Source organism: Triticum urartu, chromosome 6A (genome assembly GCF_056163025.1).
Source record: "Triticum urartu cultivar PI428250 chromosome 6A, HENAU_Tu73, whole genome shotgun sequence".
NCBI lineage: Eukaryota > Viridiplantae > Streptophyta > Magnoliopsida > Poales > Poaceae > Triticum > Triticum urartu.
The window spans coordinates 88,284,317-88,352,679 of record NC_141878.1 but is presented as its reverse complement, the minus strand read 5'-3'; the positions used below and the strand labels follow the sequence as shown (position 1 = coordinate 88,352,679).

Sequence of the window (68,363 nt, the reverse complement as noted above, 5' to 3'; positions counted from 1 at the left end):
CTTGCTGTGGCCGTGGACCCAGCTGTCAGCCTCTCCACATACAGTCCACGTCCGATGGAAGTCGTTCCTTGACCACGTTGACCATGCCGCGCCGAGAGCACCACGGTGATGGACAACGACGAGGACTAGGAAGGGGATGACTCGGAGCCTGGGAAGACGCAGAAGTGGTGCCCATGCGAAGAGGAGTACGAGGGTTCACTGGTTCGGCTGCGGTGTGAGGCTGCTGTCGCCGCAAAATAATAGGGGGTGTGAGTGAGTAGAGGGATCTCCTGGCCAGCGGTGGGAGTAGTAGGGGGCGGTGAGGCCTCCGCGGCATCACAGCCGGCCACGGGAGGCAGGAGCACGCGGCACGACCGGCGCTGGTTTGGGCGGCTGGAGCAAGAAGACCAGAGGTTGAAGAAGCACTACAACCATTGGATGAACATTGTACGGTAACAGGATCTAGAATCATTCATATTGACTAAGTGGACAAAGCCCTCCGTCCCCGTCAACTTGGTAGGCCCACAAGTCAGCCTCCCACTATGCTGGGTTCCATCTGGCAGGGGGAATATTCATTTTTTTGTGCGTAATAAGGAGGCATTTCCTTGCGTGCGAAGATAGCGGGTGGGTCCGACATGTCAGCGGGGGGCACGTTATTTTCGCAAAATACAGAGGCCCTTCCGGTGGGTCCCAGATGTCAGGTGGAGGAATCATTATTTTACGCGTAATAAGGAGGCATTTCCTTGTGTGCGGCTGTGGACCCAGCTGTCAGCCTCTCCACGCACAGTCTACTTCCGATGGTGTCGTTCGTTGACCACATTGACCACGCCGCACCGAGCGCATCCAAGGTGGTGGACGACGGCGAGGCCCCGGACAGCAACGAGCCGGAGATGGGAAGACACAGGAGTAGAGTCGCAGACGGAGAGGTGTACGAGGGTTAACTGGTTCTAGTGCGGTGTGGATCGACAGTCGGTGAAAAAGAACAGGAGGTGTGGAGGGGTGGAGGGATGGCCTGGCCAACGGTGGAGTAACGCTTCATAGCAAAGCGTGCTAAGCAGAGCTACTAGCAGCAGGAGGCGGGAGGTGGTCCCGGCGGCGCTGGCGGAAGAGGACGAGAGATTGAAGATGGATGCCGGTCGTTGGATGTAAATCCAACAACTAACATGTCAGAATTATTTGTTGACTAAATTGACAACGACTTGCGTTGGCTTTGACCTATTGGCCCACATTTCAACCTCCAAAAATGTGGCATGTATTCAACCAATTTTTTCAGAATTTACAGTTTTTGCGCGGTAGAATTTACAGTCAATTTGACCTTTTTTTGAATTACAGCCATTAGCTGGGCTGGGTGAACAAATAATGTAGCGTCCATGCGACCCATTTATTTTATTTCCTAAAAAATTACAGGCCATTTGCACTTTCTCGAAATACACGATTTTGCTGGGCTGATTCTAATTATAATGTTGGGTTGGGCCAGCAATGTTATCAAAAAATAAAAAGGGTTGAGCATTTTGTTATAAATATATTTAAATAATAAGTGATATTATTACATTCGTCATTAAATCTTACCAAGATTTTGTACACAATCACTAGAATTTTCGTGCCAAAACAATCCAGGATTTTATTTGTTAAGAAATTATTTTTATAAGTTAATAAGATGTGGGATATTGTTTTCTTACATATGTAAGTATCTGTTAAATATATGATGACAATAAAAATAATATATAATAACATATAAAATAATTTAAATATATATAATATAGTTAGAAGGGAAACATAAGTTGGACCTGGCGTTCCTATTCTTATATAGAAAAATAAAACAGACCTGTGCGTTTTCTTCAAAAAATACATAAATCGGGCTGCCAAAAATAAAACCTCGGATGGGAGGTCCATAGGCCGGTCGATACATGACGGCCCTAAGGCCTATGGACCTCCCATCCGAGGTTGTGGGCTGCGCATGTTAAAAATGAAAGCCTAGACGGGGCAGCCCAAAATCACGTCCAACACTTGCCAAAACTTCGTCCCTCGTTTTCTGTGTGTTTCGCACACTCGACATTGTGTGAGCATTTTGACTGTGCATCATATGAAGATGTGCTATGCATGAATGTTGATCAGCATGATGTTAACTGGCTGGTAGTTTCATTTTCGACCATGATGTTATGGGTACCTGGGATATTGTTTCTTGAGCTCTTCTGAAGTGGTTTCAGTTCCGGACTTGTTTTGCTGCGGCGTTTATATGCTGTTGTGTTCCCTATATTTGCACTGGTGGCGAACTTTGATGCCCAGTCGATGTAATATGTGTAATAGCCGTGATAGCCTAGTGTAAGTTGCTTGCTTATTTATTTCCTTGTTGTCTTGTTTATTTGTTTGCTTGTAGTCAGTGTAGTTCTTTTTCTGCGGTTTGCTAGTGGCTGCAATAACCTATTTTTTAAAACTAGGCCACAATAACCATGGGCTAATATTTACTGTAGTGACACCGGGCCTCCTACGGGCCGTAGAAACAGTGGGCCTTCTACGGGTCATATAAACAGTGGGCCTTCTATGGGCCGTAGAAACACTGGGCCTTCTACGGGCCGTAGAAACAATGGGCCTTCTACGGGCCGTAGAAACAATGGGCCTTCTACGGGCCATATCATCAATGGGCCTTATACGGGCCGTATGATCGATTGGCCAAACATGGGCCAAACAGACCGCATTCTGGCCGTAAATGGGCTAGAGTTGGAATCGTCCGTTCATGGGCCGACTATAACGGGCCATCGTTAATAGGCCGTATTTGATGACGCTATGAAAACGGCCCAACATATTAACGGACCACAAAATAGGCCGACTGTAACCACGGGCTGAATTTGGCCCACAAGCAGAAAATGACAGTAATGGGCCGTAAGTAAATGAATGCTGGAAAATAGCCCAAGAATAAATGGGCTCTGAGAAGGCCGAAAGATAACATGGGCAGGAAACGGCCCAACGGAATAACGGGCCGTTAATGGGTATAAAGTGATACACTGTTCTTTACGGGCCAGTTTCACCACGGGCCGTTAATGGGTGTAAAGTGATACACTGTTCATTACGGCCAGTTTCACCACGGGCCGTTAATAGGCCAAGAGTTACATAGGGCCTCATATGGGCCGAAAGACGTCATGGGTCATACATGGGTCAGAAGTGAAAACGGGCTGGAATCATATTGGATGGCCCAGATGACGCTACTGGGCCTAATTCGAATAGGGCGTAACGGGCCTTGGGTTAGCGGGCTGTAAATGGGCTATATAAGAACATGCCGTTAACAGGCTTTCCATGGGCCGGGCCGCCACCTTTTGACCAAGTCAAACGGGCCGGCCTTCTCACAGTAATGGGCCTCTGTTGGGCCGTGCCACGTGTCGACGTATCATAGGCGCCTTCTGTCCAATGAGTGGATGACATCTGTCCCAGCGATGAGCCGACACGTGTTTCCTCCAGCCAATGATGATTTTACACGTGGAAAATCCCCATTGGTCGGGGCTGTTAACGGGTTATCGGATCCAAAACCCGACCCGATAGCTTAACGGCGTTCCGTTACGGTGGATGCCACGTGTTGGTCACCCTTGACGAAAGCACTTCTGTGATGCGCGATTTATCGTCATGGAAGTGGACACTTCCGTGATGATAATTTTGGTAATGTCATGGAACACTTCTACGACAGCACAGGTATGACTATCTTGATTCTGTCATAAAATCGTCATGGATGTACATGCATGACAGAAAACGCGACCTACTGTGACAAACACGTATCATCACGGAAGTGTATTTTTTTGTAGTGTTTGCGTGTGATAAGTTCAGACCTTATATTGTTGATTCTAAAGTAACTATTCACACTGATCATGTTGCTATTAAATATCTTATGGAAAAGAAAGATACTAAACCTAGACTTATTAGATGGTTTCTCTTGCTACAAGAATTTGATTTGCATATTATTGATAGAAAGGGAGCTGAGAACCCCGTTGCAGATAACTTGTCTAGGTTAGAAAATGTTCTTGATGACCCACTACCTATTGATGATAGCTTTCCTGATGAACAATCAAATGTCATAAATGCTTCTCATATTGCTCAATGGTATGCTGATTATGCTAATTACATTTTTGCTAAATTTATGCCACCTAGTTTCACATACCAGCAAAAGAAAAAGTTTTTCTATGATTTAAGACATTACTTTTGGGATGACCCACATCTTTATAAAGGAGTAGATGGTGTTATTAGGCGTTGTGTACCTGAGCATGAACAGGAACAGATCCTACGCAAGTGTCATTCCGAAGCTTATGGAGGACACCACGCTGGAGATAGAACTGCGCATAAGGTATTGCAATCCGGTTTTTATTGGCCTACTCTCTTCAAGGATGCCCGTAAGTTTGTCTTATCTTGTGATGAATGTCAAAGAATTGGTAATATTAGTAGACGTCAAGAAATGCCTATGGATTATTCACTTGTTATTGAACCATTTGATGTTTGGGGCTTTGATTATATGGGACCGTTTCCTGCCTCTAATGGATATACACATATTTTAGTTGCTGTTGATTACGTTACTAAGTGGGTAGAAGCTATTCCAACTAGTAGTGCTGATCATAACACCTCTATTAAGATGCTTAAAGAAGTTAATTTTTCCGAGGTTTGGAGTCCCTAGATATTTAATGACTGATGGTGGTTCACATTTTATTCATGGTGCTTTCCGTAAAATGCTTGCTAAGTATGATGTTAATCATAGAATTGCATCTCCTTATCACCCATAGTCTAGTGGTCAAGTAGAATTGAGTAATAGAGAACTCAAATTAATTTTGCAAAAGACTGTTAATAGATCTAGAAAGAATTGGTCCAAGAAACTTGATGATGCATTATGGGCCTATAGAACTGCATATAAAAATCCTATGGGTATGTCTCCGTATAAAATGGTTTATGGAAAAGCATGTCACTTACCTCTCGAACTAGAACATAATGCATATTGGGCTATTAAAGAGCTCAACTATGATTTCAAACTTGCCGGTGAGAAGAGGTTATTTGACATTAGCTCACTTGATGAATGGAGAACCCAAGCCTATGAGAATGCCAAGTTGTTTAAAGAAAAATTTAAAAGATGGCACGACAAAAGGATACAAAAGCATGAGTTTAATGTAGGTGATTATGTATTGTTATACAACTCTCGCTTAAGATTTTTTGCAGGAAAACTTCTCTCTAAATGGGAAGGTCCTTACGTTATCGAGGAGGTCTATCGTTCCGGCGCCATAAAAACCAACAACTTCAAAGGCACAAATCCGAAGGTGGTGAACGGTCAAAGAATCAAACATTATATCTCAGGTAACCCTATAAATGTTGAAACCAATGTTATTGAAACTGTAACCCCGGAGGAATACATAAGGGACACTTTCCAGAATGTTTCAGACTCCAAAAAGGAAGAGGTATGTGGTACGGTAAGTAAAACGACTCCAAAACAGTTCTAATGGTAATTTTTCTTCGTTTTGGAATATTTAGAAAAATAGAAAAATAAGAAGCAGTCCGGGAAGGACACGAGGGCTTCACGAGGATGGAGGGCGCGCCCTACCCCCTAGGCGCGTCCCCCTACCTCGTGGGCACCTCGTGTGCTCTCCGGACTCCGTTTTCTTGTACGATACGTATTTTGGTCGGTGAAAATTCATTATATAATCTCCCGAAGGTTTTGACTCCTGTGTCACGCAAATATCCTCTGTTTTCGTTTCGAGCTATTTTCCTGACAAATCTAGATCATCATGACGTCCCCAAGCGCCCCCAAGGACAAGTTCTTCGAGAAGGTCATCAACCCCTACCTCGCGGAGGTGCTGCAGCACCCTCAAACCATTGAGACGCGTGATGGGTTGCTGCACATCCGCTATGTTGAGGGACCAAGGAGGACTGGAAGCGTGGAGACGAGGCTTAACAAGTTTTCAAGTGCTAGGGGATGCTGGAACGCGGACTCAACGCCAACCATATGATGATCGCGGAGTTCACCAACAACCACAAGCTGGATGCCAAGAACATTGGGGAGACCATCTTCAAGATTCACGAGAAGATCGAGCACCTCCAAGCCCAAATCTATGACCTGCAAAACCAAAACTGTGAGTATGAATATAGATTCAAGAGGATGAGTTTAGCTGCAGATTTGAGGATCCAGGAGACTCGTTCATCCTTCTATGATGGTGATCCTATGGCTTGGAAGATGGACGACAAGCCTACTTCCTCATCACCACCATCTTCTTCACCAACAAAGGAGATATAATCATATGGGTATGGGCACTCCCCTTGGCAACTGCCAAGCTTGGGGGAGGTGCCCCGGTATCGTATCACCATCACATCTCTATCTTTATCATTTTTCTTAGTTCGATCCTTTTAGTAATATCTTGATCTAGTAGAATAAAGTTTTTGGTATGATCTAGTTTTGAGTTTTGCTTTATGATCCCTCTATGTAATCGAGTCCGTGAGCTATATGTTGGGGAACGTAGTAATTTCAAAAAAATTCCTACGCACATGCAAGATCATGGTGATGCACAACAACGAGAGGGGAGAGTGTTGTCTACGTACCCTCATAGACCGCAAGCGGAAGTGTTATAACAACGCGGTTGATGTAGTCGTACGTCTTCACGGCCCGACCGATCAAGCACCGAAACTACGGCACCTCCGAGTTTTTGCACACGTTCAGCTCGATGATGATCCCCGGAGTCCGATCCAGCAAAGTGTCGGGGATGAGTTCCGTCAGCACGACGGTGTGGTGACGATCTTGATGTTCTACCATCGCAGGGCTTCGCCTAAGCACCGCTACAATATTATCGAGGATTATGGTGGAGGGGGGCACCGCACACGGCTAAGAGATCAATGATCAATTGTTGTGTCTCTAGGGTGCCCCCCTGCCCCCGTATATAAAGGAGTGGAGGAGGGGGCCGACCAAGGAGGGTGGCGCGCCCAAGGGGGGGAGTCCAACTCCCAGCGGGAGTAGGACTCCCCTTTTTCCTATTAGGAGTAGGAGAGGGAAGGAAGAGGAAGGAGGAAGGAAGGAAAGGGGGGGCCGGCCCCCTCCCAATTCGGATTGGGCTTGGGGGGGCGCCCCCTCCCTTCCTCCTTTCCCCTCCTTTCCACTAAGGCCCAATAAGGCCCATATACCTCCCGGGGGGGTTCCGATAACCTCCCGGTGATCCAGTATTGTCCCAATCTTACCCGAAACCTTTCCGGTGTCCAAATATAGTCGTCCAATATATCAATCTTTATGTCTCGACCATTTCGAGACTCCTCGTCAAGTCCGTGATCACATCCGGGACTCCGAACAACCTTCGGTACATCAAAATATATAAATTCATAATGAAACTGTCATCGTAACGTTAAGCGTGCGGACCCTACGGGTTCGAGAACAATGTAGACATGACCGAGACACGTCTCCGGTCAATAACCAATAGCGAAACCTGGATGCTCATATTGGCTCCTACATATTCTAGAAAGATCTTTATCGGTCACACCGCATAACAACATACGTTGTTCCCTTTGTCATCGGTATGTTACTTGCCCGAGATTCGATCGTCGGTATCTCAATACCTAGTTCAATCTCGTTACCGGCAAGTCTCTTTACTCGTTCCGTAATACATCATCTTGCAACTAACTTATTAGTTGCATTGCTTGCAAGGCTTAAGTGATGTGTATTACCGAGAGGGCCCAGAGATACCTCTCCGACAATCGGAGCGACAAATCCTAATCTCGAAATACGCCAACCCAACATGTACCTTTGGAGACACCTGTAGAGCACCTTTATAATCACCCAGTTACGTTGTGACGTTTGGTAGCACACAAAGTGTTCCTTCGGTAAACGGGAGTTGCATAATCTCATAGTCATAGGAACATGTTTAAGTCATGAAGAAAGCAATAGCAACATACTAAATGATCGGGTGCTAAGCTAATGGAATGGGTCATGTCAATCACATCATTCTCCTAATGATGTGATCTCATTAATCAAATGACAACTCATGTCTATGGTTAGGAAACATAACCATCTTCGATTAACGAGCTAGTCAAGTAGAGGCATACTAGTGACAATTTGTTTGTCTATGTATTCACACAAGTATTACGTTTCCGGTTAATACAATTCTAGCATGAATAATAAACATTTATCATGATATGAGGAAATAAATAATAACTTTATTATTGCCTCTAGGGCATATTTCCTTCAGTCTCCCACTTGCACTAGAGTCAATGATCTAGATTACACAGTAATGATTCTAACACCCATGGAGCCTTGGTGCTGATCATGTTTTGCTCGTGGAAGAGGCTTAGTCAATGGGTCTGCTACATTCAGATCCGTATGTATCTTGCAAATCTCTATTTCTCCCACCTGGACTAGATCCCGGATGGAATTGAAGCGTCTCTTGATGTGCTTGGTTCTCTTGTGAAATCTGGATTCCTTTGCCAAGGCAATTGCACCAGTATTGTCACAAAAGATTTTGATTGGACCCGATGCACTAGGTATGACACCTAGATCGGATATGAACTCCTTCATCCAGACTCCTTCGTTTGCTGCTTCCGAAGCAGCTATGTACTCCGCTTCACATGTAGATCCCGCCACGATGCTTTGTTTAGAACTGCACCAACTGACAGCTCCACCGTTTAATGTAAATACGTATCCGGTTTGCGATTTAGAATCGTCCGGATCAGTGTCAAAGCTTGCATCAACGTAACCATTTACGATGAGCTCTTTGTCACCTCCATATACGAGAAACATATCCTTAGTCCTTTTCAGGTATTTCAGGATGTTCTTGACCGCTTTCTAGTGATCCACTCCTGGATTACTTTGGTACCTCCCTGCTAGACTTATAGCAAGGCACACATCAGGTCTGGTACACAGCATTGCATACATGATAGAGCCTATGGCTGAAGCATAGGGAACATCTTTCATTTTCTCTCTATCTTCTGCAGTGGTCGGGCATTGAGTCTTACTCAACTTCACACCTTGTAACACAGGCAAGAATCCTTTCTTTGCTTGATCGATTTTGAATTTCCTCAAAACTTTGTCAAGGTATGTGCTTTGTGAAAGTCCAATTAAGCGTCTTGATCTATCTCTATAGATCTTAATGCCCAATATGTAAGTAGCTTCATCGAGGTCTTTCATTGAAAAACTCTTATTCAAGTATCCCTTTATGCTATCCAGAAATTCTATATCATTTCCGATTAGCAATATGTCATCCACATATAATATCAGAAATGCTACAGAGCTCCCACTCACTTTCTTGTAAATACAGGCTTCTCCAAATGTCTGTACAAAACCAAATGCTTTGATCACACTATCAAAGTGTTTATTCCAACTCCGAGATGCTTGCACCAGTCCATAAATGGATCGCTGGAGCTTGCACACTTTGTTAGCTCCTTTTGGATCGACAAAACCTTCCGGCTGCATCATATACAACTCTTCTTCCAGAAATCCATTCAGGAATGCAGTTTTGACATCCATCTGCCAAATTTCATAATCATAAAATGCGGCAATTGCTAACATGATTCGGACAGACTTAAGCATCGCTATGGGTGAGAAGGTCTCATCGTATTCAATTCCTTGAACTTGTCGAAAACCTTTTGCGACAAGTCGAGCTTTGTAGACAGTAACATTACCGTCAGCGTCAGTCTTCTTCTTGAAGATCCATTTATTTTCAATTGCTTGCCGATCATTGGGCAATTCAACCAAAGTCCACACTTTGTTCTCATACATGGATCCATCTCAGATTTCATGGCTTCAAGCCATTTTGTGGAATCTGGGCTCACCATTGCTTCTTCATAGTTCGTAGGTTCATCATGATCTAGTAGCATGACTTCCAGAACAGGATTACCGTACCACTCTGGTGCCGATCTTACTCTGGTTGATCTACGAGGTTCAGTAGTAAGTTGTTCTGAAGTTTCATGATCATCATCATTAGCTTCCTCACTAATTGGTGTAGGTGTCACAGAAACCGGTTTCTGTGATGTACTACTTTCCAATAAGGGAGCAGGTACAGTTACCTCATCAAGTTCTACTTTCCTCCCACTCACTTCTTTCGAGAGAAACTCCTTCTCTAGAAAGGATCCATTCTTAGCAACAAATGTCTTGCCTTCGGATCTGTGATAGAAGGTGTACCCAACAGTATCCTTCGGGTATCCTATGAAGACACATTTCTCCGATTTGGGTTCGAGCTTATCAGGTTGAAGCTTTTTCACATAAGCATCGCAGCCCCAAACTTTCAGAAATGACAACTTTGGTTTCTTGCCAAACCATAGTTCATAAGGCGTCATCTCAACGGATTTTGATGGTGCCCTATTTAACGTGAATGCGGCCGTCTCTAAAGCATAACCCCAAAACGATAGCGGTAAATCTGTAAGAGACATCATAGATCGCACCATATCAAGTAAAGTACGATTATGACGTTCGGACACACCATTACGCTGTGGTGTTCCGGGTGGCGTGAGTTGCGAAACTATTTCGCATTGTTTCAAATGTAAACCAAACTCGTAACTCAAATATTCTCCTCCACGATCAGATCGTAGAAACTTTATTTTCTTGTTACGATGATTTTCAACTTCACTCTGAAATTCTTTGAACTTTTCAAATGTTTCAGACTTATGTTTCATTAAGTAGATATACCCATATCTGCTTAAATCATTTGTGAAGGTGAGAAAATAACGATATTCGCCACGAGCTTCAACATTCATTGGACCACATACATCTGTATGTATGATTTCCAACAAATCTGTTGCTCTCTCCATAGTACCGGAGAACGACGTTTTAGTCATCTTGCCCATGAGGCACGGTTCGCAAGTACCAAGTGATTCATCATCAAGTGGTTCCAAAAGTCCATCAATATGGAGTTTCTTCATGCGCTTTACACCGATATGACCTAAACGGCAGTGCCACAAATAAGTTGCACTATCATTATCAACTCTGCATCTTTTGGCTTCAACATTTGAATATGTGTATCACTAATATCGAGATTCATCAAAAATAGACCACTCTTCAAGAGTGCATGACCATAAAAGATATTACTCATATAAATAGAACAACCATTATTCTCTGACTTAAATGAATAACCGTCTCGCATCAAACAAGATCCAGATATAATGTTCATGCTCAACGCTGGCACCAAATAACAATTATTTAGGTCTAATATTAATCCCGAAGGTAGATGTAGAGGTAGCGTGCCGACCGCGATCACATCGACTTTGGAACCGTTTCCCACGCGCATCGTCACCTCGTCCTTTGCCAGTGCCCGTTTATTCCGTAGTCCCTGTTTCGAGTTGCAAATATTAGCAACAGAACCAGTATCAAATACCCAGGTGCTACTGCGAGCTCTAGTAAGGTACACATCAATAACATGTATATCACATATACCTTTGTTCACCTTGCCATCCTTCTTATCCGCCAAATACTTGGGGCAGTTCCGCTTCCAGTGACCAGTCTGCTTGCAGTAGAAGCACTCAGTTTCAGGCTTAGGTCCAGGTTTGGGTTTCTTCTCTTGAGTAGCAACTTGCTTGCCGTTCCTTTTGAAGTTCCCCTTCTTCTTCCCTTTGCCCTTTTTCTTGAAACTAGTGGTCTTGTTGACCATCAACACTTGATGCTCCTTCTTGATTTCTACCTCCGCAGCTTTCAGCATCGCGAAGAGCTCGGGAATTGTCTTATTCATCCCTTGCATATTATAGTTCATCACGAAGCTCTTGTAGCTTGGTGGCAGTGATTGGAGAATTCTGTCAATGACGCAATCATCTGGAAGATTAACTCCCAATTGAATCAAGTGATTATTATACCCAGACATTTTGAGTATATGCTCACTGACAGAACTGTTCTCTTCCATCTTGCAGCTATAGAACTTATTGGAGACTTCATATCTCTCAATCCGGGCATTTGCTTGAAATATTAACTTCAACTCCTGGAACATCTCATATGCTCCATGATGTTCAAAACGTCGTTGAAGTCCCGATTCTAAGCCGTAAAGCATGGCACACTGAACTATCGAGTAGTCATCAGCTTTGCTCTGCCAGACGTTCTTAACATCCGGCGTTGCTCGTGCAGCAGGCCTGGCACCCAGCGGTACTTCCAGGACGTAATTCTTCTGTGCAGCAATGAGGATAATCCTCAAGTTACGGACCCAGTCCATGTAATTGCTACCATCATCTTTCAACTTTGCTTTCTCAAGGAACGCATTAAAATTTAACGGAACAACAGCACGAGCCATCTATCTACAATCAAACATACATAAGCAAGATACTATCAGGTACTAAGTTCATGATAAATTTAAGTTCAATTAATCAAATTACTTAAAGAACTCCCACTTAGATAGACATCCCTCTAATCTTCTAAGTGATCACGTGATCCAAATCAACTAAACCGTAACCGATCATCATGTGAGATGGAGTAGTTTTCAATGGTGAACATCGTTATGTTGATCATATCTACTATATGATTCATGCTCGACCTTTCGGTCTCCGTGTTCCGAGGCCATATCTGTATATGCTTGGCTCGTCAAGTATAACCTGAGTATTCCGCGTGTGCAACTGTTTTGCACCCGTTGTATTTGAACGTAGAACCTATCACACCCGATCATCACGTGGTGTCTCAGCACGAAGAACTTTCGCAACGGTGCATACTCAGGGAGAACACTTCTTGATAATTTAGTGAGAGATCATCTTATAATGCTACCGTCAATCAAAGCAAGATAAGATGCATAAAAGATAAACATCACATGCAATCAATATAAGTGATATGATATGGCCATCATCAGCTTGTGCTTGTGATCTCCATCTCCGAAGCACCGTCGTGATCACCATCGTCACCGGCGTGACACCTTGATCTCCATCGTAGCATCGTTGTCGTCTCGCCAAGCTTGTGCTTCTACGACTATCGCTACCGTTTAGTGATAAAGTAAAGCATTACATCGCGATTGCATTGCATACAATAAAGCGACAACCATATGGATCCTGCCGGTTGCCGATAACTCGGTTACAAAACATGATCATCTCATACAATAAAATTCAGCATCACGTCTTGACCATATCACATCACAACATGCCCTGCAAAAACAAGTTAGACGTCCTCTACTTTGTTGTTGCAAGTTTTACATGGCTGCTACGGGCTTAAGTAAGAACCAATCTCACCTACGCATCAAAACCACAACGATAGTTTGTCAATTTGACTCCGTTTTAACCTTCGCAAGGACCGGGCGTAGCCACACTTGGTTCAACTAAAGTTGGAGAAACTGTCACCCACAAGCCACCTCTGTGCAAAGCACGTCGGGAGAACCGGTCTCGCGTAAGCGTACGCGTAATGTCGGTCTGGGCCGCTTCATCCAACAATACCGCGGAACCAAAGTATGACATGCTGGTAGGCAGTATGACTTATATCGCCCACAACTCACTTGTGTTCTACTCGTGCATATAACATCAACATATAAAACCTAGGCTCGGATGCCACTGTTGGGTTTCGTAGTAATTTCAAAAAAATTCCTACGCACACGCAAGATCATGTGATGCATAGCAACGAGAGGGGGAGAGTGTGATCTACATACCTAGTAGATCGACAACGGAAGCGTTTGGTTGATGTAGTCGTACGTCTTCACGATCCGACCGATCAAGCACCGAAACTACGGCACCTCCGAGTTCTAGCACACGTTCAGCTCGATGATGATCCCCGGACTCCGATCCAGCAAAGTGTCGGGGAAGAGTTCCGTCAGCACGACGGCGTGGTGACGATCTTGATGCACTACAGCAGCAGGGCTTCGCCTAAACTCTGCTACTATATTATCGAGGACTATGGTGGCTGGGGGCGCCGCACACGGCTAAGGAAAAGATCACGTGGATCAACTTGTGTGTCTCTAGGGTGCCTCTGCCTCAGTATATAAAGGACCAAAGGGGGAGAGGCTGGCCGGCCACATAGGGCGCGCCAGGAGAGTCCTACTCCCTCTGGGAGTAGGATTCCCCCCCCCCCAATCCTAGTTGGAATAGGACTTGTGGAGGGGGGAAAAGAGAGAGAGGGGCCCGCCCCCTCTCCTTGTCCAATTCGGACCAAGGGAGGGGAGGGGCACGCGGCCCATGTAGGGCTGCCTCTTCTCTTTTCCACCAAGGCCCATCATGGCCCATTTAGCTCCCGGGGGGTTCCGGTAACCTCCCGGTACTCCGGTAAAATCCCGATTTCACCCGGAACACTTCCGATATCCAAACATAGGCTTCCAATATGTCAATCTTTATGTCTCGACCATTTCGAGACTCCTCTTCATGTCCATGATCACATCCGGGACTCCGAACAACCTTCGGTACATCAAAATGCATAAACTCATAATATAACTGTCATCGTAACCTTAAGCGTGCGGACCCTACGGGTTCGAGAACAATGTAGACATGACCGAGACACGTCTCCGGTCAATAACCAATAGCGGGACCTGGATGCCCATATTGGCTCCTACATATTCTACGAAGATCTTTATCGGTCAGACCGCATAACAACATACGTTGTTCCCTTTGTCATCGGTATGTTACTTGCCCGAGATTTGATCGTCGGTATTCCGATACCTAGTTCAATCTTGTTACCGGCAAGTCTCTTTACTCGTTCTGTAATACATCATCCCGCAACTAACTCATTTAGTTGCAATGCTTGCAAGGCTTAAGTGATGTGCATTACCGAGAGGGCCCAGAGATACCTCTCCGACAATCGGAGTGACAAAACCTAATCTCGAAATACGCCAACCCAACATGTACCTTTGGAGACACCTGTAGTACTCCTTTATAATCACCCAGTTACGTTGTGACGTTTGGTAGTACCCAAAGTGTTCCTCCGGTAAACGGGAGTTGCATAATCTCATAGTTATAGGAACATGTATAAGTCATGAAGAAAGCAATAGCAACATACTAAACGGTCGGGTGCTAAGCTAATGGAATGGGTCATGTCAATCAGATCATTCTCTCAATGATGTGATCCCGTTAATCAAATAACAACTCATTGTTCATGGTTAGGAAACATAATCATCTTTGATTAACGAGCTAGTCTAGTAGAGGCATACTAGTGACACTTTGTTTGTCTATGTATTCACACATGTATTATGTTTCCGGTTAATACAATTCTAGCATGAATAATAAACATTTATCATGATTATAAGGAAATAAATAATAACTTTATTATTGCCTCTAGGGCATATTTCCTTCAGTCTCCCACTTGCACTAGAGTCAATAATCTAGATTACACAGTAATGATTCTAACACCCATGGAGCCTTGGTGCTAATCATGTTTTGCTCATGGAAGAGGATTAGTCAATGGGTCTGCAACATTCAGATCCGTATGTATCTTGCAAATCTCTATGTCTCCCACCTGGACTAGATCCCGGGTGGAATTAAAGCGTCTCCTGATGTGCTTGGTTCTCTTGTGAAATCTGGATTCCTTTGCCAAGGCAATTGCACCAGTATTGTCACAAAAGATTTTCATTGGACCCGATGCACTAGGTATGACACCTAGATCGGATATGAACTCCTTCATCCAGACTCCTTCATTTGCTGCTTCCGAAGCAGCTACGTACTCCGCTTCACATGTAGATCCCGCTACAACGCTTTGTTTAGAACTGCACCAACTGACAGCTCCACCGTTTAATGTAAACACGTATCCGGTTTGCGATTTAGAATCGTCCGGATCAGTGTCAAAGCTTGCATCAACGTAACCTTTTACGATGAGCTCTTTGTCACCTCCATATATGAGAAACATATCCTTAGTCCTTTTCAGGTATTTCAGGATGTTCTTGACCGCTGTCCAGTGATCCACTCCTGGATTACTTTGGTACCTCCCTGCTAGACTTATAGCAAGGCACACATCAGGTCTGGTACACAGCATTGCATACATGATAGATCCTATGGCTGATGCATAGGGAACATCTTTCATATTCTCTCTATCTTCTGCAGTGGTCGGGCATTGAGTCTTACTCAACTTCACACCTTGTAACACAGGCAAGAACCCTTTCTTTGCTTGATCCATTTTGAACTTCTTCAAAACTTTGTCAAGGTATGTGGTTTGTGAAAGTCCAATTAAGCGTCTTGATCTATCTCTATAGATCTTAATGCCTGATATGTAAGCAGCTTCACCGAGGTCTTTCATAGAAAAACTTTTATTCAAGTATCCCTTTATGCTATCCAGAAATTCTATATCATTTCCAATTAGTAATATGTCATCCACATATAATATCAGAAATGCTACAGATCTCCCACTCACTTTCTTGTAAATACATGCTTCTCCAAAAGTCTGTATGAAACCAAATGCTTTGATCACACTATCAAAACATTTATTCCAACTCCGAGAGGCTTGCACCAGTCCATAAATGGAACACTGGAGCTTGCACACTTTGTTAGCTCCCTTTGGATCGACAAAACCTTCTGGTTGCATCATATACAACTCTTCTTCCAGAAATCCATTCAGGAATGCAGTTTTGACATCCATCTGCCAAATTTCATAATCATAAAATGCGGCAATTGCTAACATGATTCGGACAGACTTAAGCATCGCTACGGGTGAGAAGGTCTCATCGTAGTCAATCCCTTGAACTTGCCGAAAACCTTTTGCGACAAGTCGAGCTTTGTAGACAGTAATATTACCGTCAGCGTCAGTCTTCTTCTTGAAGATCCATTTATTCTCAATTGCTTGCCGATCAACGGGCAAGTCAACCAAAGTCCATACTTTGTTCTCATACATGGATCCCATCTCAGATTTCATGGCTTCAAGCCACTTTGCGGAATCTGGGCTCACCATCGCTTCTTCATAGTTCGTAGGTTCATCATGATCTAGTAGCATGACTTCCAGAACGGGATTACCGTACCACTCTGGTGCGGATCTTACTCTGGTTGATCTACGAGGTTCAGTAGTATCTTGTTCTGAAGTTTCATGATCATCATCATTAGCTTCCTCACTAACTGGTGTAGGTGTCATAGAAACAGTTTTCTGTGATGTACTACTTTCCAATAAGGGAGCAGGTACAGTTACCTCGTCAAGTTCTACTTTGCTCCCACTCACTTCTTTCGAGAGAAACTCCTTCTCTAGAAAGTTTCCGAATTTAGCAACAAAAGTCTTGCCTTCGGATCTGTGATAGAAGGTGTATCCAATAGTTTCCTTTGGATATCCTATGAAGACACATTTCTCCGATTTGGGTTCGAGCTTATCAGGTTGAAGCTTTTTCACATAAGCATCGCAGCCTCAAACTTTCAGAAACGACAACTTTGGTTTCTTGCCAAACCACAGTTCATAAGGCGTCGTCTCAATGGATTTTGATGGTGCCCTATTTAACGTGAATGCGGCCGTCTCTAGAGCGTATCCCCAGAACGATAGCGGTAAATCAGTAAGAGACATCATAGATCGCACCATATCTAGTAAAGTACGATTACGACGTTCGGACACACCATTACGCTGAGGTGTTCCGGGTGGCGTGAGTTGCGAAACTATTCCACAATTTTTCAAATGTACACCAAACTAGTAACTCAAATATTCTCCTCCACGATCAGATCGTAGAAACTTTATTTTCTTGTTACAATGATTTTCAACTTCACTCTGAAATTCCTTGAACTTTTCAAATGTTTCAGACTTATGTTTCATTAAGTAGATATACCCATATCTGCTTAAATCATCTGTGAAGGTGAGAAAATAACGATATCCGCCACGAGCCTCAATATTCATCGGACCACATACATCTGTATGTATGATTTCCAACAAATCTGTTGCTCTCTCCATAGTACCGGAGAACGGCGTTTTAGTCATCTTGCCCATGAGGCACGGTTCGCAAGTACCAAGTGATTCATAATCAAGTGGTTCCAAAAGTCCATCAGTATGGAGTTCCTTCATGCGCTTTACACCGATATGACCTAAACGGCAGTGCCACAAATAAGTTGCACTCTCATTATCAACTCTGCATCTTTTGGCTTCAACATTATGAATATGTGTGTTACTACTATCGAGTTTCAACAAGAATATACCACTCTTCAAGGGTGCATGACCATAAAAGATATTACTCATATAAATAGAACAACCATTATTCTCTGATTTAAATGAATAACCGTCTCGCATTAAACAAGATCCAGATATAATGTTCATGCTCAACGCTGGCACCAAATAACAATTATTTAGGTCTAATATTAATCCCGAAGGTAGATGTAGAGGTAGCGTGCCGACCGCGATCACATCGACTTTGGAACCGTTTCCCACGCGCATCGTCACCTCGTCCTTTGCCAGTGCCCGTTTATTCCGTAGTCCCTGTTTCGAGTTGCAAATATTAGCAACAGAACTAGTATCAAATACCCAGGTGCTACTGCGAGCTCTAGTAAGGTACACATCAATAACATGTATATCACATATACCTTTGTTCACCTTGCCATCCTTCTTATCCGCCAAATACTTGGGGCAGTTCCGCTTCTAGTGACCAGTCTGCTTGCAATAGAAGCACTCAGTTTCAGGCTTAGGTCCAGGTTTGTGTTTCTTCTCTTGAGTAGCAACTTGCTTGCCGTTCCTTTTGAAGTTCCCCTTCTTCTTCCCTTTGCCCTTTTTCTTGAAACTAGTGGTCTTGTTGACCATCAACACTTGATGCTCCTTCTTGATTTCTACCTCCGCAGCTTTCAGCATCGCGAAGAGCTCGGGAATAGTCTTATTCATCCCTTGCATATTATAGTTCATCACGAAGCTCTTGTAGCTTGGTGGCAATGATTGGAGAATTCTGTCAATGACGCAATCATCTGGAAGATTAACTCCCAATTGAATCAAGTGATTATTATACCCAGACATTTTGAGTATATGCTCACTGACAGAACTGTTCTCTTCCATCTTGCAGCTATAGAACTTATTGGAGACTTCATATCTCTCAATCCGGGCATTTGCTTGAAATATTAACTTCAACTCCTGGAACATCTCATATGCTCCATGATGTTCAAAACGTCGTTGAAGTCCCGATTCTAAGCCGTAAAGCATGGCACACTGAACTATCGAGTAGTCATCAGCTTTGCTCTGCCAGACGTTCTTAACATCCGGCGTTGCTCGTGCAGCAGGCCTGGCACCCAGCGGTACTTCCAGGACGTAATTCTTCTGTGCAGCAATGAGGATAATCCTCAAGTTACGGACCCAGTCTGTGTAATTGCTACCATCATCTTTCAACTTTGCTTTCTCAAGGAACGCATTAAAATTTAACGGAACAACAGCACGAGCCATCTATCTACAATCAAACATACATAAGCAAGATACTATCAGGTACTAAGTTCATGATAAATTTAAGTTCAATTAATCAAATTACTTAAAGAACTCCCACTTAGATAGACATCCCTCTAATCTTCTAAGTGATCATGTGATCCAAATCAACTAAACCATAACCGATCATCACGTGAGATGGAGTAGTTTTCAATGGTGAACATCGTTATGTTGATCATATCTACTATATGATTCACGCTCGACCTTTCGGTCTCCGTGTTCCGAGGCCATATCTGTATATGCTTGGCTCGTCAAGTATAACCTGAGTATTCCGCGTGTGCAACTGTTTTGCACCTGTTGTATTTGAACGTAGAACCTATCACACCCGATCATCACGTGGTGTCTCAGCACGAAGAACTTTCGCAACGGTGCATACTCAGGGAGAACACTTCTTGATAATTTAGTGATAGATCATCTTATAATGCTACCGTCAATCAAAGCAAGATAAGATGCATAAAAGATAAACATCACATGCAATCAATATAAGTGATATGATATGGCCATCATCAGCTTGTGCTTGTGATCTCCATCTCCGAAGCACCGTCGTGATCACCATCGTCACCGGCGTGACACCTTGATCTCCATCGTAGCATCGTTGTCGTCTCGCCAAGCTTGTGCTTCTACGACTATCGCTACCGTTTAGTGATAAAGTAAAGCATTACATCGTGTTTGCATTGCATACAATAAAGCAACAACCATATGGCTCCTGCCGGTTGCCGATAACTCGGTTACAAAACATGATCATCTCATACAATAAAATTCAGCATCATGTCTTGACCATATCACATCACAACATGCCCTGCAAAAACAAGTTAGACGTCCTCTACTTTGTTGTTGCAAGTTTTACGTGGCTGCTACGGGCTTAAGTAAGAACCAATCTCACCTACGCATCAAAACCACAACGATAGTTTGTCAATTTGACTCCGTTTTAACCTTCGCAAGGACCGGGCGTAGCCACACTTGGTTCAACTAAAGTTGGAGAAACTGTCACCCACAAGCCACCACTGTGCAAAGCACGTCGGGAGAACCGGTCTCGCGTAAGCGTACGCGTAATGTCGGTCTGGGCCGCTTCATCCAACAATACCGCCGAACCAAAGTATGACATGCTGGTAGGCAGTATGACTTATATCGCCCACAACTCACTTGTGTTCTACTCGTGCATATAACATCAACATATAAAACCTAGGCTCGGATGCCACTGTTGGGTTTCGTAGTAATTTCAAAAAATTTCCTACGCACACGCAAGATCATGTGATGCATAGCAACGAGAGGGGGAGAGTGTGATCTACATACCTAGTAGATCGACAACAGAAGCGTTTGATTGATGTAGTCGTACGTCTTCACGATCCGACCGATCAAGCACCGAAACTACGGCACCTCCGAGTTCTAGCACACGTTCAGCTCGATGACGATCCCCGGACTCCGATCCAGCAAAGTGTCGGGGAAGAGTTCCGTCAGCACGACGGCGTGGTGACGATCTTGATGCACTACAGCAGCAGGGCTTCGCCTAAACTCCGCTACTATATTATTGAGGACTATGGTGGCTGGGGGCGCCGCACACGGCTAAGGAAAAGATCATGTGGATCAACTTGTGTGTCTCTAGGGTGCCTCTGCCTCAGTATATAAAGGACCAAAGGGGGAGAGGCTGGCCGGCCACATAGGGCGCGCCAGGAGAGTCCTACTCCCTCTGGGAGTAGGATTCCCCCCCAATCCTAGTTGGAATAGGACTTGTGGAGGGGGGAAAAGAGAGAGAGGGGCCCGCCCCCTCTCCTTGTCCAATTCGGACCAAGGGAGGGGAGGGGCACGCGGCCCATGTAGGGCTGCCTCTTCTCTTTTCCACCAAGGCCCATCATGGCCCATTTAGCTCCCGGGGGGTTCCGGTAACCTCCCGGTACTCCGGTAAAATCCCGATTTCACCCGGAACACTTTCGATATCCAAACATAGGCTTCCAATATATCAATCTTTATGTCTCAACCATTTCGAGACTCCTCGTCATGTCCATGATCACATCCGGGACTCCGAACAACCTTCGGTACATCAAAATGCATAAACTCATAATATAACTGTCATCGTAACCTTAAGCGTGCGGACCCTACGGGTTCGAGAACAATGTAGACATGACCGAGACACGTCTCCGGTCAATAACCAATAGCGGGACCTGGATGCCCATATTGGCTCCTACATATTCTACGAAGATCTTTATCGGTCAGACCGCATAACAACATACGTTGTTCCCTTTGTCATTGGTATGTTACTTGCCCGAGATTCGATCATCGGTATTCCAATACCTAGTTCAATCTCATTACCGGCAAGTCTCTTTACTCGTTCTGTAATACATCATCCCGCAACTAACTCATTTAGTTGCAATGCTTGCAAGGCTTAAGTGATGTGCATTACCGAGAGGGCCCAGAGATACCTCTCCGACAATCGGAGTGACAAAACCTAATCTCGAAATACGCCAACCCAACATGTACCTTTGGAGACACCTGTAGTACTCCTTTATAATCACCCAGTTACGTTGTGACGTTTGGTAGTACCTAAAGTGTTCCTCCGGTAAACGGGAGTTGCATAATCTCATAGTTATAGGAACATGTATAAGTCATGAAGAAAGCAATAGCAACATACTAAACGATCGGGTGCTAAGCTAATGGAATGGGTCATGTCAATCAGATCATTCTCTCAATGATGTGATCCCGTTAATCAAATAACAACTCATTGTTCATGGTTAGGAAACATAACCATCTTTGATTAACGAGCTAGTCTAGTAGAGGCATACTAGTGACACTTTGTTTGTCTATGTATTCACACATGTATTATGTTTCCGGTTAATACAATTCTAGCATGAATAATAAACATTTATCATGATTATAAGGAAATAAATAATAACTTTATTATTGCCTCTAGGGCATATTTCCTTCACAATCTCCATCACATCTTCACCAGCACCATCTCCTCTCAAACCCTAGTTCATCTCTTGTATCCAATTCTTGTCTCTAAGTCTGGGATTGGTACCTGTAGGTTGCTAGTAGTGTTGATTACTCCTTGTAGTTGATGCTAGTCAGTTTATTTGGTGGAAGATCATATGTTCAGATCCTATATGCACATTAATACTCCTCTAATTATGAACATGAATATGCTTTGTGAGTAGTTACGTTTGTTCCTGGGGACATGGGAGAAGTCTTGCTATTAGTAGTCATGTGAATTTGGTATTCGTTCGATGTTTTGATGAGATGTATGTTGTCTCTCCTCTAGTGGTGTTATGTGAACGTCAACTACATGACACTTCACCATTACTTGGGCCTAGAGGAAGGCATTGGGAAGTAATAAGTAGATGATGGGTTGCTAGAGTGACAGAAGCTTAAACCCTAGTTTATGCGTTGCTTCGTAAGGGGATGATTTGGATCCATATGTTTCATGCTATGGTTAGGTTTACCTTAGTAGTTGCGGATGCTTGCAATAGGAGTTAATCATAAGTGGGATGCTTGTCCAAGTAAGGACAGCACCCAAGCACCGGTCCACCCACATATCAAATTATCAAAGTACCGAATGCGAATCATATGAACGTGATGAAAACTAGCTTGACGATAATTCCCATGTGTCCTCGGGAGCGCTTTCTTCTATATAAGAGTTTGTCCAGGCTTGTCCTTTGCTACAAAAATGATTGGGCAACCTTGCTGCACTTTATTTACTTTTGTTACTTGTTGCTCGTTACAAATTATCATATCACAAAACTATCTATTACCTATAATTTCAGTGCTTGCAGAGAATACCTTGCTGAAAACCGCTTATCATTTCCTTCTGCTCCTCGTTGGGTTCGACACTCTTACTTATCGAAAGGACTGCGATAGATCCCCTATACTTGTGGGTCATCAGTGGTCTATTCTACTAGCATATCTATGCTTCTACCTCCAATCTGATTATCCACCCGACATCTAACCCTGGCTGCCAGTGCACCACCTCTCGTTCTCTGCACCCTAGCGGGCAACGGTGGTCGGTCGCAATTGATAGATATATCTTCCCTTTGATCTCCTACCACCTATTTGCTCGCATCATCAACTGAACTAAAAAAGAAAAGCATTGCATCACGGTAGCATATTCTTCTCTTTCTATGATTGAGGATTCTTGATAAGCTTGTGAGCTGTTAATGAGTTCACGTGATGGTTCTTACTAGTAAGGTCTGATTCTTCTACTCATGGGATCTACTTCTTGTGTGCATGCGCACATTGTTTATCTGACAGTCCATTAAGTTCAGAAGGGGATTGGTCAGCTTCTGAGCGCAGATAAATGCTCTATTATGTTCGGGAAGAAGTGTAGCATGGAAGATCAAGTGGATGCCATGGTAATATTGTGCATTACTGCTGATGGTTTTGAGGATAAATATCTTGGGCTTCCGGTGTCACAAGGTAGAATGATGGCAGGTAAATTCCAATCTACTAAAGAAAAGGCTCTTAAAATTTTATCGGATTGGGTAGAAAAATATGCGTCTAGTGGGGCGAAGGAAACTTTGATCAAATCAGTTCTCCAGGCTCTTCCGGACTATGCCATGGGTATATTTAAATTCCCTTCATCGCTTTGTGAGGATCTATCTCAAATTATGAGGATTTTTTTGTGGGGCGACGAGGAGGATAGGAGGAAAACTAACTGGTTGGCTTGGGATAAATTGACTAGGCCCAAAGGTGAGGGGGTATGGGTTTTGGTGATCTAAGATTATTTAACCAAGCTCTTTTGGCTAAGCAGGCTTGGAGATTGGTGGTTAACCCAGATTCCTTATGCGCAAAGATGATGATGGAAAAATATTACCCCATGGGCATATTCTTGACACAACTTTTTCCCAAGTCGGCATCGCTCACTTGGCAGGATATCTTACATGGATTGGATCTGTTTAAATCTGTTGTTATTTGGAGAGTGTGTGATGGGTCTAATATTAATATTCGGAGAGACAACTGGCTTCCAAGAGCCTCAGGCCTTAAAGTAACCGCAAAGAAGAATAGGACCAAGATCAAATGGGTAGCTGACCCGATTTTGAGTGGACCAAGGAGATGGGATGAGAATTTGATTAGGCATATGTTTTATCCACATGATGCGGAGGAGATCTTAAGTTTGCGGTTTCAGTCACTTGGGTAAGGTGATTTTGTTGCCTGGCATTTTGAGAAGAATGTGATGTTCTCGGTTAAAAGCGCAAGCGTACAAGCTTGACGCTTGCGCTTGTCTAAAGGACCGCAAATATGGCGAGGGCCAATATAATGGTGCAATGTTGCGAGAGAGGAAAAATTGAGATATTATTTGAAAGGCCAATGTTCCTCAGAAAATTCGTAATTTTGCATGGCATGTCGCTACCGATAGCTTGGCTGTCCAGGTAAACAAAATTTTACACCACCAAACCATTCTTCGACCTGTTCTATATGTGGAGTGAAAGATGAAAGTACCTTTCATGTGTTAGTCATGTGGCCAAAGGTATATGCGTTGTGCATGGCCGTGAGGGATATTTGGGGTTTGCCTGCGGAGGAGGCTTTTAGGTATACCGAGGCTGATTGGTTTCTTATTCTTTTGGATCAATTAAGCTCTACTATGCGTGACCAAATTATATTCATTTTCTGAAGACCTGATTTTTGGTAAGGGAAGGGAATTTGTCTCAGCCTCTGCAAGCTTTGTACATAATTATTGGTCATCATTTGTTGCTTGTCATTCCTATCTAGAGGTGGACTCAAAAATAAAGGTAAAAGTCTGGTGGCAGGATTAAGTACTGCCCCTAATCCTTCGAAAGCTTAGGTGATATAGCAGCCTCCTCTTTCGAATTATATAAAGATCAACGTCGATGCAAGCTTTGTGGAGAGTATTAATGTGACGAGTGCGGGGATGGTGGCCAGGGACTCATCTGGGAGGGTCATCACCTCCTCCTGGGATTTCATTAGGCTTTGTGAAAGCATGGAGGAGGCGGAGCTCCGGGCTTGACCTGCGGGTCTTTATATAAGTATCACTCTTCAAAATTTCATAATTTTAAAGACTGACTGTGCGTTTGTGGTTGTGACCTTTGCAAATAAAAATTTTGACAGGTCATCATTAATGGATTTGAAAAAGGAAGCGATGTGTATCTCCTAGCTTATATCTAATCTTAAGATTTCCAAGATCAATCGCTCGGTCATTCTGGTCGCCCATATGATTGCTAAGTTTAGATTTGTTAATAGATCGGATGGCATCCTAGTTAACGATGTTTCGCCCGGCATGGTGAATTTTATAATGAACGATTGTAATAGCTTTGTTGATTAATTAATATATGAGGTGTTTTTTTATAAAAGAAGTGTGCTTGCTTTTCTCAAACACTGAATTTGTTCAAAATCCCAAGAACTGGACCGCACGGTTCGATATAAATGAACGCCCAGCCTTCTGGGCCGCGTACACCACCCACTTGGCCACTTGCTGCCAACAACTGTCCCCAATTCCCCATTCCTGGCTTGCTCTCCTCGCACTCGCAGAGCCCTGACAAAACCCTAGCCTTCGTTCGCCGCCGTTGCGCATATTTCAAATTCTTGAACATTTTTTGAAGGACTGTGATATTTGGCACATGTGTGCCATACAAGCAAAACTGTCACACCTCTACTTCTTTCACTTTAAAGTATCACACGATCCCCCTTCCTTCGACCCCACCTTCTTCCGAACGACCCCGCAGGCTCGCCCGAGAAACCTGCTTCTCCCGCACATCTCGCGCGCCCACCCCCGAGAAAACTGCCACTTCTTCATGTTTACCATATGATAAAAAAATATTGCGCATGTGGGATTCGAACCCACACCTCCTTGGCACAAAAGTGCGCCACCACAACCAACTCACCCTTAGGTATTTGTTGCTCAAACTAAAGAAACTAATCGTTTTGACCCCCCCCTTTTTTTACAATTGTGTTACTACAAAAAAGTTACAGAAAATTACCACAATTTCCACTCAGGACAAAGTTACCATAGTATTCGCATGCAAGTTATCAGGCCTGTGTTGTGTAAGTTACCATGCTATTTACATAGAACTTACTAGGTACTATGTTTCAACAACTACACCCCTTTCAAAGTTATCACTGTGTTTTGTACACAAGTTATAAGGTCTTTGATGTGTAAAATACCGTGGTACTTACACATAAGTTATCAGGGTATGTGTACATCAACCTCGCCCCTGGTCAAAGTTACCATGGGGGATTGTACATGAGTTACCGGGTCTACAGTTCGTAAATTATCATGATACTTATACCTAGAAACCTGGGTGTGTTTTGGTAACTTTTTCTATAGGTCAAAATTACCACGATGTTTTTGCGTAACTTATCACGCCTATAGTGGGTCAAAGTGGGCCATTTTTCCAGGCCAACCCACGAGCACGTGTGCCTCTCATGACACTAAACATTGTGTGGCTTTTCCGTGGCACATCATGTGTTGTGTTCATCTAAGAGGCCCCGTGAGGCGAGTGTATGTTTTTAACAACTTGTTTTCCTTTGGTAAAAAGTTACCATCATGTTTATATTGTAAGTTATCGGTTATGCGGTGCTTATATTATCATGTTATTCACACAAAAATTATCGGGAATGTTTTGAACAACTTTTCCCGGGACAAAAGGTTATCATGGTGATTCTAGGTAACCTATCAAGCAGGCAGTGCTTAAAATATCATGCTATTTACACAATTTATCAGGGGTATGTTTCAGCAAAATCCCTCCCCCCACGAGTCAAAAACTTGTCATGGTGTTTAGTTATCGCGGTGCATATGTTTTCCTTCTATTTACACATAAAAATACCAGGGAGGGAGGTATAGTACCGTGCTATTTACATAGAAGATACCGGAGTATCTTTAAAAAAATCTTCCCTATGGTCAAAGTTACCATGGTGTTTCTACCTCAGTTATCAGATGTGCGCTGCGTATATTACCATCTATTTACACATAAATTATCTGGTATTTTTTCACATTTTTCTTCCCCAATGGTTAAAGTTACCATGATGCTTGTATCTAAATTATCAGGTCTATGGCATGAATGTTATCGTGCTATTTACAGAAATTACTAGGGGCCGGGGTTCAACAAATTTCTTCCCAATGATCAAAGTTACCATGATGCTTTCACCAAAGTTATCACATCTTCAATGCTTATGACCATGCTACTTACACATAATGTACTGCGTAGTATACAAAAGTTATCATGTTGGTGGTGTGTCATTTATCATGGTGGTGATGGAGAATTTACCACGGGAAAAGTTTATGTGCCAGGTTTGATAGGTGAAACAAAAGTTTTTCAGTGCTAAAATATTAAAGGCAAAACATGTCAAAAACAATATTTTTCTTAGCTTGTTCAACAATGAGTGTCATAGGCGAGGTGGTTAGCTCCCTTGCCCAAAATCGGAAAGGCGCGTGGGGTCGTAACTGATGATTGAAAGGAAGGAAATCAGGAGGGCGGGAAAGGAAGGAGATCAGGAGGAAAGGAAGGAGATCGGGAGAACGTGCGGGAAAGGAAGGAGATCGGGAGGTAAGGAAGGAGATCACGGGGAAAGGAAGGAGATCGGGAGGACGTGCGGGAAAGGAAGGAGATCGCGAGGACGTGCGGGAAATGAAGGAGACCGGGAGGTAAGAAAGGAGATCATGAGGAAAGGAAGGAGATCGGGAGAACGTGTGGGAAAGGAAGGATATCGCGAGGACGTGCGGGAAATGAAGGAGATCGGGAGGGCGGCTGGAACTGACGGTGCAATCTGCCACTGGTTGCCACTTACATATTTCGTTTTCTGAAACCTATTTTTTTTAATTTGTGAAATTTTCTGAAATTTGGAACATTATGTTGAAATATATGAAATTTTGTCTAAATTTGTGAATTTTTTTGCAATCCCTAATAATTTTTTAAAGAAGGAAAAACAAAAGCAGGAAAAAACAAGAAGAAATGAAAAAAAAAATAGGGGCACCCAGCTCGCACATGGGCTTGTCCAAAATCGCGTGCTGGAGGAGCGGTGTGGGTGCGCGTTTAGGAGGGCCCGTCGAGGAAGGGCTCGGGGAAGCAAGAGACGGAGCAAGAACGCGCCGCCGCCGCCCGCCGCCTCCTCGACGCCGGCGTCCTCCTACGGCTGCCTGCCGTTCTCCCCCAGGTGATTCTTCCTCTCCCCTCCCCTCCCCTCCTTTCCCCTAGGTTTTCTTGCCTCCTCCCACCATGGCTACCTCCCACGAGCACGGCGCTGCACTGACACCGATGAGCTCCTGGGCTCCTCCCAAGTTCTATCCTCCCGACCTCAGCTTCTACCCCTGCTCCTCCTCCCTTCGACGCTCACATCTAGGCTGCCGGAGCGACCTGCAATCTTTCTTTTTGATACTAACGACCTGCAAGAAAAAGTACTGCTAGGCAGCCAATCTATCTTTTTGATGGTTTCTTCAACTGCAAGTTCATTGAATTTACAATGTGATTCACTGGTGGCTGTCAATGTGTAGGTTTTGCAGTTGTGCTGATTTTAAAATTGTGTGCTCCCTCACATGAATCTAGTGGTCAGTCATTTGACTTGTGTTGAACCTCATTACTTCGTTAAAACTTTAGTCTGTTTCTACATTGAACTTTGTGCTCAGTCTTTTGTGCACTGAACTGTCCATGGTAGATAACCTAGCGATCGATATGTAGCAACTGTCTATTATTGATAGAAGCTACTCCATGTTCTAATGTTAACCTGTGGTGCAAATAAGCGTTGCTGTACTGTTCCATCTTTAAGGGCCATAATTAAATTAGTTCTAGATATTGGATTATCGGATACTTTGTTCAAAAAATGTGTCCTTCAAAAGCTAAATATGTATGGTACACTCGTTCGTACCAGTGTCTCTTTGGAAAGATTGTTTGCTGTTGTGGACACTACAATTGTTTTATTTAAGAAGCTTTCAATTTTTGACTGTTATGTCAAATATCAGGCAGATTGAATTATATCCCCGCTCAAACAACTTTGAACATGAAATAAGCTAATGTTGTTAATACGCCTAGAATGGAACTAACACTAACTACTTTCAGCTCATGCTAAACACGTGCTTTTTTTTTTTTACTACTGACTTTGTTTTAGTTGCTACTACTAGTTCTGTTGCAGAGAGCATGCAACAGCAGCCTAAACTGAGTATGTATCATTCTCTCTCATTTTCTATGGTATAGAAGTTAAGAGGTTGATGGGTCTACTGTGCCTCTTTTGCCTGTACTAATGTGCTCTCAAGGAAGTAGTTAACTAGCATTTTTTTGTCTCTGTAAAAAAACATCAGTGCCTAGCAAGTGCCTAGTCTGTTTGATACATCTTAGTAGCAGTAGTGCATGCCAAGGTCAAGTATATACTACTACATGTCATTTGTTGAGGTGAAGTTTATATCCTGGCCAGCTTTCCTTTGTACCTCTGTTCTTATCTTTTCTTGGTCACAAACATGTGCACGGCTGTTACTTGTAATAATGGATGGTATAAATAAAATTTTGTAAATCTTGATAGTAGTCGCATGGAAAATGTATTTTTTACTTTGTGTGTACAATTGGAGGGAGTACTCAAAAGAAGCAAGCATTTTACATTGATGCATGCCCAAGCTTAATTTTGGTGAAAGAAACTTTTCTGCTGGGGAGTTTGGGATGTGTTACCATCTCTTCCAAGTTTTCTATATTAAATGTCTAATTCTCAGATTTTTTTTGAAGGTCCTAATTCTCAGATTGGTAGTATTAAACATCTTGTTCAGTAAACTGCACTGAGCATGTCGAATAGTGGCAGCTTAAGAGATGGTACATGAAACTGAAAGAACCATGTTAACTCGTCCTCACCTCAGACTCTCTCTAGCATAGTATCTGCTGTGACATAACCACTTTTTTTTTTGCTGTTTCTTTACCTTCTTTCATGTTTTCAGATTGCTACCAGAGTAAAATCTAGTGTCATGTTTTACTTAGTCGAACTTCTGAGGATTGGGAGTGCGCTTTTTGTTCTGTGCGAATGGTAGTCTTAGATGGATATATTTTCTTTCGCTTTGGTAAGCTTAAAAGGCCCGGATGGCCATGTAGATTTGGGCATGTTCATGTGCTACACTCAGGGAAGAGAAGTTCAGGTCATCCCTTCCCTTAGCCATGCAGAACGGCTTGCAGATTCTGAATCTCTTGTGCCCTGCAGAATCTAAGTTTCTGCACTTGAGATTTTCTTTGGCCCTGCAGAATCTATGCAAAATTGTCTTGATGGAGTACTATCTTATTAGCAAATTGGTTTAGATAACCAGTCCCATTTCTTCAGTCTTGCTCGCCTCGCAGAACCCTGACAAAACCCTAGCCGGTCTCTGCCGGGTGCCGCCACGTCCACCATGGCCGCCGCCGCACATGGAGGAGGAGGAGAATTTATGAGCTACGCCGACATCGAGGAGCAGTTCAACAACATGGCACTGGAGGGTCCGTCCGCGCAGGACGGCATGGTCTGCATCGTATCCCTGATCATCTCCTGCCTCCCCCCACCCTTGGTCCCCGCGCCCGAGGCCGACGACTCCGATGACGACCACTTCTCCCTCACCTCCTCTGACTCGGAGGATGCCGACGCCAACGGGCCCGCGCAGGATGGTGACGGCCAGGACCACTTCAGCCGCCTCCCGCGCAACCTGCTCTCCAACATCATGTCCCGCCTCCCCACCAAGGAAGCCGCACGCACCATGGTCCTCTCCACCCGCTGGCGCTGCGTGTGGGCGGCGACCCCGCTCCTCGTCGACGACGGCCACTTCAGGGCCGCCGAAGGGCACAGCGTCTTCGATGCCGTGCGCGGCATCTCGCTCTGCGTGGCCGCTCACCCTGGCTCCATCCGAGCTGTGCGCATCACCCGCACCTCCTTCTACGAGCAGGAGTACGCGCTCCAGCGCCTGGTCGCCGGCCTCGCCGCCAAGAAGATCCAGGACCTCATCCTCTTCAACCGCCCCTGGCCGATCAACATGCCGCTCCCCGATGATATCCTCAGATGTGCCTCCCTCAGCCGCCTCTACATAGGCATCTGGAACTTTCCGGACATTCCCACCGCTCACCGGCCCGCCTTCCCAAACCTGCACGAGCTCGGCCTTTTCCACTCCATGGTCGAAGACAAGAAATTCAACGCCTTGCTCGCACACTGCCCTGAACTGAAGATCCTCTCCTTTGCCCTCTCGTACAACTACCCTTCGTGCCTCCGCATCAAGTCCCGCAGCCTCCGTGTGGTATTGGAATGGGTATGCACCTTTGATAAAATCATTGTTGACAATGCCCCCTGCCTGGAGCGCCTGCTCTTCGAAAGCTTTTCCGAGCGGAGGAGGCCCGTCAAGATTGTCCATGCGTCCAGGCTGGAGGTGCTCGGGTTCTTGGACTTCCAGCTCCACGCGCTCGAGATTGGCGGCACCGTCATCAGGGTAACTGTGTCTTGCAACTTTCGTGATCTGCACCTAAATTCGTTACGTGATTGTGCAACCAAATCATTTTCTGATGTTTAATTTGCCTCAATGGCAGGCTGGGATGACTATGAAAGATGGCGCCATGCTGCCAAGTTTGAAGATACTGGCTGTCAAGGTGCAGTTTTCGCACGACAAGGAGGTCAAGATGCTGCACACTCTGCTCAGATGCTTTCCTTGCCTCGAGACGCTCCACATCATGGTAGTATCCGCGTCATACCTGTTCATCCCTATATTTGTTCATCTATTGTGGTTCAAGATAATAATATGGATGTCAGCTTATTGGAGTACTTGCTGTTCATTGCTATACATTCCAGATTGATAATATAGGTATCTGTTCTTGCACTTCTAATTGTACTTGACTGCATATTGAGGATTGATATGCTAGAAACTGACACTGTCTTTTACTCAATTCCAGTCCATTCCATCCTGGTCAGCTGATCGGGGCGATTGTGCTGAGGCCTGGAATCCCATGGGCTCTTCCAACTGCTTCTCTCATCTTAAGACGTTCGTCCTCCACGGATTCCGAGGCCTGGACCGTGAGCAGTTGTTCGTCAGTTACATACTGGAGAAGGGGATAAAGACCCTGGGCATTGTCTGTGGTGACAGTGATGGTGTGCTAGTGAAGGGCAATGCACCATCAGGTGGAAGCAGTGGCAGTGGTATATCTGTTTGCCCCGCCACCAGTTGCTGGAGCTTTCAGCACGCCATCAACTTGTCAGTGGAGGACCCCTTCTGTGTGTTGAGCCCGCATCGCTTCTTTTGCTGAGGCAATGAGACTCTGCGCTAGTTTGGGTTGTTGATGATGGTTACTTATGCTGCCGTGTTTTCACACCGACAGGCTTACTTTACTGTGCCAAGGATGTGTTAGCTACCTGTTCATAATTTTGCAGTGAAGTGAGAAGGTGAAGGTCTGGGAAGCTACTTCATAATGTTGCACTCTTGAGTTCTCTATGGGGTTGACCATTAGGATTATGAGTGTGGAAGTACCTTGGCTGTATGTTGTTTTGGGCCTCTTCGGCTGGTAAAAGACCATTGGCATCCGCATTATATCTCTTGCTGATATCCTGATGTTATTTCACGTTTGTTCTTTTGCTGTTAAGTTCATAGCTTGCCTAGTTCCTGTAATGGAATCTGTTTCAGCTGCGTGGAAAACACAAATTTAGCCCTATGCACAACCCTGTCATCTTTCGGTTTGTAGACACTGCAGTCTGCAGATCCATTTGTAGCCAAGTTCCTTCTTGAGGCACGAAGGGTTATGTCTGATTCTTTTCTGAAGAAACTTGGGTATCCTTTTGCAGTGCAATGGCTGATCCGATAACAAGCCACGTTTGAGGTATCGAAACTGCATGATCTTCAGTTGGGGATGTCGGTGCTTGCTGGCGGCCCCGTACAGGGCCGTGACAGTGGTGGCTGGAGCGATTGGTGATTGATTTAATTCATCTGATTGGAACCTTGGACCATGTAATGCAATTGCTGTTTGTATAAATCGTGAGGTACGCACGCTATATATCATTTTGATCCTTGGAGGACAGGCAGAGTCATTAACCTTTTAGCTCTCTGTTTGTATGGCTGAACATAGAGTGTCAGGGCAGGTGAGAAGTGGACGGGAAGGCAGGCTGTGTTCGTGCTCCGTCACTTGATTTCGACTGAACTGCAGTTGGCATCGCAGAAAAAATAAATGAAAGGAATAATCTAAAAGGAAATAAATATTGCATTTATGTAGAACATTTCTTAATGATGATGTATGAAATAGAGTTTTAGCATTTCAGCAACATTTTTCCCAGGACAAGTACATGAATGAAGGAACAGGAGCATACGCCAGTTACAAATAAATTTATGATGTATCTGAGACGAAGTCTTGTATCACAGTCCGTACCGCAACTGGAATTCTCACTGAGTGGGCACTTCCATCGGACCATGTGATGCTCCCAAAACTATACCCGCCCTGAACTCTCTGCTTCGCCGTGAGTGTCACCCTGAATGGTGCGCGTGTACTACCACCTTGGGTGAAACTAATAATAGATGGCTCCATCAACACGGCTACCCCTGCGGGAGCCTCAACAACCACTCGATAAGTCGCTTCCACCGGCCCGACATTGGTGACGGTGCGCGAAACTGTGACATTGTCCTTTAGGTTTGGCACGGCGATTGATGGGAGGTTGAGATTGAGTTGGTAGGACTCGCAGCCGTCTAACAATCCGAGGGTGCAATTGAAGAATTTGTTGTACTCCTTTGCATCCACGTCATAAACCAAGCCAGGATCGTCGGCCCTGTCTGGGTCTATCTGGCCGCCGCCAAAATCAAAAGGGTCAGCTAGTTTTCTTGGCACCCCCTCAGCTTGGATCGGCATACCGAAACGATCAGTCACTGAAGCTGCAAGAAGTTTAAGTAATGATGGAGTCTGTCTTATGCATATTGTGACGAGGTACTTAGAATATTAACTTTACTATATTGCCATGTTTGTACCTGTGGTGATAATGGCAGATTTGATCATGGCAGGTGACCAGTCAGGGTGAACCGACTTGAGCAGCGCAGTGACCGCTGAGACATGAGGACATGCCATGGACGTCCCGGACAACAACACATAGGTGCCACGCACTGCTGCCAAGATGTTGACTCCCGGTGCAGCTATATCAGGCTATTCGAACATGTACATGATACAAGTCGTAAGTATTCAAACAACTAGAGAGCCTAGGTACATAGCGAAATGCAACCTATTTTTCTTTAACTAAGAAGAAATACATACCTTGAGTATGGCTGAAAACGCTAGGCTAGGGCCTCTCGACGAGAACGAGGTGACCCTCGGTGACAACACCTCATTTCCAACAGCGCTCATGGTAGGTGACACCTTCACCACCGGACTCCTAACATGGCACATGACTGACATGAGTTAATTATTGCACAAGAAAATCAACATGTGTTCACCTTGCCTATCAACCTGACAACATATGCTCACCCTGTCATATCCCAATATGAAGCAATTCTATGTGCTACCTCAAAATCCACGAGAACACAAGGCATAATGTTGTGGCACGTGGCCACACTGTTGACATTATTGACGGCGTACTGTGCGAAAATGAGGCCCTTAGCACCGGCCTCCAAGGTACGGTTGATGGCATTGCGAAGTGCCACCCGAGGCGAGGTGAGAAATGCCTCCTCTGGTGCATAGCACAATACGATTTTGCCTGTGACATTGCTTGATGCTAGTGTCTCCATGTCACAACTGGATAAATGTATCAAATTCGGTATCATTCAGAATCAACGAATTGTGATTATACAAAATGTGGAACTACAAATCAAATGTGCCAAGTGGCTTCTTTATTTCATATCACCTCCTCGCATGAACGAGGGCCTTAAAGTCGTTGCTGATCACAGATGCGTTGTAGTGAAGAGATTGCCCCTGCATTCGAAATAAAAACACGAAAAAGTTCACCTTTGTCTTTAGACACGTAGAATTGGCCAAGTAGTTATTTTTAAGAGTAGGTGATTAATTAAAACAAGATCATGGTTTCCATAATGTAATTGTGTTTACGTTGTAAGGTTTTATTGGACTTTGTAGGATGTTTTCATGTCTTGGGGTAATTATGGAAAATAACTGCCAAAAAGTATACACATATAACAAATAAAACTATTGCAAGGTATAATTAATTCTTGATTAAAAATCAGTTTGAGTGTAAGCATCTCAAATAGTTAAACTGAATTTTAAATTGACTGAACTTTCAAACCTTGGCATGTGCATGCAAACCATCTCTTCCAATTATTGATTAATTAGTTGTATACGAAACAGATATTGGTAGGTGCACGTAGAAAAAAACCCAGAACTGCCAATGGTACACAGGAAAATAAAAGATCATATTACCATATTAAAACTCGTTGTACGAAAAAACTTATGCAGTTCAAACTGTCTACCAGATTTCAAGCTTTTTCACCGCCAGATTCCATACAAAAAATGCATATAGTAAATTAGTAAACATCATATTGGTTATTAAGCAAGTAATGCCTGTTTCAACAAATGCGTGCCTGAATTTGTTACCCTATTTTGTAGTCTAAATCTTTAGTCCGGTTCAAAATTATTTTCACGGGTGAATATGTACCAACTATTCATGGTTTAGATGGTCGTACCTAAAGTATATGATGGCTCCTTTGGTTTGCAGGATCCTAAAAACTTAGGATGAGGAAAATACAGGAATATGATAGGAATGCATGTGCAAAAATAATGTATTCCTAGGGAATCTGCCAACTTGGGTGTTTGTTTGACAGGAACTGAAAAAATACAGGTTGCCTAATAAATTTGGTTAGAGATGCACCTCTATGTTGTCGATGTTAGGGTCTCATCACACACATGTGCAAAAGCATGTGGGATATGACACACATCAGAAAGGGGTGCATCGAATGAATGGTGTGTGATGGCATTTTCCGATATAAGAAATCTCGATGCTTCCGAAGGAAAATTCATTGTTGTTGATTGAAAGATTTTCTCTGGTGCCACCAATCTCTATTTTAGTCCAGACCATCTCTATTAGCTCTGGTACATTTGAGACTAACTCTTTTACGCACTTCCGAGCACCTCTCGATTTGTTTTAGCCCAGTGTCTCAGAATAGGACCAGTATTCACGAGAAAAATTCTATCACATACCTCCGAGTTGAGACTTAGTTGTTTTTGCACTGATTCAATTGTGAGATTTTCTTTGTTGACCTTGGTACCTCGGAGAATCATTATCTCCCTCTGAGTAAGTTCTCTTACTAGCAGAAATGAACTCCCTTTGTGTATGTGTCTATGTGTAATTGGATCTTTGAAAGGCTTACTTTGTCTTCCCAACTGAACATTCAAATTTTGAACAAGTCTTCAAGTACCAAAAAACCATCCATGACTTCTGAGATAGTTGCTTTTAATCGTGCATCAGTCGAATCTGCTTTCACCATACCCCCCCCCCCCCCCCCCCCCCCATGTGTTAGATAGCACGTCTTGAGATCCTTGGTGATAGTGAATATCTTAGAGAGCAAAAACTCTGAGAGTACAATGGACAAACTCCTCCGTTTCTTGTGCTACATACCTCTTTACTTCAAGCTTATCTGTGCGCGCGTGCGCGCGCGAGAGAGAGAGAGAGAGAGAGAGAGAGAGAGAGAGAGAGAGAGAGAGAGAGAGAGAGAGAGAGAGAGAGAGTCGATCAGACATCTCTTGGAGACTTCCTCAAAGCGACTTTGCATTACTTGTTATCCTTGGAGGGTGTGAACCTCCTAAACTGTTAGGAGTACATGAGAACCTTCAAGGTGTAAAGCAATCCAGAGTTTGTGCATGCTCCATAATTGCCTTCTTTGTGTAGGATCAACCAAGAGTGAGGCTTTGCCCCCGGTGGTATCAAGCCACTGTGGCCACCGACTATCTGAACATCAGAAAGCATCATATAGTTTTCAATCATATTTGGCTACTGTGACTTTCTTAAGATCCCACATCAAGATGATAACTGGAACACTGCTTCATGTGCAGGGTAAAAAAGTCATGTTCTAGCCTTTATTGATCGGGCACTGTAGCGACAATCTTGTGTTGTTATCTTCTTCAAGGCGTTGTCTCCTTACTGATCTGATGACCTGTAGTGGTTGGTTGTGATAACAAGGATAAATTTTTTTTTTTGTCTTGGCCGTTTCCGGCCAAACGTGGTGACGCCAGTGTGAGGGTGTTTAGCCTTCTTGAAGGCGTCGCGGCAGAAGAATTCGACTTAGTCAAAGTTGTTATATTTATATCTTGTAATGGTTCTGCGGTAGCTATCTATGTTCTGTACTCCATTTGTTGATGACTTTGTCCTCATTGTGTTGCATCAAGCTTAATAAAGCTGATTGTATGCATCACAATGATGTAGATGCCACAAGTTTCAACCTTATTTTAGAAAAAACTAAAATTTGGAGTAGTAATTTTTGATAGGATTATTCACCCCCTCTAGTCCATAACCTCGGCCCTACAACCTCACATCAAGTACGTGCATATTGTGTCTACAACATCTTATATGTGCCAACAAAAAAAAATCTTATATGTGTCTGCCTAGGCGATCATGTACAATGATCAGATTCACAATTTGGGCCAAGCCGTACGCATTGAGGACATTAAAAGGGCAGTTCTATAGTACTTCCTTCGTTCCAAAATAAGTGTCAACTAAAATCACGACACATATTTTGGAACGGAGAGAGTAGATATGATTCAATTTAATTCTGTGGAACAAACTAGGGGAGGGGGGGGGGGGGAGGTACTGCCTTTTTAATTGATATTGTAGATGTTGGCATTTTTAAATATAAATTTGGTCAAACTTTACTACTCCCTTTGTCCCATAATGTAAGACGCTTTTTGACACTAGTGAAGTGTCAAAAAACGTCGGGACGGAGGGAGTAAGTTTGAATTAAGACAAACCTAATATGCAAAGTAAGAAGATACAGAGGAAGTATAAGGCACGCCACGGGGAGTAAATTCTTATCTTTGCATGATTAAGGTCAAACTCAGCTCCAAGTCAAATTGTCAAACTCTATAAGGAACCATTCCTTCTGTATTCTATCCCCCCGTTTCTAAATATAAGGCCTTTTAAAGATTTCACTATGGACTACACACAGATGTATATAGACGCATTTTAGAGTGTAGATTCATTCATTTTGCTTCATATGTAGTTTGCATTGGAATATCTAAAAGGTCTTATATTTAAAAATGGAGGGAATAAAAATTATGGAAAGCTTCATGGTGGCGCTAAATATACCTGTTGTTGGTTCGATCCAAGGATGGATTGTTAGGGCCTGTTCGGCTCTCCACCGACTCCGCAGAATTACAGGATCTGCAGAGTGCCTATTTTTCAACTCCACTGTTTTAGCCCGCAGTTCCGCCAGCTCTGCGGACCTGAGTCCGGAGCGGAGGGAATCCGAACACCCCCTTAGTTTCCATCATGCATGGGTGCTGACCCATAGCAGCAAGGGTGCAGTCACAGGGTAAGGAAGAAATGATAGTCTACATACTCATATGGAATTCTGATTATGTTTTGGCTAGTCCTTGGCAACTCTCCCAATATTAGATTAACTTGTGTGTAGAGAGTAATTAGAAGCGAGAAGGCGTCGAGGGTATACATCAAAAACTAATTAGAAAATTTTCGATTGTTCACCTGTGGTTGTGTAGAGATGATGAAGAAGAAAGCCTGGTTAAGGTCTAAATAAATCATCCTTTGATAGTGGTGATCGTAGAACCAACTCTAAATTAATAGACAATAGTTTTCATTCATATTTTCGAACAACCGGCATATTTAGACTATCTAGACACTATGATATTTACTATGCTACGTGAATATGCCTTCTATGGTATGACGGCTATCTCCATTATCCGGCTCCGCCCCCTAGCTCCATTTTCCTTTTTGCATGCATCTCGGAAGAGTCAAGTTGTTTTGTTGAGGAAAGAGTCACGTTCATGTGGCAAAACAATGCATGTAAGTTCGTGAACACTGGAGGGCAACACCAATTTGATCTATCATATTAATGCAGGTTTCTTCTACAATTTGGTAATTGCATTTTTGTTAGCAATTCGGTTGTTCGAGATATTTGAAATTGTAAACTTTGAAGATGATTTACTACACTATTCAAATCTGCACAACCTGAAATAATAGTTCAACTTTTGTCTGTATGTTATACATGGCGTGATACTTTGAAACTTGGATTCCTTGGATGTTGAACCAAATGCTTATAAATGTGATTAATATTCCTTTTCAGACAAAATCAAATGATAAAAAATACCATATCGAATAACATAAGAATTACTCGAGGATTTAAGATTTGTTTGTACGTACCACCAACTTTTCATTGTTCCCGAGCGTCACTTGGGTTGGGAATGACCTGTCTATTGTGCTAGCAGCCACCGTCATGACCCATGGCACGGCATTCAGCACCATTTGTGGCACGGGGCCTTCATTCCCGCCCGCAAACACAACGGGGATCCCTTGCAATACAGCATGCAATGTCTGAAAGATCTCCTCGCCAGGACTGCCTCCTAGTGAAAGCGACAAGACGTCCACGCCATCCTTTATGGCATCATCGATGGCCGCAAGGATCGCTGCCTCAGGGCAACTCCCGTCAATCCAACATACCTTGTATATAGCCAATCTAGACCGTGGTGCTCCACCGCGGGCGATACCGACACCAAGGCCACCCCCTCTGTGGCTCACATTCCACACCTGGCTACCGGCAATCGTTGAGGCTACATGCGTGCCATGGCCAGTGAGGTCCCTAGGGGAACTGTAGTCCATCTTAAGCACGTCAGCGCTGATGCCACCACTGTACCATCGGGCCCCGATGATCTTCCTGTTGCAACTCGTGGCATTCCACGCATGCCCAATCTGGCACACGCCTCTCCACCGTGCCGGCACAGGGCTATATCCGGTGTCATCAAAGCTTCGTGATTCAGGCCATATGCCTGTTCCATAAGCATGTGATCAATTGATGATGTACTCCATCCTCTACTTTGGGTTTCTCGGTTTTGGATGTGTGGATGGCGATTAAACTTATAAATGTAATTGCAAACCTGAATCAATCACCCCGATGATGATGTTTTCTCCGTACTTTGCTCTTTGCAGAAGGCCTTCCTGTTGTTGTGGTTGTTGTTGTTGTGGTCCATCGTAGTCAAGGCCGAGAAAGTCCCAACTCTGAGTTGTGTGCGGTTTGTGATAAGTGTTAAGCTTCACGCGGACAACTTCAGGGAATTCTACACTCGGAACATGATTAGTTTCAGTCGATCATCCATGTTTCAAAGACGCTCCGATCCTAAAAAAGATCATGTGATCCTGAGTGCCAAAAAACCTCACCCAAACCTATCCTTTTCAACAGTTTAAGCTAAACTTACCATAAGCTACTCTTGATCAATGGACTGTTAAAAATGAAAGCCCCTCTTACTTCACAAGAGGTTAATGAAAACATCTTGAAAGAGTTCTTGAAGAAAACATGCTAATGCCATATCTTGGAAACGAATATTACCTGCAAGTGTCTCAGCTTGCGTCTCAGTGAGTGTTGCTGCGAATCCCGAAAATCCATGCTTGTAACTGTAAACCATCGACTTCTTGGCTTCATCCTTGCTTTTGCCAGTAAGAGTAAAGAAATGTGAGTCACCCACTAACAACGAAAAGGTGAGCAAGTCACATGATGTATACTAAAAGATGTAATCAGGAACAACTATAGCTAGCTAGTACTGTACCTCCCAAAAACAGAGGTTAGCATGTCATGGTGCGACGCGGTGACCATAGACGGGTCATCGTGTTCCTTCTCCCCCAAATACACAATGTAGAGCTGTAAATTTGAGGCAGAATGTTCTCATAACAACACGATGGTGTCATCGCTAAAAGAAGCAAATTAAATGAAGTATTGTGCAAGAGGAGCATGATCTTACTTTGCTAGACGCTTTCGCCGAAAGGGGCATCAGCGTCGCCAGCAGCAGGGCACAGGAGAAAGTTCTCATATCCATGCCTGATTCGAGAGGAGTGTCTTGTATGTGCATATGATAATGTCTATGTGTATATATAGCAATAGCAGCCATGCGCGACCATGGGGCGCAAGGTGCAGGAACGGTTCAGAAGAGTTCGGTCATAGGCACGCGAGGAAGAATAGATGTCTAGATCATGTCTTACAGCAAGCACCGAACTGGATACAGCATCCAGGTCTCTGATGTAATGACATTGATCGACGTCGATTCACAAGAAAGCTGAATAACGTGGAGGGGATTTTATAAACTTTGGTAGACTTATGGCACTTTGGAACATATCATTCCGCAAGCAAATTTAGAAATAAATACTCTCATTGCGTCACGCCATGCCGTAGACAGCCTTCCAAGCGCGTCTTCGATGGCTATCATTTGCACGTGTCTCGGTGCCTGTGGGGAATTGCAAATCTGCTAGTATTAAAATACCCAGTAGGCAGGCAAGTTGGCAACTCGGCGGCGTTGAGGTCGGCGGTGCACAGCGCGCCATGACCAGTCCCCGCACTCGCCGCGGGGACGGCGGAAGGTGAGCGCCTCGCAGCACCGCTTCTTGTGGAGCATGGGGATCCGGTCGAACACGTAGAGGGCGCCGCCGGCGGTGAGGGAGACGGGGATGTACTTGCGCTCGGGCAGCCTGGGCAGCGCGCGGACGGCCAGCGAGTCCGGGTCGTAGATGAGGGCGCGGCCCGTGTGGTCCGTGGCGACCACCATGTTGAGGTCAAGCTCTTCTTCCTCCGCTTCGTGTCCATGGTTGGTCTTGGTCTTGAGGAGGAAGAAGTCCATCACGCCTTTTAAGGGGCTGGCCCGAGCCCGACCCGACGGAGCTTCAAAGCGCGACGTGGGGTCGGGCAGGCAACCGTGTTCCAACGCCGGGCTGTCTTCTCCCGCTCCGGCGATGCCGCCGACGTGCGGTGGTGGGCGGAAGAAAGCGCGACATGTCGATGCGGCGCAGGGAGTAAGTGCTGCGGGTCAAGATGGCAATGGGACGAAACCTATCCCAAACCCATCGCCACGAAAAAATCATAAACCCGTCTCTGTTATCGTGCGCGGGAATAGTTTTTTGTCCGTCTCCTAAATTCATCGGATTTTCTAAACCTACGAAGAAATCAACATATTTAAGAAAACATAGTAACAGCACAGAATAGCATTTCAGCAATAAAAAAAAGCATATTTCAGCAGCATAACTTGCAAAACTTTCAGCACAATACAATAGTAGATGGTTCAGCAGGCACAAGGAGCATATTTTAGCAGCATAACTTGAGAAAAAGAGTAATAACAGCAGGTATAAGAAGCAAATTTCAGCACAATACAATAGTACATGGTTCAACAGCTACAAAGGACATATTTCAACAACATAACTTGAGCAGAAGGAGCAATAACAACAGCTACAAAGAGAAGTAAGAGCAGCTACATAACATATTTCAGCAACAAATATAAGCATATTTCAGCCATACATGAGTTGCCTTCTCCAGGATATTGTTCAAATGGGTGTGGATTTGGGGCTAGGGGCTGGGACGCTGGGTCGGCCGGTGTGTAGTTGAGACTGAATGGCCAATACGCTTAGTGTAGTATTTTGATGGGATAACAGGTTTTGAGTTCGGGTATTTCTCAAACGGGTTTGAACCCAAACCCGTGAAACGTGTCGGGTTTTATATTTTACCCAGCAACAGCCCCGCGGGGTTAAAAGGACGCTTATCCCCGTTCTCTAATAAAGTAAAAATCCGTGGGGACGCGAGTTTTAGGGCCCCATTGCCATCTTGAGCTGCGGACATCGTTCGTCACTAGATGCACAAACCGCCGGAAACCCATCGAGCGTCAGCCGTCCAGATTGTTGACCAACCAACCAACCTTAATCGGCAATGTGCTGCATGCAACGACCTTTGTTAAATTCTTTATGAAGACGGACTGATCGATGGAACGTTGCGGAAACACAGAGCCACTTCTCCCGTCCCCCGTGGGCGGAACCCTAATCACCGCCGCCGCCACCCCCACCCCCTCTCCTCCCTCACCGCCGCCAGCGGCCGTCGTTGGGCAAAGCCCGTGCGTGCGTCGGCGGCGGCAGGGTCCCTGAGGGAGTCCTGGATTAGGTGATGTCCGGATAGCCGGACTATACCTTCGGCCGGACTCCTGGACTATGAAGACACAAGATTGAAGACTTCGTCCCGTGTCTGGAAGGGACTTTCCTTGGCGTGGAAGGCAAGCTTGGCGATACGGATATGTAGATCTCCTACCATTGTAACCGACTCTGTGTAACTCTAGCCCTCTCGGGTGTCTATATAAACCGGAGGATTTTAGTCCGTAGGAACAACAATCATACCATAGGCTAGCTTCTAGGGTTTAGCCTCGTTGATCTCGGGTAGATCTACTCTTGTACTACACATATCATCAATATTAATCAAGCAGGAGTAGGGTTTTACCTCCATCGAGAGGGCTCGAACCTGGGTAAAAACATCGTGTCCCTTGTCTCCTGTTACCATCCGCCTAGACGCATAGTTCGGGACCCCCTACCCAAGATCCGCCAGTTTTGACACCGACATTGGTGCTTTCATTGAGAGTTCCTCTATGTCGTCACTTTTAGGCCCGATGGCTCCTCCGATCATCAACGACGATGCGATCTAGGGTGAGACTTTTCTCCCCGGACAGATCTTCGTATTTGGCGGCTTTGCACTGCGGGCCAATTCGCTTGGCCATCTGGAGCAGATCAAAAGCTACGCCCCTGGCCGCCAGGTCAGATTTGGAAGTTTAAACTACACAGCGGACGACCGCGGAGATTTGATCTTTGACGGATCTGAGCCGCAGCCGAGCGCGCCGCACTGTCCCGGTGGGCATGATCTAGCTCTGCCGCCGAACAGTGCCCTGGAGGCCGCACCTGTGTCCGCTCTGACCCTTGGCTCGGAGCCGACCACACCAATCGAGGATGGGTGGTTAGACACCGCCTCGGGTGCTGCAATCTCTACGGCGATCAAGCCGAACACCAGCCTTGTCCTCTGCGAAGCCCGTGACTCCAAGATGCCGGACTCCTCTCCGGACTCCGAGCCCCTACCGATCGAATCCGATTGGGCGCCGATCATGGAGTTCACCGCCGCAGACATCTTTCAGCACTCGCCCTTCGGCGACATTCTGAATTCACTCAGGTCTCTCTCTTTGTCAGGAGAGTCCTGGCCGGACTATGACCGGCAGGATTGGGATGTGGACGACGAAGAAATTCGATGCCCACCCATCACCCACTTCGTAGCCACTGTCAATAATTTAAACGATGTGCTCGACTTCGACTCAGAAGACATCGACGGTATGGACGACGATGTAGGAGATGAACATGAACCAATGCCTATAAGGCACTGGACAGCCACCTCATCTCATGATGTATACATGGTGGACACACCCAAAGGAAGCGACGACGAGGAACACAGGGATGCAATGAGGGATCGTTCACTCGAAAAGCAATCAAAGCGGCGATGTAAGCGCCGCTCCAAGCCCCGCCTCGACAGAGACAGTAGCCATACAGGCCCAGCCATAGAGCAGGACGAGCCGGCGGACGACGAACATGCCTTCGAGCAACCATCCGAACAGGGCAACTTGAATAAACAAACCGAACACCCCATCCCCGGCGAAAACAACAGTCTGGACGACCTTGCGCCGGATAGGCTCATGGAGCAGAAGAACCTCCACAAAAGGCTCGTCGCCACTGCGCGTAGCCTGAAAAAGCAGAAGCGGAAGCTCAAAACTGCGGAAGATGCACTCAGAATCAGATGGAGCAAAGTACGCAACACCGCAGACAAATATGGCGGCAGTCGCCGCATAAAAAGCTATCCAAAGCGAAAGCTACTGCCTGAATTTGATGAGGAGGCCTTAGAGCCCCCGCAGTCAAAAAATAGGAAAGCCACCCGGTCGGATAGACGACCGCATGGCCAGCATGGAGCGGCAAGCGGCGCCGCACACAAGCCGGCACGCGATCCACCAAAGGATCCGCATCAAAAAGATGGCCCAGCCAGATCTATCTACGGGCCAAGAAAGCAAGCTCTAGTAAGCAATGCAACACAACAAATATCCAAACATCACGGCACACCCAAATAGAGGGGTGCCGCACACCCCCTATGTTTCACCGATGAGGTGCTGGACCATGAATTTCCAGCGGGATTCAAGCCCGTAAACATAGAGGCATACGACGGAACAACAGACCCTGGGGTCTAGATCGAAGATTATATCCTCCACATACACATGGCCAGAGGAGATGACCTCCACGCCATAAAATACTTACCCCTCAAGCTTAAGGGGCCAGCCCGGCATTGGCTCAAAAGCCTTCCCGAAAACACCATTGAAAGTTGGGAAGAGCTTGAGGATGCTTTCCAGGCAAATTTTCAAGGGACCTATGTCCGCCCTCCGGATGCAGACGATCTCAGTCACATAACTCAACAGCCCGGAGAGTCAGCCCAGAAATTCTGGAACAGATTTCTTACTAAAAAAGAATCAGATAGTCGACTGTCCGGACGCCGAAACCCTAGCAGCTTTTAAGCATAACATTCGAGACGAATGGCTCGCGGGACACCTCGGCCAAGAAAAGCCAAGAACAATGGCCGCATTAACAAGCCTCATGACCCGCTTTTGCGCAGGAGAGGACAGCTGGTTGGCAAGATGTAGCACCAGTGACCCAAGTACATCCGAAGTTAGTGATGGAAACAGAAAACCCCGACGCAGCAAGGACCAGCGCTGGAATAAGGGAAACAGCCCAAAGAGCACGGCGGTCAACGCCGGATTCAAAAGCTCGCGGCAGAATCAGAGAAAGCCGCCCCTCAAGGATAACAGGGACGAGCTATCCAACTTAAACAAAATCTTGGACAAGATATGTCAAATACACAGTACTCCCGGGAAGCCTGCGAACCATACCCACAGAGATTGTTGGGTTTTCAAGCAATTCGGCAAACTCAACGCCGAACACAAGGGGCTCCCGACACACCAAGTGAGGATGACGACGAACCCCACAAGCAGAGCACCAGGAAACGAAAGGATTTCCCACAAGAAGTCAAAACAGTAAACTTACTTCACGTGACGAACAGAATGGCGCCAACAGAGATACGTGCCATACGGCCTATCCCAAAGGAGTCTCGCCAATGGTTGTTAAAACCGATCGCCTTCGACCATCAGGATTACTCTAGAAGTATCCGGAACGCATGCTGGACTGCCTTGGTATTAGATCCAATAATCGGCGGACTCCACTTTACAAATGTCCTGATGGACAATGACAGTGGTCTAAACCTGTTATACCAGGACACAATCCGCAACATGGAGATAGACCCAACAAAAATTCGCCATAGCAAAACCTCCTTTCAAGGGGTAACGCCAGGCCCGGATGCCCGTTGCATGGGTTCTCTCCGGCTAGAAGTTATGTTCGGCTCCCCGATAACTTCCGTCGCGAACAGCTAATTTTCCACATCGCCCCATTCTCAAGTAGCTATCAAGCACTGCTGGGACGCGAAGCTTTCGCCCGCTTAATACAATACCGCATTATGCATCTCTTACGCTTAAGATGCCCGGTCCACGAGGCATCATCTCATTAAAGGGAAAACATTGAGTGTTCCTCCCGCGCGGAAGACAGTGCGGCTGCCTTGACAGCCCCACAATAAAGCGGCTTCACCAGCCAAAGCACCTAAACAGGTCGTCAAGACCACGGACACGGCTAGACGAGTCCGTCATAAACATACAATTGATAAAGGCTTAACAGTCGTATACCCCTGTACTAGGGGCTCCGCGCATATAAAACAAGAGACAATAAAGCTCAATTTTACCCATTTTGATTTATACTTTGTTTATTTAGTATAACTCATGTTCGGCACGATCTTTCTTCAACTAAGTTCCTCTCTTTTACAGATGAACACCGTGCTACGCCCGTCCAGGATACGGCACAACGGAGATAGAGGCGCAGACGTGCAGCAGGGACCCGTTCCAAGGATTCTTTTCAGATTAAGACCCTGCGTAAACCTTTTTTTACTATCTCTTGTTGATACACATCCCCTGGTTTCTTGGTATAACCAAGGAGGAGGCTGGCGTTTTGGCATGTGGCCACGTCAGAGTTTTGCGCGTACCTGGACACTAGGGGCTTATTACTAAGGGCGTTATCCCGCCCGCCCTCATAAAGACCGAATACCTTAGGGAGTGTTCGGCGTCGCGAGTTTGGCCGTATATGCATCAGCTCCGAATCATGTCTTTGGTCAAATGTTGGGTTTGCCCGGCTCCTGTGTTTTGCTACCTTACGTTCCGCTCTATCGGCTAAGGCGGCACCAGGAGAACTACTGCGATTGTGCCCCGGTTCGGCCAGGCAAGCACCTCAGTAAAGAAAGCCGAAAACTGACTGTCATGATATAGCGTGAGACTGGTCAACCACTCGATGACTTACCGGAATCTTTAGGATTCCTCCGCATTAACGAAGGGCCGCTTCCCAGCCAGGCACAAATGTGCCCCGAGTTCGGGCGAGCACAGGCGCCACCAGGGGCTATATAAGTAGCCTAACTGTCAAACTCCTATGGCTAAGTGAAAGTGATAAAGCATCATAGTCCGATTGCCTAGTTCGCTGCGCTATCACCTCCTTTGTAGGACCAAGACGTTGGATCAAGTGTGAAAATGCGCCTTCTGCGAACACCCCCGCATTATGTGCGTGGGGGCTGAAGCCGACGACTGCCATCTTTCAGATTATATATACATATATGTTAAACGGACGACAGGAGGTATTATAATACTTGCAGGCACAAGTATAAAAAGCTTCTACAATTTATCAAAATATTGTTTTACAATAATATATGCTATTCGAATATAGTATCCTTCGAGCACTGCGTCTCTATTAAACGAGCGCCTTGCAGAACTTCCTGAAAATAGTGCTCGGCAGGTACTCGGCTTCCATCCGAGTCTGGGGATGCAACAGCGGTGGCCTCCATTTCCGCCCTGTATGTCTTGACACGGGAAAGAGCCATCCGCGCACCCTCTATGCATGCTGACCTCTTCATCGCATTGATATGCGGTGCCGCACCAAGGAACTGCTGCACCAAGTTGAAATAACTTTTCGGCTCTGGCCTCTCTGGCCACAGATGACTCATGACATACTTCATGGCGAGTCCGGACAACCTATTTAGCTCGGCCCATTCGGCCAAATGATCGGCTAATGACAGTGGACGCTCCGGATTGTGGAACTGCGACCAAAAGAGCTTTTCCACTTCGCGATCTTCTTGATCTCGGAAGTGTTCGGCCGCATCTATGGCACTCGCTGCCAAATCCAGATAGGTGTCCGCCGTACTCCACATCCAGTCTAACGGAGCATGTTTAGGATCACAAAACTTCCTCCACAGCATAAAGGGCTTTCCAGCCGCGATCTCTCCGGCCTGACGCAGCTCCTCCTTCATAGCTCTCATCGCAGAGCGAGCATCCTTGGCATCGGCAACGGCCTTCTCTAGGCCCGTCTGTTCCGCCTGATCTTCTTTTTCAAGAAGCTTGCAACGGTCAGCAGCGCTCTTCAGCTTCACAGCCATCTCGGCCATTTCCTTCTTGCTTCGGCAGTGAGCAGCCTGTTCGGCTTTCAGCTCTTCAATTGACTTTCCGGCAGCCGCATCACTTTTCCTGGCTTGCTCCTTGGCTCGGGCAAGTTCCGCCCAAAGATTCTCCATGGCAGCAGCACCATCTGCATCAAGCGCACACATTGTAAGATACTGGCATAAAGCTCCTCTTACCAGGTGCCGCCGGAGTAATTACATACCTTGTGCCTCGTCAAGCCGCTTGTTGACAAGCGCGATGTCGGCATCTGCCATGTCAACTTGCCGCTTTAGCTCGGCAAATCCATCAGTCCGGCTGGCCACCCAACACTTCGCCGCCTACGTATGAAGGCGGCATATTAGACCTGGGATTATGATCCTCTGCGCGCCGTCACTTTTGACAACGCACAGAGTCTCAGGGGCTACTATCTACACAGGTCGCATCTTATTTATGCGCAACTGTCCAAAAAGGGTACATTATTTCGCGTACCTCAAAACCTGTCAGTAAACTCCTGACGGCCTCATGCAATCTGCTCTCCGCAGATGAAATCCTCTCAATCACCGTACCCATCAATGCACGGCGCTCCTCTGAGATAGATGCTCGCCCTAGCAGATCCTTCAGCTCCTCCGACCGCGCACCAGACGGTGCCGGACTCGTCCGATGGCCCTTTTCGAAGGCCGGACGCGGAGGGCTTTGGGGGGCCATATGACTACCTTCCGGCCCTGCCGGATTCGGAGAAACCCTCCGCGACGATACCTCAGGGTCGCCCGCCTTGCGAGGCGGTACGGCAGGGGGAGGCGTTCCGCTCTCCATCATCTCCGGAAGAAGATCCCCCAAAGACGAGCTCTGCTGAGAAGGGCTAAGGTCCGAGCTACAAGGTAAATTTTCGATTGCTCTTCTCAGATATAACGCAAGGATTTCTCTCATTTCTTAAAAAGAAAAACTTCTCTTTACTTACGGTTCGGTGGAGGGCTGATCCCCTTGAGGGCATAATTCGGCCGAAGTATCCCTCGGCGCAGGATCCTTTGACAAAGATTTCTTCCCCCGCTTTAAGGCCATGGTCTTCGGGTCGTCAGAGGCGGTCCTCTTCTTCCCCTGAGGAGAGGAATTTTCGATTCCTCCCTTCCGTACAACCTTCTTCGAGGAGGCTGTAGCTTCCTTGTCCCCTCCCTTGCTTTCCTCCGAAGGCACAACCTCCAACATCCTGACTAGCACGGGATCCGGCGTGGCCTCGGGGAGGGGGGCCGGACACCTGATTAGCTTTGCTTTCGCTATCCACTCCTGTTTAAAGGACATCTCTTTTAGGGGCAATTTTATGATAAATATACGGATAGCGAGTCCGGGCACAAGGCTACTTACTTGAGTATCCGGGCGATTGCAGCTCAGGCCTGCATCCTCGGTCAAGTCCAGACACATTGCTTGTGATCCGAAGAACAATTTGTACATCTCCACGGGCGTTGCGCCCATGAAATGCTGGAGAGCTCGTGGTCCCTCCGGATTGAACTCCCACAGGCGAAGGGGGCGACATTTGCCGGGCAAGGCTCGGCGGATCAACATGACCTGCGTCACCATGACCAGGCTAATGTGTCTTTCTAAGAGATCTCGAATGCGGCCCTGCAACAAGGTCACGTCCTTGGATGGCCCACAGTCTAGTCCTTTATTGACCCATGACACTAGCTGTGGTGGGGGACCCGAGCGAAAGGAAGGTGGCGCCACCCACTTGGTGCCCCTAGGAACGGTGATGTAAAACCACTCTCGTTGCCATAAGCTGGACTCCTCTTGAAAAGAGCCCTCGGGCCATGGAGCACCAACATTCTTGCTTATAAAAGCACCTCTGCACTCCGCGTGCCGTCCCTCGATCATCTTCGGCTCTACTTTGAAGGTCTTGAGCCATAGTCCAAAGTGAGGAGTAATACGGAGGAAGGCTTCACACACGACGATGAATGAGGAAATATGGAGGATGGACTCCGGAGCTAAGTCATGAAATTCCAGCCCATAATAAAACATGAGCCCCCTCACGAAGGGATCCGTCGGGAAGCCTAGCCCCCGAAGGAAGTGAGACATGAACACCACACTCTCACCGGGCTTGGGAGTGGGAATGACCTGCCCTTGAGCAGGCAGCCTATGCCAGATTTCGCCGGTCAAGAACCTGACCTCTCTCAACTTCAGCACGTCCTCTTCCGTGATGGAGGAGGGCATCCATCGGCCTCGAAGGTCCGAACCGGACATTGTCGAAGGTCCGAAGCGCCTGAAATCTGGAGCCTTGGGTGTTGGAACTCGAGGCGAAGGGAGAACTCGTTTGGGATTGAAAGAAAGGAGTAAGGCCTTGGTCTCTTTATAAGAGGTTGAATACCAAGGGCCCTCCCCGTGACCGTTTGGGACTCGCCTTTGATCGAGAAAACATACCAACGGCTATGGTTGGGTTACCCACGCCCGTATTGATGAGAATCCCGGAATAAGGGGACACGATCTCTGCTTTGACAAGACGAGCCAAGGAAACCGCCTCGCTAAACACGCTGAGGTGGAACAGTAAAACGATTCGAATAAAGACTTGGTCGTGGTGTGATGTCACGCTACGGAATACGTCAGCAGATTAGATTTGTGTAAATATTATTCTCTCTATGGCAATATGTGGACAATTATTTTGCAGAGCCGGACACTACCTTTGTGTTCAAAATCTTCTATGAAGTACTTGGAGGAGGAACCCGCCTTGCAATGCCGAAGACAATCTGCGCGCCAGACTCGTCGTCATTGAAGCCCGGTTCAGGGGCTACTAAGGGAGTCCTGTATTAGGGGGTGTCCGGATAGACAGACTATACCTTCAGCCGGACTCCTGGACTATGAAGATACAAGATTGAAGACTTCGTCCCGTGTCCGGAAGGGACTTTCCTCGGCGTGGAAGGCAAGCTTGGCGATACGGATATGTAGATCTCCTACCATTGTAACCGACTCTGTGTAACCCTAGCCCTCTCAGGTTTCTATATAAATCGGAGGGTTTTAGTCCATAGGAACAACAATCATACCATAGGCTAGCTTCTAGGGTTTAGCCTCCTTGATCTCGTGGTAGATCTACTCTTGTACTACCCATATCATCAATATTAATCAAGCAGAAGTAGGGTTTTACCTCCATCGAGAGGGCCCGAACCTGGGTAAAAACATCGTGTCCCTTGTCTCCTGTTATCATCCGCCTAGACGCACAGTTCGGGACCCCCTACCCGAGATCCACCGGTTTTGACACCGACAGTCCCCCTTTCCTCGAGGCACGCTAGCGGCGCGGGACGCCCTTCCTCTTGGTGTCAGGCGACTCAGCGGTGGTGCGCTTCAGGACAGTGTCGGTGTGGCCTGGCAGTGCTGGATGAAGCGGGGCGCTGCTTTGGGATGGCGCGACCTGGCGTGGTCCGACCGGATCTGGCGCCCACGATCGGCGGCGCTCGGAGGTGTTAGTGCTGGGCACTGCTCGGGGGATGCGTGGCCTGGCACGGGCCGACGGGCTGCTGTCGGATCTGGCGCCCCATGGCTGGCGGCACTCGCTGGTTGATGGGCGGCACGGGGCGGCGCTCTCCTGGCTGGACAACGGCGAGACGCTAATCCTCCGGGAGCTGGCAGAGCAGGGGTTGGTGGTGTCGCGGTGACTCGCTCCCGGCGGATGGCTAGCGGCGGGTCGGTGGTGCTAGCTGGCGGCGCCCGGAGCATGGATCCGGGGATCTCAACCCGGATCTAGTGCGTCTTCGCCGCTGGCCAGCGTCCTTGGGGTGCTCACGGCAGGGATTGTGGCGGTTGTCTCTGGATCCTTGCATGGAGCGTAGCAGGATGGAGGGTGTAGGTGGTGCACCGGCATTGGCGGTGGCGGCGGTGCGAGGCCTTGCCAGGAAGGGTCTTGGCTAGCAGCGGGCGTTCAGTTGCTGCCATGTGAGGCGTGCGGCGATGCCTCGGCGGTGTGGGTGCCGGAGTGTGGTCGGAGGTGCGGGTCGGATCCATTTTGGTGGCAGTCCCCTGGCGCGGGTGAAGGCCACCGTGGCGGAACTGGCTTTGCACCGCTCGGTGGTTGCTGCGGCTCCTAATCGATGTTGAAGGTGATGGCTTTAGGCGTGTTCCCTTGGCAGTGAGGGAGGCTTCGATGGCAAGTTGTTGCGGTGACGGCTGTCGTGGTTCTAAGTCTGACAGTAATGTAGGGGGGTAAGTATGGAGAGGCGAGGTCTTAGCTATGGAGAGGTTGTAAGGACGCAAGGTTTACGAGTTCAGGCCCTTCTCGGAGGAAGTAAAAGCCCTACGTCTCGGAGCCCGGAGGCGGTCGACTGGATTATGTCTGTATGAGTTACAGAGGTGCGAACCCTTGTCTCGGAGGAGGGGGTGGCTTATATAGAGTGCGCCAGGACCCCGACCAGCCCACGTTACGAAGGGTTCAATGTACATTAAGGCAGAGCGTTACTGATAACGCTAGTAATAAAGTGCTATGATGACCATAAAGGCTACTTAATGACCGACCGTTAGCGTGCGGAGTGACTTTAGGTCTCCTGGCCGTCGAGTGGTTGGATCTTGGTCTAGTAATTGCTTCTTGGTCGAATGTCTTCGAGTCTGTCGAGTGGAACACCTCCAAGTCGATTGAAAGGTGATTTATTCTAAAGGTGTCCTTGGGTAGGGCAGTTAGGACAGGTCCGTGACCCTACCCTAGGTACATTCCTTCATCATTAGCCCCCGAATGGATCGAGATTTGAGTGGGGAAGGAGTTGAGGACTTCTCCGACTCGTTTTCTATGCCGTGAGCATATCTTGTTTCGAATCAACGGACCTGGGTGATGACAGCAACTCCCTTTTTAGTTGCCTTGATCCATTCTTAATTCTTCGCCGAGTGAGTTTCTTTACTTGTAAGGCTCCGAGTGACGGTGCGGAGGAGATCTTTGGTCTGACAAGTTATTTTCTGCCCGCGGATTTAGTGGGATCCGAATTTTGGGAAGCACGCAGGACGGGGGAGGCCGCAGTAATCGGACGAGATAGAGCGGAGCCGCCTCGATCCCCGCGCCACCTTTTTCGCCACGTATCGCTCGTGTGGTCATTACGGGATTTGACAGAGCCATCTGGGCCTACCTGTCAGCCACTCGGAAGCGGCCTCATATAAGGCGTTGGACCGGAGTCTCCCGAACAGTGCGCCCCATTATCTCTTCTCCTCCTCACGCCTCTCCTCTGCGCTCGCTCTCGCTCCAGCGCCACCGCGCCACACGCGCCTCGTCGGCGACAATGGTGAAGGAGAAGACAGCGGCTCTGGAGCGGGCAAAGAAGGCGACGGCGAGGTCAAAGGGGAAGGCGACGAGCCGGGGCGGATCTTCCTCGCGGACTGGCCTGCCGAAGGGTTGGATCCAGGGCGACTGGATCCACTCGAGGATCTCCCAAGAAGACCTCGACGACCTGGCCGAGGGAGGGCTGATCCCCTACGACTCGGCACGGCTTCCGGGGAAGGAATCCGAGCCGCAACCCCGGGAGCGTGAGCGCGTTCTTCTTGCCACCCACGTCGACCATGGGTTTTCCTTGCCTCCTCATCCTTTCTTCCGAGGGTTTCTGAACTTCTTTGGGGTTCAACTCCACCATTTTACCCCCAACTCAATCGTTTATCTTGCCGCGTTCATTTCCTTGTGTGAGAACTTCTTGGGTTGTCGACCTCACTGGGGTCTTTTCAAGCATATTTTCACTTGTCGCTCCCAGACAGTGAAAAAGGCTAATCCGAGTGACGAGAGGACCCAAGTGATCCAGATGTGTGGGGGTCTTGGTATCCAGACAAGGGGAAAAAGCTCCTTTCCGGCCATGATTCTTCCTGACTCGGTTCGCGGATGGCAGTCGACCTGGTTCTACTGCAAAGACCAGTCGACGCCAGGGCAATCGACTGGCCTCCCTCCCTTTACCATGGACCGAGTGGAAAAACCCTCCCCTTTGAAGGTGCTCCCGGAGGAGAAGGCGCACGTGAAGGTGTTGGTCAACTGAGTGGTCCAGCTCATTCGCGACGGGGTCACTGGTATGGATCTCTTGGAGGTCTTCCTTCAGCGGCGCATCCAGCCTCTCCAAGCCCGAGACCACCCGATGTGGATGTATTCGGGTCTAGAAGATTCCACTCGGATCCACCCGGAGGAGGTCGATGATGACACGCTGGAGAAGTGGCTGTCGAGCATTACCGGGAACAAGGACAATCCCAGAGGAGCCAGGAGAGTTCCCCCATTCGACCAGTCGCGTGCACCAGAGCAGGTCTGATTCTGAGTTTTTGCTTGTAATCTGAATTCACTCGCGCAGCTGTCTGTATTGCGTCGACTGACTTTGTTCTCCCTGCTTTCTTTCAGGCCATTATTGAAATGTATTCGATGCCCAAACGGGAGCAAGAGCAAGCTCTGGAAGGCGAGGCGAGTGGTGGCGAAAGTGGCGAGTGGACTTCCGATGGTGAAGGGGATGGAGGAAGCAACGACTCAAGTGATGGGGAAGAAGTCGAGTCGCCTCCTCGCATAGAGAGGCGATCCAAGCTTGACCAAGAACGGCCGAGTGCCCGCGACAAGGCAACTGCTCAGGCTGGTCAGTCTTCGAAGCGTCCTCGGATCTCTTCACCAACCCCGACTGAGAAGGCGCCAAAGCACCCCAAAGTTGCAGAGCCAAAGACTCGGAAGGCGCTGCCAAAAATCAAGATCGATATCCCTGTCGCCTCCGCGTGAGTGTCTCTCCTTGTATTCATTCGACGCTCCGCGCTGTTTGTTTTTCTTGTTTTAACTGGACGAACTTTGGAATTTTCAGCGCTGCCACTTCCGGGACCTCATCTTACAGGGATAATGATGAGGTGATGGAGGATGCGGTCACTTCTAATCCGGGTATGATTTCTGCCATACTATCTTTCTTCGGTCGATTCAACTGCATCGTGCATCATTGGGTGGCGTGATTTTGGCAATTTGAACTTTGCGCAGCTCCCAACATTATTGACCTCCCTGATGATGATGAAGATCGTGAGAGGCCTTTGACGAGGAAGAGTAGGCGAGCTCCTATAAGTGAGGCGCTACAGTCGACGCCAAGGGCGGAACTAGTCGTTCAGGACACTGGTGACGTCAATCGGGGTTCTGTTACCTTCGCGGAGCCCCTGTCGAGTGCCTTGCCTTCTTCTTCGACTGCTCAGGCCCCTGTCGACCCGCCTTCAGTTTTTGTGACCCATCATGTCCCAGAGGACGAGGTGAATGCTGCTAGGGAAGCCATACGCCAGGCGGGCATTATGATGGAGAAGATGAAGATGGTGCGGGACGCCAGCCAAGCCGCCTATGATGCCAGCTCGGCTCTCCAGAGCAACGTTCAGGTTATTCGGCTATCTGAAGATTCTTTCCGTAAATCTTTGCATCTGTACACCCACTGGGTGCGTCGATTGAAGTTTTGGACTAGTGGGGGCACGCTGAGTGCACCCACTGGGTGTAGGAGATATGCCCTAGAGGTAGTAATATCAGTTATTTTGTATCTCCTGGTTTGTAATGAAGGTTTATGTTCCATGCTATAACTGCAATGATTCTCGAGTCTGCAAATAAAACGAGGCTTGGAGGGAAACTCATGTGCATGTGTGGGATAATAAACGGTAAAATGTATTCCTAGTCAAGCCTCTATGACTGGCTCAAGTATTGCATGACGATCCTATTTTCCTGATCATGGGCATGACTATGCCGGCAATTTTGAGGGCACAATTATTAGTAGAACACTTGTGTTGTATCGACCCAATTTGATGTTATGCTATGAGATACATTCGTCACAAGTTAATGGTTAATAACACAGAGAAGTCAATGTTTGCATAATTCCTTAGACCATGAGAGTATCGAGTTCCTTCATACTTGCTTCGTGAACTTTGGGGTATGTTAAACGTCATCCGTAACTGGGTGGCTATTACGGCGGCTTACGGGTTCACGGAATAGTATGGCAAGTAACGAGATAGCTCAAGATTGGGATTTGCTCCTCCGACGATGGAGAGATATACTCGGGCCCTCTCGGTGTAACGGTATCCATCATCGTCTGGCCAGACACGTTGTGATTTGATCACTGGGATGCCGGAACACGGAAACGAGAAAAGAGAACAAAACCGGTAACGAGGTAACTTGCATGGTGGACAAATTGTTGATCCACAGGAATGCAATAAATCTCACCTCGGGTGTTTGTGACATATCGCGAAGCAACAGGAATAGCTCAAGGCAACTGGAGGTTCACTCGAATATTCATTCGTGTGGGTATAGGGGTCAATATGGGTGTCCACGGCTCCGATGTTGATCATTGATCGGAAGAGGTTCCAGGTCATGTCTATACTTCACCGAACCTATAGGGTCACACGCTTAAGGGTCATCTATCTGCTGAATACTAGACAGGGAGTCTGAGAGAAAATCACCGAAAAAGTTTCGGACACCGGAAAAGTTTCGGACAGCGGAATCGTACCGCAGAGAGAGGTCATCGGATGAGTTTCAATGATACCGAAAAGTTGTTTCGGGATATACCATTAAGTCAAATTGGTTTCTGCAAATGCCTGATAATTCTTGGAGGGTGCCAGAATCATTCTAGAAGCTTTTTGGAATTTTCTGAGATAAAAACCGGAAATGTTCCGGAGCTGCCGGAGCCACTTCAGATGCGTTTCGCAGATGAAAATCACTAAAACCGGAATTGTTTCAGAACGCGTTGAAAATTATTATGGTGGGTACTGGAAATGTTCTAAGCCCACATAAATATTTTCAGTTCGAACGGACGCTGAAAAATGTCGTCGTGAATAGTGAAAGTGCTTTTTGGGATATTTTATGGTGAGTCACCTTTTGGGATATTTCCAAAAGGCTTCTAGAAGGGCTTGGGGGCCAAGCATGCTCCTCATGGGGGCCCCCCAAGGGGGTTGGCCGGCCACATGTGTGGGGCTCCACTTCCCTCCCCATTATGCCCTCCATGTGTGACATTTGCATGGGCATTTTGGGTTTTTGTGGGCCATCCCTACCCCTTGGCTTTCCTATAAATAGAGGAGGAGTGGGCAGCCCAAAGCTGATCCCCTTGCTCTCATACACATGCCATGCATTATCTGGCTTCTTCTCTCCCTCCCACGAAAAGAGTTTCGTAGAGCCGTAAGGCTGTCTGGGTTCCGGCAGGAACTAGTTCTGGACGGCGAAGCCCTGCCGGATAGCTGGCACCGTATGTGTGCAACCCTGTAGAGAGGTCGTAGTTTCGGTCTTTTGCCCGAGGGGCTGTTCGAGTGTCCTCCCGAAGGGCTGTCCGAGTCTCCGTTCGAGTTTCGAGGGTCCTTCCGAAGGGCTGTCCGCGACATCGTCCGGGGGACTGTCCGACCGCCTCCCGAAGGGCTGTCCGGCGAGGGAGTACATCCTTGCGGTTGGGAGGTTGTAAATCCTAGCTGCGGGGATTTGCACCAACGATCTCCACCGACTCTTCTTCCGCTGCGTTTCGAGTCGGTACGGAACAGATCAAACCTTGTATGTAGTCTCCATAGTGGTCCTGGGCGTGCTCGCTATACCGAAAATTTTCGTTTTCTGTCGCGTTCCCCAACAGTGGTATCAGAGCCGTGCTATGCGTAGATGCAGGTTACGATCTAGAATACATGGAGATGTATGGGTATTGCATAATATAATTTTGGAATAGATGAGATCTATTGCTGAAATTTTTTTATGCGGGTGACAGATGAAATCAGTTACCCGACGTTCTTGTTGCTTCCCTAGAATTTGCGTTTGCTCAATCTCGAGACAACATGGTAGAATTTGACAAAGTTCTGGCAATCCGTGATCCTGATTGATCATGGAAGTGCTATCAGTTCTTTGGGTTCTGCCATAGTCAAAAGAAGGATGAAATTCGCAGATGAAAGGGCATTGCAGATATGATCTGCACGGGGGTCATGCGTATGACGAAGTTTAGTATGGGGCTCGAGATTTAATTATCTCGTGTTTCATACACCCCGAGATGTTAATATAGCAACTTGAATAATCATACTTGATGATAAAATGTTGGTAGCTTAGGTTTAAGTCAAAACCTTAGAAGCCACGTAAAATAAAATTTTGCATAAACCGATTAGAGGCGTCTAACTTGGTTTTGCAGGATGTGCATATGATGTGGTATAGCAATGCTCATATTCAATTTGATTATGTATGAGATGACTATATGATGTAATTAACATGACCTGCGTGTCATGATTCGGCATGATGGCTGGAGCCGTACGATTGCACTTTAATGACCTGCGTGTCAACCTTAAGTAATGCACTTATTTTATTAGCTATAGAGATAGCAATATTATCTGGTGCATCGACAAGGTGGTGGAAATCTTCGCGAAGGTGAACACCGATGCAAATGTCGAAGACGAAGAATTGAAAGACTTCTCCGTCAGAAAGGGCTATACCATATCATGCTAATTATGAATTGCCTGAGATGTTTATCCCCTATGATGCACCCTTCTTGATTGCGCGGTAGTCGCTTTTATTAGGGTGATCTCTCACTTAAAGATATCAAGTAGATAGTGTTCTCCCAAGTGTAGCACCATCACGGCACCTATCTTTTCGGGGTGCGCCGTGTCACACGGGTACGAACGATTAGAGAAGTGTGAGGCGGGTGAGTTGAGACCTCGCAGCGAGATCACTTGGTTGTCTTGACGTTCAGGCATGACCGTCATGAGCTCGGAACACACGCATCGAAAGATGAACAAGAGTCATATAGTGATGTGATTGGCAAGTTGTCCTACCGGTTAAGATTTTTGTCATCAGTGGTGTTACACCAATGGCGAACAATCAAGACATGGATCTTGAATCACTCATAATCAATTTTGAGAGATATTGATTTGAGTGGGAGTGCATTTTAGAATAAAAATATTTATTCACTAGTGCAAATTTCATTATAAACAAAGTCTAAGTGAAACTTGTGTTTTCCGTTGTAGATCAAATGGCTCGCAACACCGCGTTCAACTTAGGCTCGATGTTAGAGAAAGAGAAGTTAGCTACGACTGGAAACAACTATGCGGACTGGGTCCGTAACCTGAGGATTGTCCTCAGGAGCGCTAAGAAATTGTACGTGCTTGAAACTGCTCTTCCAGCTAAACCGGCGGCAGAGGCCCCGGAAGATGAACAAAATGTCTGGGCCACTAAGGATGATGATCACAACTTAGTGCAGTGCCTCATGCTAGCTTGCATGAGTCCAGGGCTTCAAAAACGTTTTGAATTCCATAAACCCCGTGATATGATCCGGGAATTGGATGCTCTGTACAAGGAAACCGCAAAGTCTGAACGATTTGATATCATGAAGGCTTTGATGGAATGCAAGATGGCTGAGGGTAGTTCAGTTGGCGAACACGTGGTCAAAATGATTGGCTATTCTGAAAGGCTTAAAGCCCTGGAATTTCCACTTCCACCTGGCCATATGATGGACATGTTGCTTTCTTCACTCCCCCCGTCTTACGACGGTTTTGTCATGAACTACAACATGACAGGGATGGAGAAGACACCGGAAGAGGTGCTCGCCATGCTGAAAACTACAGAAGGAGGACTACGGAAAAATCGCAAGCAAGTGTTGCTTGTGAATAAAACCGCCAGTTTCAAAAAGAAAGGCAAGCCAAAGAAGGGCAAGGGCGCCGGTAAGACCGGCTCCCAAAGCAACTCTAAGGGCGGAGCCAAGAATGAAACTGAGTGCTTCTACTGCAAGGGCACAGGACACTAGAAGAGAAACTGCAAGAAGTATCTGGAAGATAAGAAGACCGGGAAAACCGAAAAAGGTATAATTGTTATACAAGTTAATGTCATTGACGTTTTGCTTGCTAGCGAAAATTCTAAGTCTTGGGTATTTGATACCGGATCGGTTGCTCACATTTACAACTCGATACAGGGGCTTCAGAAGGTGCGCAAGCTGGCAAAGAATGAAGTCGTGATGCGCGTCGGGAACGGCGCTGGGATCGCCGCTCAAGCCGTCGGCACTATGCCTCTACGTCTCCCTTCAGGATTTATCTTAGAACTAAGTAACTGTTATTTTGTTCCACTGTTGTGTAGAAACATTATCTCCGGATCATGTTTAGTACACGATGGGTATTCGTACAAGTCTGAGAACAATGGTTGTTCACTTTATTGTAAGGATATGTTTTATGGATTTGCACCCATTGTTGGGGGCCTTTTCATACTAAATCTTGAATGTGGAAATGATTTCTTTAACGTGAATGCTAAACGCCTTAAGAAGGTTGATACCACCACCACTTTCTTGTGGCACTGTCGGCTTGGCCACATCGGAAAGAAACGCATGCAAAGACTCCATAAAAAATGGAGTCTTTGCCGTCCTTTGATTTTGAATCATTTGACACATGTAAAGCTTGCTTGATGGGGAAAATGACCAAGACGCCGTTCATGGGTCATCCTGAACGGGAGGATGAATTATTGGGAATAATACATAGTGATGTATGTGGTCCAATGAACACAGCCGCACGGGGTGGGTATTTCTACTTCGTGACTTTTACTGATGATTTAAGTCGGTATGGATATATCTACTTAATGAAGCATAAGTCAGAAACCTTTGAAAAGTTTAAAGAATTTCAGAATGATGTAGAAAATCATCGTGACAAAAAGATTAAGATTCTGCGGTCTGATCGCAGAGGCGAGTATCTTAGTCATGAGTTTGGCCAACATCTGAGTGACCGTGGAATCGTTTCACAACTTACGCCTCCCGGAACTCCACAGAGAAACGGAGTATCGGAACGACGTAGCCGAACCTTGTTGGACATGGTAAGGTCGATGATGTCTCTTACAAATCTTCCAATATCTTTTTGGGGTCACGCACTACTTACTGCTGCTCACACACTAAACAAAGCACCGTCTAAATCTGTTGAGACAACACCACATGAGATGTGGCACGGGAAGAAACCCGACCTGTCGTTTTTCAAAATTTGGGGTTGTGAAGCTTATGTAAAGCGTTTACAGCCAAGCAAACTTGATCCCAGATCAGACAAATGTTACTTTGTAGGTTATCCCAAGGAGACAGTTGGGTATTCTTTTTACCACGCCTCCGAGAACAAAGTGTTTGTTGCAAAACATGGAGTCTTTCTTGAGAAAGAGTTTCTCACTAAAGAAGTGAGTGGGAGGACAGTACAACTTAATGAGATTAGTGAATCTTCGGCAACCGTTGATATGGCTAAGGAACCGGAAGAAATTCCACTAATTATCCCTACAACCGATCCGGAAGTTGTCGCATGTGATGCGGAGACTTCAGACAATGTTGTAATTGAATCGCGCAGATCAGGTAGGGCTATCCAGCCACCTGAGTGGTTTCATAACGAAATCTTCATTCTTGAAGACGATGAACCTGCGCACTACAAGGAAGCGATGGCGGGGCCCAGCTCAAAAGAATGGCACAAAGCCATGAGATCTGAAATGGAATCCATGTACGAAAACCAAGTTTGGAACTTGGAGGAACTTCCAGAAGGCGTAAAGCCGATTGGTTGTAAATGGATTTTCAAAAGAAAGACAGACGCGGATGGTAACATTACTATCCACAAAGCTAGACTTGTCGCGAAAGGGTTCACGCAAGTTCCAGGAGTGGACTACGACGAGACTTTCTCGCCCGTAGCTATGCTTAGGTCTGTTCGGATATTGCTAGCAATTGCTGCTTATTTCGACTATGAAATATGGCAGATGGATGTCAAAACGGCTTTCCTAAATGGAAACCTCAAAGAGGATGTATACATGATACAGCCAGAAGGTTTTGTCATTCATGAGGATGCTGGAAAGGTATGCAAACTTCAGAAAGCCATTTATGGTCTGAAGCAAGCATCAAGGAGCTGGAACATTCGTTTTGATGAAGTGGTCAAAGAGTTTGGCTTCATCAGGAATGACGAAGAATCTTGTGTTTACAAGAAGTTTAGTGGGAGCGCAAAAGCATTTCTAATCTTGTATGTGGATGACATATTGTTGATTGGAAATGACGTGAATTTTCTTAGCGAAATAAAAGACTCATTGCAAAAGAGGTTTTCAATGAAAGACTTAGGCGAAGCGGCATATGTATTGGGCATCAGAATCTATAGAGATAGATCAAAACGCCTGATAGCGCTTAGCCAAAGCACGTACATTGACAAGGTGTTGAAAAGGTTCAACCTGGAGAACTCCAAGAAGGGCCTTCTCCCCATGTCACCTGGCACAGTGCTTTGCAAGAATTAGTGTCCTCGGACTCTCGATGAGCGAGTGCAAATGAATGATGTTCCATATGCCTCTGCAGTTGGTTCTATTATGCCATGCTATGTACAAGACCGGATGTTTCCTATGCACTAAGTGTTAGCAGTCGGTACCAAAGTGATCCAGGATTGGAACACTGGGCCGCAGTCAAGGGTATTCTTAAGTACCTCAGAAGGACCAAGGATTTACTCCTTGTGTACGGAGGTGATGAAGAGCTCATTGTAAGTGGTTACACTGATGCAGGCTTCATGACTGACCAAGATGACTTCAAATCTCAATCAGGCTATGTTTTCATTCTGAACGGTGGCGCAGTAGATTGGAAAAGTTCCAAACAAAAGACTATGGCGGATTCTACGACGGAGGCGGAATATGTTGCTGCTTCAGAAGCCTCCAAGGAGGCGGTATGGATCAAGCAATTTCTTGAAGACCTTGGTGTGGTTCCTAGTGCCCAAGACTCGGTGGAGATCTATTGTGATAATAGTGGCGCCATGGCTCAGGCAAGGGAGCCAAGTTCGCACCATAAGACAAGACATATTCAACGCAAATATAAACTCATTCGACATCATGTCGAAGAGGGTTTAGTGAAAGTACGCAAAGTTCACACGGATCTGAATGTGTCAGACCCGATGACAAAGCCTCTACCACGAGCAAAGCATGAGCAACACCGGATAGCCATTGGTGTTAGGGAAGCCATGTAACTGGATTATGACTCTAGTGCAAGTGGGAGTCTGTAGGAGATATGCCCTAGAGGCAGTAATATCAGTTATTTTGTATCTCATGGTTTGTAATGAAGGTTTATGTTCCATGCTATAACTGCAATGATTCTCGAGTCTGCAAATAAAACGAGGCTTGGAGGGAAACTCATGTGCATGTATGGGATAATAAACGGTAAAATGTATTCCTAGTCAAGCCTCTATGACTGGCTCAAGTATTGCATGACGATCCTATTTTCCTGATCATGGGCATGACTATGCCGGCAATTTTGAGGGCACAATTATTAGTAGAACACTTGTGTTGTATCGACCCAATTTGATGTTATGCTATGAGATACATTCGTCACAAGTTAATGGTTAATAACACAGAGAAGTCAATGTTTGCATAATTCCTTAGACCATGAGAGTATCGAGTTCCTTCATACTTGCTTCGTGAACTTTGGGGTATGTTAAACGTCATCCGTAACTGGGTGGCTATTACGGCGGCTTACGGGTTCACGGAAAAGTATGGCAAGTAACGAGATAGCTCAAGATTGGGATTTGCTCCTCCGACGATGGAGAGATATACTCGGGCCCTCTCGGTGTAACGGTATCCATCATCGTCTGGCCAGACACGTTGTGATTTGATCACTGGGATGCCGGAACACGGAAACGAGAAAAGAGAACAAAACCGGTAACGAGGTAACTTGCATGGTGGACAAATTGTTGATCCACAGGAATGCAATAAATCTCACCTCGGGTGTTTGTGACATATCGCGAAGCAACAGGAATAGCTCAAGGCAACTGGAGGTTCACTCGAATATTCATTCGTGTGGGTATAGGGGTCAATACGGGTGTCCACGGCTCCGATGTTGATCATTGATCGGAAGAGGTTCCAGGTCATGTCTATACTTCACCGAACCTATAGGGTCACACGCTTAAGGGTCATCTATCTGCTGAATACTAGACAGGGAGTCTGAGAGAAAATCACCGAAAAAGTTTCGGACAGCGGAATCGTACCGCAGAGAGAGGTCATCGGATGAGTTTCAATGATACCGAAAAGTTGTTTCGGGATATACCATTAAGTCAAATTGGTTTCGGCAAATGCCTGATAATTCTTGGAGGGTGCCAGAATCATTCTAGAAGCTTTTTGGAATTTTCTGAGATAAAAACCGGAAATGTTCCGGAGCTGCCGGAGCCACTTCAGATGCGTTTCGCAGATGAAAATCACTAAAACCGGAATTTTTTCGGAACACATTGAAAATTATTATGGTGGGTACTGGAAATGTTCTAAACCCACATAAATATTTTCAGTTCGAACGGACGCTGAAAAATGTCGTCGTGAATAGTGAAAGTGCTTTTTGGGATATTTTATGGTGAGTCACCTTTTGGGATATTTCCAAAAGGCTTCTAGAAGGGCTTGGGGGCTAAGCATGCTCCTCATGGGGGCCCCCCAAGGGGGTTGGCCGGCCACATGTGTGGGGCTCCATGGAGCTCCACTTCCCTCCCCATTATGCCCTTCATGTGTGACATTTGCATGGGCATTTTGGGTTTTTGTGGGCCATCCCTACCCCTTGGCTTTCCTATAAATAGAGGAGGAGTGGGCAGTCCAAAGTTGATCCCCTTGCTCTCATACACATGCCATGCATTATCTGGCTTCTTCTCTCCCTCTCACGAAAAGAGTTTCGTAGAGCCGTAAGGCTGTCTGGGTTCCGGGAGGAACTAGTTCTGGACGGCGAAGCCCTGCCGGATAGCTGGCACCGTATGTGTGCAACCTTGTAGACAGGTCGTAGTTTCGGTCTTCTGCCCGAGGGGCTGTTCGGGTGTCCTCCCGAAGGGCTGTCCGAGTCTCCGTTCGAGTTTCGAGGGTCCTTCCGAAGGGCTATCCGCGACATCGTCCGGGGGACTGTCCGACCGCCTCCCGAAGGGCTGTCCGGCGAGGGAGTACATCCTTGCGGTTGGGAGGTTGTAAATCCTAGCTGTGGGGATTTGCACCAACGATCTCCACCGACTCTTCTTCCGCTGCGTTTCGAGTCGGTACGGAACAGATCAAACCTTATATGCAGTCTCCATAGTGGTCCTGGGCGTGCTCGCTATACCGAAAATTTTCGTTTTCTCTCACGTTCCCCAACACTGGGTGTAGTCCCCGAGACTATGGTGGACTGCTGGCAGTCGACTGTAGTCTTTGTATTTTGCCGAATGTATAAACCAAACTGGTAGTTTGTCTCTTCCACTCGACTTCGGTGGGCCGGTCGAGTGGGATCAGAACCGGTGGGGGCACGCTAAGTGCACCCACTAGGTGTAGTCCCCGAGACTACGGTGGACTGCTGGCAGTCGACTGTAGTCTGAGTTCTATTTTCTTTCTCTCTCTTTTTTTTGAACTCGACTTCGGCGGGCCGGTCGAGTGGGATTAGAACCGGTGGGGGCACGCTAAGTGCACCCACTGGGTGTAGTCCCCGAGACTATGGTGGACTGCGGGCAGTCGACCGTAGTCTTAGTATTTATTTCCTTTGTTGTTTTTTGCTATAAAAATAACTTCTCCCCTTTGATTTCAGAAATCTTGCGATCTTGGAGCTCGCTTTGCTAACTTGGAGAAGCAGCAGATTCAACTGAACCTTGATTTGGAGCTGGCCAGGACAGAGCTGCAAAAGGTCAGAGACGGCACCGCAGGTAAGACGATTTTGTCGACTGGTTAGTTTTAGGCTTGAGTGCCCTTCTGCTATTTCCGAATCAATCATCATTTCTTTGCAGAAAAACTGAGAGAAGCTCTGGCGAAGAAGGATCAGGACTTGGCTGCTGCTCGTAAGGAGGCTGACGACAAGACCGCTATGGCTGAACAGAAGCTGGCTTCGGTCGGCCAGTTAGAAGAAGAGAACACCAGGCTGAAGACCGCTCTGAATGAAGCCAACAGGGAGTGTACACGCTGGAAGAAGGATAACCTCAACCTGAACGAAAAGATGGAAGGCATCGCTCGCAGGAGGGACTATCTGGAGAGCTACCTGAGGAGCCTTGCCAAGAAGTTGTACATCAAGCTTGAAGGTGCACATTTAGTTCCGACTGGTGTTTTTTTTTGTCGACTCAGTGTATGAAAATTGACTTATCCTTGGATCATGAATGCAGAGTTTTGCTAGAACTTTGAAGAGGAGACTGGGCGGATCGAACCAGGTTTGGATCCGATCAACTCTCCCGTGAAAGATGAAACTGCCATGAATTTGCTCCGACTGGAATCTCGCATCGACGGTGCCGTGGACTACTTGGCTCGACTGAAGGTCGCCATGTCACGGATCGACCCGGCACTTTGGCCAGAGGCTACGCTCCAAAACGATCTCGAGTCTTTGATGACTCGACTTAACGGAATCCCTGACCGAGTGCAGGAGTGGAAGAAGTCTTCTGCTCGGTGTGGCGCTGATGTGGCTCTGTCCTTGGTTCGTGTCCACTGCAAGGAGGTGCGACAAGACAAGCTGGCAGCAATCAAGGTCGCCAACACCCAGAAGCATGACTTCCGAACCTTTATGGAGACTTTCATCGCTGCAGCCACTCGAATAGCCGACGGCGTCGACCTGGATGAGTTCGTAGAGCCTGCCAGCCCTCCTCCCGCGGAGTGAACAAACTCTTATGTCCCACCTTAAATTTGCCTCGGAATGCCGAGTGGTTTTTGTAACCGTTAAACTTCTTCGGGCTGCATGCCCGAGTACTTCGATCTATGGTATGGAACCTTTAGAATTTATCTGAACTTGGTTTACCGTTGAATATCTTTATGAATCTCCTGCTGAGTGAACCCATTCTTCATTCGAGACAACTTTTGCACTCGCAGCGCAGTTCCGAAGGAGAGGGAAGTAGTCGACCCATGTCTTGTATTTGTGGCGAAGCTCCCCAAGGGAAGGCGGCGGTCGACCCACACCCTGTTACTGCAGAGTGGGACGGAGCGCACATTGTATTTGTGGCGAAGCTCTCCGGGAGAAGGTGGCAGTCGACCCGCACTTCGTTACTGTAGAGCGGGATGAATCGTGCATTTTATTTGTGGCGAAGCTCTCCAGGAGAAGGTGGCAGTCGACCCGCCCCTCGTCGTCCTTGAGGATTGAGATGTGTTTCGTATTTAGGCGAGTACTGGACTGCAACTAAGCCCCCGAGTGGGAGGATCGCTCTCCACTCGGTAGGATTTTTTTTCAAACTTAGGCGAGTGCCGGACTGCAGCTAAGTCTCCTAGTGAGAGAACCTAGGCGAGTACTGGACTGCAGCTAAGCCCCCGAGTGGGAGGATTGCTCTCCACTCGGTAGGATTTTTTCAAACTTAGGCGAGTGCCTGACTGCAGCTAAGTCTCTAAGTGGGAGAACTTAGGCGAGTACTGGACTGCAGCTAAGCCCCCGAGTGGGAGGATTGCTCTCCACTCGGTAGGATTTTTTCAAACTTAGGCGAGTGCCTGACTGCAGCTAAGTCTCTAAGTGGGAGAACTTAGGCGAGTACTGGACTGCAGCTAAGCCCCCGAGTGGGAGGATTGCTCTCCACTCGGTAGGATTTTTTCAAACTTAGGCGAGTGTCTGACTGCAGCTAAGTCTCTAAGTGGGAGAACTTAGGCGAGTACTGGACTGCAGCTAAGCCCCCGAGTGGGAGGATTGCTCTCCACTCGATAGGATTTTTTCAAACTTAGGCGAGTGCCTGACTGCAGCTAAGTCTTCTAGTGAGAGAACTTAGGCGAGTACTGGACTGCAGCTAAGCCCCCGAGTGGGAGGATCGCTCTCCACTCGGTAGGATTTTTTCAAACTTAGGCGAGTGTCGGACTGCAGCTAAGTCTCTTAGTGAGAGAACCTAGGCGAGTACTGGACTGCAGCTAAGCTCCCGAGTGGGAGGATTGCTCTCCACTCGGTAGGATTTTTTTAAACTTAGGCGAGTGCCTGACTGCAGCTAAGTCTCTA

General features: G+C 46.5%; 4 protein-coding genes across 4 annotated transcripts; 2 read left to right on the top strand and 2 right to left on the bottom strand.

Moving 5' to 3' along the window:
• Positions 1 to 28,151: 28,151 nt before the first annotated feature.
• LOC125513571 (putative F-box protein At1g67390) lies at positions 28,152 to 32,655 on the top strand. The gene is given in 5 exon segments (XM_048678702.2): positions 28,152 to 28,294; positions 28,632 to 31,553; positions 31,651 to 31,794; positions 32,011 to 32,336; positions 32,338 to 32,655. Coding segments are annotated over 4 exon segments (1,587 nt in total). The 5' UTR covers positions 28,152 to 28,294; positions 28,632 to 30,494; the 3' UTR covers positions 32,396 to 32,655.
• A 633-nt stretch (positions 32,656 to 33,288) lies between these two features.
• Positions 33,289 to 41,224, bottom strand: LOC125513570 (subtilisin-like protease SBT3.9). Its single transcript, XM_048678701.2, has 10 exons — positions 40,993 to 41,224; positions 40,801 to 40,892; positions 40,584 to 40,681; positions 40,135 to 40,314; positions 39,404 to 40,026; positions 34,928 to 34,995; positions 34,552 to 34,818; positions 34,342 to 34,459; positions 34,062 to 34,233; positions 33,289 to 33,968 (listed from the first exon to the last, which is right to left on the bottom strand). The coding sequence occupies exons 1-10, from the start codon at positions 41,137 to 41,139 to the stop codon at positions 33,430 to 33,432; spliced, it is 2,304 nt and encodes a 767-aa protein (XP_048534658.1). The 5' UTR covers positions 41,140 to 41,224; the 3' UTR covers positions 33,289 to 33,429.
• Positions 41,225 to 41,309: 85 nt separating this feature from the next.
• Positions 41,310 to 42,999, bottom strand: LOC125513573 (uncharacterized). The gene has a single exon (XM_048678706.2). It carries the CDS (start codon positions 41,860 to 41,862, stop codon positions 41,500 to 41,502), a length of 363 nt encoding a protein of 120 aa, XP_048534663.1. The 5' UTR covers positions 41,863 to 42,999; the 3' UTR covers positions 41,310 to 41,499.
• Positions 43,000 to 59,524: 16,525 nt separating this feature from the next.
• Positions 59,525 to 60,266, top strand: LOC147964133 (uncharacterized). Its single transcript, XM_087529846.1, has one exon. It carries the CDS (start codon positions 59,529 to 59,531, stop codon positions 60,264 to 60,266), a length of 738 nt encoding a protein of 245 aa, XP_087385972.1. The 5' UTR covers positions 59,525 to 59,528.
• The last annotated feature ends 8,097 nt before the right edge of the window (positions 60,267 to 68,363 follow it).

What these genes read in the sequence shown, in the direction of transcription:
- LOC125513570 (XM_048678701.2), bottom strand. Translation starts at nt 41,139, where the DNA reads ATGGCTGCTATTGCTATATATACACATAGACATTATCATATGCACATA. An exon ending in CGGCGAAAGCGTCTAGCAAA is followed by an intron (nt 40,893 to 40,992) that starts GTAAGATCATGC and finishes TCAAATTTACAG; the next exon opens with CTCTACATTGTGTATTTGGG. An exon ending in CATCGGGGTGATTGATTCAG is followed by an intron (nt 40,027 to 40,134) that starts GTTTGCAATTAC and finishes CTTATGGAACAG; the next exon opens with GCATATGGCCTGAATCACGA.
- LOC125513573 (XM_048678706.2), bottom strand. Translation starts at nt 41,862, where the DNA reads ATGGACTTCTTCCTCCTCAAGACCAAGACCAACCATGGACACGAAGCG.
- LOC147964133 (XM_087529846.1), top strand. Translation starts at nt 59,529, where the DNA reads ATGTTAGAGAAAGAGAAGTTAGCTACGACTGGAAACAACTATGCGGAC.